This window comes from Gossypium raimondii, chromosome 3 (assembly GCF_025698545.1).
Source record: "Gossypium raimondii isolate GPD5lz chromosome 3, ASM2569854v1, whole genome shotgun sequence".
Taxonomy (NCBI): Eukaryota; Viridiplantae; Streptophyta; class Magnoliopsida; order Malvales; family Malvaceae; genus Gossypium; species Gossypium raimondii.
Genome location: NC_068567.1, coordinates 31,543,045 through 31,615,133, shown reverse-complemented (window position 1 = coordinate 31,615,133; position 72,089 = coordinate 31,543,045). Strand labels below are relative to the sequence as shown.

Here is a 72,089-nt window from a genome sequence, read left to right as displayed (position 1 = left end):
ATATGTATATTGCATTGCGCTGGGGAGGGGTGGGGGTTTATATTGTTCAGAAGAAGTGCACTGAAAGGCCTCGAGCCTAATTTACTAGCAGTTTTGCTGTAAACCACTGTCTAGTGCCACATTTGGTACTTTTTGGAGTGTAGGGATGGGTGGGTTGATTCTATCCCACATGGAGTGTAGGGTTGGACAGAGTTGGAGTGTAGAGGCTGGCTGGGTAGGATTTGATATTGCATATCTGTTACTGTACTGAATATGGATACTGTAATGGGCCAAGGCCCAAACGTTTGACTGATACTGTATTGTAATGGGCTAAGGCCCTAACTAAAACTAAAACTGTTACTGAAATGGGCTTAGGCCCAAACTATGATTGTTTTTTGTCTGCTTGTTTATAGGGGGATTACACACTGAGTTTTCGTAAAGTCACCGTTCTATTTTATCTGTACATGTGACCCCCAGACTTAGGCGGATCGAAGCTGCGGAGGACTTCGCAGTGGCCATACGACCCCTTTTTGCACTATCTCATACTTAATTAAGTTTTTAAAGTTTTATTTGGGGTATTTTACTATAATAAAGGCTTTTATGAATTTTTGCTTAAAATTTGGACTTATATTGTTTTATGTTTTATATCTGCTAGAGGTAGGACAAATACGAGTTTTAAAAGAAATGCATGTGTTTTAGCAAAATACCCACAAGGACACAAATTGTTTTAAAAAGCTTCTGCAATGTATAATGTTTTAAAAACTAACAACTGAATAAGAATCACGATTTTAGAATTAATAAAAGATATTGAGGAATTCTAAACGGAAAATGTTTTAAACAAAGCTACGGTTTTCTAACTCTACCTTGTGACATCGCTAGATTCGACCATAACGTTCAGGCCGGGTTTAGGGTGTTACAGGCGTTGTCGAAACCATTTTTTTGAAAACAAAAATAAGTTATAGATTTTAAAAACAAAAATTGGAATCGCCACCGATCCTTTATTAATGTGTGATTAGCTCACCATAAAAACGATTTTGGTCTGCGAAATTTGAGAAAACAAGTTCGGGAGTCAGTTACGTACGAGGAAGCGTTAGCACCCTCGTAACGCCCAAAATCGGTACCAAATTGATTGTTTTATGTCTTGGTGTCGAAAATTTGGAAAGATTTTAAGAGAAAACGTTTTAACATGTGAATGAATTAAAATAATACAAGCCTTCTTATTTCAGAGAAATAAAATATCACAACCAATGAGTTAGGGCACAATATTTTTAGATCTTCAAAATTAAGTTTGTCTTATGATTTTAAAACTCACACGGTTAAATCTAAGAAGGAGATTCGGTTATTTAGATCAAATGAAGAAAATCGAAACCCAGTAAGTTAGGGCACAATTTCTCAAAATTCTAAATACTGAATAGTGCCTTTTGTTTTAAAAAATCTTATTTCAAGAAGTCAAAATATCAGGACCAGTAAGTTAGGACCCGACATTTTTAGATTCCCGAGAACAAGCTTTTATTTGAAAATTGTGTGAACTTATCGCAAAATAAATACTCGGCTTTCTAAATTCGTCGAAAAATAATCGCGATCCAGTAAGTTAGGACACGATCTTTCTCGAGAATCATGAATGCCAAATATTTTGAAAATTTATAAAATATGATGATTTTTAATGCTTTGACAAAGCCAAAATATATTTTTCTTTAAAAGTATGATAAAATGCGTATATATATATGCAAGAAAAAGCGGAAAATATATTTAGTAATTTTGAATAGTGTATGTATATACATATATTAAAATATATATATTTTTTAATTAAAAATATGAAAAGTGATATGAAAATCATAAAATATAAGTATATGTGCGTATGCATATAAAACTAAGAAAAATAAAGTAATAATAAGATATATAAGACATGTATATATATTTTAAAACCATTTAAAATATGTACATATATATTAACATACATATGCGTATATATATATAGGTATAATAATATTAATACTTAATAATAATAATAATAACAAACAATAAGACAGTAATAATAACAATCTAACAATATTAATAAAAAAAAAACTTTAAATGACAAATGAAGGATTAATTTGGAAATAAGCAAATTTAAAGGTTGAATTCAAAAATAGAAAACGAGAAAAGGATTAAATTAAAAGCAGCATAGCAGGAGAAGGACCGAAAAAGAAATTTACCCAAACCTCCTAAAACGCCGCATTTAAAAGGGGTTAAAATAATAAAATTGGAAACCAATGGGGCAAATTCAGAAAATTTTAGAAACAAATTAAAGCAATACAACAAATCAAGAGGATCAAAAGCACAAATATCCCATTGGGATAAAACATGCGGGCTGTAAGAAGATGGAAAGAAAAGTCGCTCCATTTTCCCCTTTGCTCCTCACACGGCATTCTCCCTCCTTTTTCCAACTCCGATTCAAACCAAGCTCACGAGAGCATCAACGACATGCCGCCATCGGGTAAGTGCCTCTTCCTTCCTCTTTGCCTCTGTTTAGCATACCCGAAAAAGCGAAAAAAAACAAAGAAGTAACATAGAAAATAATAAAAAGAGAAGAAGATCACCTTAAAAACAATGTTCTCTTAATTCTTTCTTTTGTAGTGTTTGGATCTCTGATTTTTTTGTATTTTTTAATAATCTTTTCTGATACAAATATTTGTAACCCCCTACCAAAAATCAATTGGACTTCTTATCCCCCAAAACTTTACAACTTTTTTTTGTTTCCCCCCATTACTATCGTTGCCATACACTATTTGTTTACTGTTTCAATCCGTTTTTTGCAGGTGTCGAGGTCGTGGAAGAGGCGTGTGACATGTGCAAAAGCTGCTGAACATGGGGGCAATTGTTGCGGCCCTGAGGAAAGGAAAAAAATTGCTGCTAGGGTTTCTGTTACCTTTAGCCAATTGGGCCTTGTAATTGGGTTAGAATTGACCCAAGTTTATTGGGTTTGGTTATATATAATTTGGGCCCGGGCAACAATTGAGTATTATAGCTGCCCCTCTTTGCTCGTTATCATGTAATGGGAACATAGCAAAGACTCCAAAAATATCCAATTTTGCCCGGTCATGCTGAACCTTGGTGCTCTTTTCCTTCAAGTAGCTTCATTACATCCTACTGCATCCTCAAAAGTATTGGAATTGGTGCTTCGATCCACTCCACTGCAACGTCAGAGATATAGGATCTAATACTTTGTAACTTCTCAAAAGAACAGAGTTTGCTATCTTTATTCTGCTCCACTACAACTTCAGGGAGATAAAACTTGTAGCTTCAACTTATTCTGCTGTAACTTTAAAGATAAATCTGGATGTTTTAATCCACTCCACTGCAACCTTAGGGAGATAAGATTTAGGTCTTCAGTCTGCTCCACTGCAACCTTAGGGAGATAAGATTCTCCATCTTCAATCTGTCTCACTGCAACTTCAGGAGATAAGACTTGCTATCTTCGATCTACCTTACTGCCAATATAGGAAGATAAGATCTGCTATTTTCAACCTACTCCACTACTGCCTAGGGAGACAAGGTTGGTGTATTCGATCTACTCCGATGCCAACACAGGTTGACAAGATCTGCTATTTTCAACCTACTCCACTACTGCCCAGGGAGACAAGGCTGAGGTCTTCGATCTACTTCGCTGCCAACACAGGAAGACAAGATTTACTATTTTCAACCTACTCCACTACTGCCCAGGGAGACAAGGTTGAGGTCTTCGATCTACTTCGCTACCAACACAGGAAGACAAGATCTGCTATTTTCAACCTACTCCACTACTGCCCAGGGAGACAAGGCTGAGGTCTTCGATCTACTTCGCTGCCAACACAGAAAGACAAGATCTGCTATTTTCAACCTACTCCACTACTGCCCAGGGAGACAAGGCTGAGGTCTTCGATCTACTTAGCTGCCAACACAAGAAGACAAGATTTGCTATTTTAAACTTGCTCCATTACTGCCCAGGGAGACAAGGCTGAGGTCTTCGATCTACTTCGCTGCCCACACAAGAAGACAAGATCTGCTATTTTCAACCTACTCCACTACTGCCCAGGGAGACAAGGCTGAGGTCTTCGATCTACTTCGCTGCCAACACAGGAAGACAAGATCTGCTATTTTCAACCTACTTCACTACTGCCCAGGGAGACAAGGCTGAGGTCTTCGGCTTGTTCTCTAGGGAACATGACTTGTATAATTCAATTTATGAACCTAATTATGCCTAGTGATTAGGATGACATGATCAGAATGAATCGAATGCTCCTAACTAGACATGTATGAATGACATTTGAATGAATGCAGAATGTCATTATTCGAGAATGATCCTTCTTTACCACTTAATCAAATTGCCCCCTACTGAGAACTTCAAAGTTCAATCCACTGGGATGCAATATTTGTACCATCTTTCTCCTGTTGTAACCCAAGGGTAGAAAAATCTGGCCTTTTCTCAATCCTCTTCTATCGCAATTCAAAGATGCAGAACGTGAAGCTCTTTGGTCTTTTATACCAATCTCAAGGTGTTATACCAAATACCTATGCACGAATGAAGAAGTTTCTTCTCTAAGGAAACCTCTTCCTATTGCTTGGTGAATATCGCTTGCCTGTTCATTGAAGCCTTACCACCGACATCTTGTCATTTTGTTCAATCAATGCTTTGACAACAAAATCTGAGGGGATAGTCTCATTTTAGACTTTTCCTTCCTAAATATTTCAACCTTTAAACTTGGTTCATTCTAAACAATAGTCTTGTTTTAGATTACTGTACTATTTAGAAACCGCTAGAGTAATATAAAAAACTTCTTTTGTGAAAGTTTTATTGGTCCATTAATCATTATTTCAATGCAACATGCTTGCAAAAGATCATAACCATGATAAAAATAGAATTGATTTAGGTGCATGGCTCGGAAAAATATAATATCAATGATAGTAAAAATAAAAGAAGAATGGATTGGGAACACGTATCTTGAAAAAGAATGAAGTATTCTAAGAACAAGAAATTTAATATAAATAATATGAAAACCAGATGCCCTAAATATCGTAGCTTGAACTTCTCTGTACAAACTTGCTGAAAATTATTCTGAGTTTGACATGTGTTTCAGAGATCTACAGTACTCTGTCAATGCCTCAAGATATCGCATACCCTTTCCTGCTGATTCAGGTATATCAAGACCACCATATGCCCCATTCTGATAAAAATCTGAGCTACTCTGATCACTTCCTGCCCTATTCTGATCAAAATTTGAGCTGTCCTTTTTGGGTTTTCAACTCAAATCCCCTTTGGTCTAAGGCGCCCTTTACGGGTTTTCACCATAGCCTCTCCATTTTCATTTTCATTTTTATTTTTCATCATTTTTTCATTTTTACGACTCAAAGGGCACTTTGCGGGTTTTTACCTTGATCCTCTCCATCTTTAAGCGAAATATTTCTTGACTCAATCTAAATTTACAAGATTAGACAAGTTTTTTACCATCTATCTCACTCAAGATCAGTACTCATCCGGAAAAGATCTTCTTTACAACATAAGGACATTTCCAATTTGGCACTCATTTTTCCTTAAAATTCTTTTGTAGAGGAAGGATCTTTTGTCAATGTCAGGTCTCCCTCCTGGAACTCTCTGGGACAAACCTTTTCGTTGTAAGCTCGCATCATCTGTTTTTGGTACATCTGAACGTGACGAATAGCTTTTAGTCTTTTTCCTTCAATTAAGTTCAACTGATCGTATCGAGATTGGATCTTCATCCTACTTCTGCTCAACTAATACTCGGAGAGAAAGAATTTCAACTTCAATGGAAAAATCGTGATAAAATAAAGAGAAAGGCATTGCCTTGGTAGAAGTTTTTGTTTCTTTTTTTATTTCGTTTTTATTTTTTCCATTCTTTTCTTTTTTTCCTTTTATCCTTTTTTCCCTTTTCTTTTTTTTTCTCTTTTTTTTTGTTTTTTTGAATCTGCACTCATATGATTAGGCAAGTTCTAGTCACCCCTTTCGATCAGAATCAATGTTATTCTAGATAAAGTATTCCATATAAGATCTTCCACTTTCATTTTGTATGCGAAAGATCTTCTTTGGTATCAGGTTTCTCTCATAGAGCCTTTTGGGGCAAATTTTAACTATGAAGAAAAAACTTTGGATCCTCCTCTTTAATTAGGATGAAATCCAACAAAATATGGAGAAATGGCAACTTGACTTCAACGGGCAAAACTATGATGAGCCAAAGAAGAAGGCATTGCCCCGGCAAAGAATTATAACTGCATCGTTCATGATGTTAATCTTGAACATACTGAAAATTTTTGACATCGTGCTGTTGCTCAAATTACAATATCAGTGCTTAACTCGAGCATGTCTTGGTATAACCATGCGAAGACGTCTTTAAATTCTTGAAGCAACTCAACAATGTCTTGCTTTGCTTTTCCAATTATGCACGTTCCCTTAATGTCACAATCTCCATTGTCTCTTCAGGAGGTAAAATTCATTTTTTTCTTTCTGTTCTACCATCCTCAACAAGTCCAGAGATAGGTCACGATCTATGCCATCTTCTTCAAAGTCACGAGATCCCTCTAACACATGTCTCGCTTAAAAGGAGATTCAGATACCATAGCAGTGTCACTCATGACATTGATAGCTAAGGCCCTATTATAGGTACAAAAGAATATACAAAGAATGTATGAATTTATGAATAGTTATTTGTACAGTATGATTATGAATGAAATGAATGAATGATTTGGAAGAAAATCCAAAAGAATGAAATAATCAAAAAAGAATTATTCAAAAAAAAATGAAAAATATTGGCAAAAAATGATCGCAATGATATATTTCATTAAAATAATGACATTCAGACATGAGTCTATTTCACAAAGATATTCTTATCACTTCTAGGCCAAAAGCAATAAGAGTGTTCTGAACATTACTCTGAGTAAGCCCTAAAAACTACAGGAATTTCCTCCGCAGTACAATTATTTAGAATATCTCCAAGTTGATAAGGGCGAATATCTACAATGACCCCTTTTAAATTGTCTTCAGATATGGCATTGATGTGAACATTTCCCAACATTTTTTCGCTCCATTATCAATCATGATTGGGTAGCGGACTTTCTACACTGGAGACCACATCGAATTTGACAAAGTTTATATTAATGAGTCTTTCAACTATCTTTTTAAATACGGTGCAATTTTCTATCTAATGCCCCGCAATTCCTGCATGATATTCACATTGAGCATTTGCATCATACCATTTAGGATACGGAGGCTGCAAAGGCTGCAAAGGCTTTGAGTAGAAAGGGGCAACAACGTGTGCATTAAATAGGTTCTGATATAGCTCGCTATATGACATCGGTATAGGCGTGAACTGAGGCCTTTCTATATCTGTCTTCATGCAAGATTCTCGCTTTAAAGGGCTCGGATGGCTGGTAGTTTCTATCTTTGGCCGGTCCACAGTGATTAGTTTTGAGTGACCCTTATTATATCTACTTGCATTATCCCCCTTATTCCCCTTCTTCTTTGGGGCCCTTGTAGTATCTGGGTACTCTTCCCTCGCCTGTTTTACTTCTGCTGGGATATCAATAATAACAGGATTAGCTAAATTGTTCCTCATATTGGATCCTGGACCTGCAGAACAACTCACTGGTATCGATGTACCTGTCTGATATTGTTGGTATCTGATAGTAAGGTGCGCCCCTTGTGGACACCCATCTGGCTGGACCTTGACATTTATCGGAGTACAACCTGGGGAATAGGCAAGATTCTCATTATTAACCCCAAAGTGGACCACTGGGCTCTTTCCTCTTTCTAACCCTCTAGCCAATAACTGAGTTAACTGGCACATCATATTTCTTTGGAATTCTAACAACTGGTCCCTCATATCTTGCTGAAATTTGGTCCATTGCTCCTGCATCTGTTTTTGCATTCGCTCTAATTTCTCCAACCTTTGGTCCATTTCTCTAGTCTTTACTCGAGTGCCGTAATGGTGTTTGGCTAGTTGGTTCCCAGATAAACTGAAGCATGATTTTAATTAATCAGAACCCTTTAATAATTTTTAATGCATATGATGCGATGTATGAGAATGAATGTAAAAAGGCGTTAATTCTAATTTCAATTACTTTTAGAAAACTTTATTAGAAAATAAATCTCTTTACATAGAATGGGTTACAAATAAGGCTTTGCCCTAAGACTCAAGACCTTAATCTTTTTGAGTAACGATGCTAACTCTTGTCCTCGATCTGACTCCAGCTCATACTTCACGCTCAACGTGTCGGCTTGTACTGCCAAAGTTTGCAAGTGATCTGCCACTTCTCGAATCTGCACCACAGCTTCTCCCATAACGCGATCCCTGTTTCTGACTTGATTCTGGAAATAATGAAGTTGCTCATTTTGACGACCTTCCTTTGCCTCTAGATGCTCAATCCGAACCTCACAACTTCGCAATGCTGCTTCTAACTCTTCTATCTTTCCCTTCATCTCCTCGATCTTGCTCAGACTTGCCTTCAGCTTTATTACAGAGTTTTGACTTCTATGCTAACGAAGAGACCCTTCTAACTCAACCACTCTGTCCCTTAATTCGCTTTTTTCCTTTTGGCTCTCTGAAAAGCTCTTCTCTAAGGTTTCATTTCGTGCTTGTACCTCTTGAAATTTTCTTTCCCACCAGTCTGACCTGTTCTTTTCTTCTCGAATTTCTTCACGCCACTGCTCTGAAGTTTTTCCAAGCCCGGCAGTTCTCATGGACAAACGTAGCTTCTTATAATCCGTTTTCAAGCTATCTAATTCTTCTTCAGCCTTCTTCTTTCCCTTCCTTAGTTTATCAGCCTCGAGCTTCTGAACATCCACATCCAGTCTCAAATTCACCTTTTCTTCCTCCATTTGCTCTATTTTCTTCTCTAATTCTGCATTTCTTCTTTCAAAGTCCCGCTTTATGATTTCCAGCTCAGAAGGGACAACACACAAATGCTCCTCTATTGACTGAATATTTTCTAAACTCGACCCAGGAATGTTGTCATTAATCCTTCTAACCCACCATTCACTATACTCGGGAGTTGTCATCGGACCCACTGCCAATCTCTTCATTCGGCGAGTCTAATTCCATGCATTGGCCATCTCACGAGCCCTATTTTTGTAACCATCCTCTTTATACGAGAATTTACACTCGGCCAACCCCTGAGTTGCAGGCACAAACTGCCTTGACCTGTATTGCCTTAGCACTAGCATGGGGCATAACCAACAGCTCCCCAAATTCTAATCAAAGGAACCCAATCAAAATCCCCACATCGATATAGGATCTCATCTGGAAGTAACCACAGAGCTCTCCACTCGATATTCTCCTCTTGCAAATTTTGAAAAATTGTCATCCATTTCTCTTCGGAGATATCATCCCTCCTTGGTGTAGCCACTATCTCCTTTAATGGTGAATAATTATCCGTGAAGACCCGATACGAAATTTTATCAACCTTTCAAAAGTGACTGTGGAACCACGCAAGTAGAAGCTGTGCGCATCCAATAAATCTACCCTCTCCTGCTCTCCGGCATGCATTCAGCGACCTGAAAGTTTCTGCTAAAATTACCGGGACTGGTGAAACTCTCTTATCAAGCCGATCAAATAAGTCAGTAACTGCCTCGTCCACATGTCCCAAAGTCTTAGGGAACACAACCAAACCATATATACTTAAAGCAAGGACATCTACCATCTTCCTCACATCTGGGTGCGCTAAAATGAGGTCCTTCAAAGTTTTCCAAGGAATGCACCTGCTATCCCCCTTTTGCTTGATCCGAGCTGTAACCCACTGCTCACTCATCCCCGTTATATTCATCAGCTTCCTCAAGAATGTTGGTACATTTACTGCTTTCAAACCTTCCCAAACATGAAGTAACTATAGGCCGGATTCCAAAACTGGGCAAGAGCTCGAAACAGACGCTTGTCTACCTTCACATCAAGTAAATAAGGCAAATCCCCATAATTTGTGTAGAATAACTGTCTAACCTCATTATTCCACTAATCCCAAATCTCTTTCAATTCCTGCAAGTTGTTCTGGGCTACGCTAACATGGGTGAAGTCCCATAATTTTGATACATATCCCTCGGCCAAACTATTACCTTTTTGGCGCTGTGTCATCTCAGCCCAAGTTCGGACAGTCGCATTATCCTCCACTCTATCAAGAAACCCATCTCCCATAATAAAACTTTCTATCTAGCAACCGAAAATGAACCAACGCCTTTTATAATGAAATTCCATGTAATTGTAATGCCATGCAATCAGAATAAAACATAAAAAGTCAGTATCAGATATAAAAACAAATCGAAAGCAATAAAATACCTACTCAGGTGACTACTAGAGTTTGGTATAGTTCTACCTAGGGCAAGTTCTTAAAGTTCACTATATGAGGTTTTGGCTTCTAAGCAAAGGTACCCGAACCAGCAAATTCCTCGATCCTCACCTATTATAGGCTCATATGGACCGAGTTCGGTTCAGGGGAATACATTTCCCTATGGCTACACGGAGATGAAAATCTCACGAAGACATAGGTACGGATGTATCCCGAAAGCTATCCACTACCCTGCACGGAGGTGAAAACCTCACGAAGGACTAGCTTCTTACTCCCACTTAGAGGGGTAAAATTGACCATGAAATGAAAAAATGCAAATAAACCAATGGACTTAAACCAACCAAACAAGCATCTGACAATTAAAACTAATGAATGCAAAGAGAAAATCAGGTTTTAAAATAACTTTAATTTTCGACAAAAAAGACAAAAGATAACCAATTCATAGCTCGACTCTCTAATAGTCCCCAGCGGAGTCACCAAGCTGTCGAAACCATTTTTTTGAAAACAAAAATAAGTTATAGATTTTAAAAATAAAAATTGGAGTCGCCACCAATCCTTTATTAAGGTGTGACCGGCTCACCATAAAAACGATTTTGGTCTGCGAAATTTGAGAAAACAGGTTCGAGAGTCAGTTACGCATGAGGAAGGGTTAGCACCCTCGTAACGCCCAAAATCAGTACCAAATTGATTGTTTTATGTCTTGGTGTTGAAAATTTAGAAAGATTTTAAGAGAAAACTTTTTAACATGTGAATGAATTAAAATAATACAAGCCTTCTTATTTCAGAGAAATAAAATATCACACCTAGTGAGTTAGGGCACAATATTTTTAGATCTTTAAAATTAGTTTGTCTTTTGATTTTAAAACTCACACGGTTAAATCTAAGAAGGAGATTCGGTTATTTAGATCAAATGAAGAAAATCGAAACCCAGTAAGTTAGAGCACAATTTCTCAAAATTCTAAATATCGAATAGTGCCTTTTGTTTTAAAAAATCTTATTTTGAGAAGTCAAAATATCAGGACCAGTAAGTTAGGACCCGGCATTTTTAGATTCCTGAGAACAAGCTTTTATTTGAAATTTGTGTGAACTTATCGCAAAATAAATACTCGGCTTTCTAAATTCTTCGAAAAATAATCGCGATCCAGTAAGTTAGAACACGATCTTTCTCGAGAATCATGAATGCCAAATATTTTGACAATTTATAAAATATGATGATTTTTAATGCTTTGACAAAGCCAAAATATATTTTTCTTTAAAAGTATGACAAAATGTTAATGCATAACATGAAATCATTACTTTAATTTAAATTATACATGTATATGAAGGTTATGAAAATAAAGTGTAAAATATGTATAGGTATAAAAAAATAAGTAAAATATATTAATAAATTATGAAAAATGCGTATATATATATATATGCAAGAAAAAGGCGGAAAATATATTTAGTAATTTTGAATAGTGTATGTATATACATATATTAAAAAATATATATATATTTTAATTAAAAAATATGAAAAGTGATATAAAATCATAAAATATAAGTATATGTGTGTATGCATATAAAACTAAGAAAAATAAAGTAATAATAAGATATATAATACATGTATATATATTTTAAAACCATTTAAAATATGTACATATATATTAACATACATATGCGTATATATATATATAGGTATAATAATATTAATACTTAATAATAATAATAACAAACAATAAGACAGTAATAATAACAATCTAACAGTATTAATAAAAAAAAACTTTAAATGACAAATGAAGGATTAATTTGGAAATAAACAGAATTTAAAGGTTGAATTCAAAAATAGAAAACGAGAAAAGGATTAAATTAAAACGCGCGCAACAGGAGGAGGACCGAAAAAGAAATTTACCCAAACCTCCTAAAACGCCGCATTTAAAAGGGGTTAAAATAATAAAATTGGAAACCAATGGGGCAAATTCAAAAAATTTTAGAAACAAATTAAAGCAATACAACAAATCAAGAGGGTCAAAAGCACAAATATCCCATTGGGATAAAACATGCGGGCTGTAAGAAGAAGGAAAGAAAAGCTGCTCCATTTTCCCCCTTTGCTCCTCACATTGGCATTCTTCCCTGCTTTTTCCAACTCCGATTCAAACCAAGCTCAGCGAGAGCATCAACGACATGCCGCCATCGGGTAAGTGCCTCTTCCCTTCCTCTTTGCCTCTGTTTCGCATACCCAGAAAAACGAAAAAAAAAACAAAGAAGTAACAAAGAAAATAATAAAAAGAGAAGAAGATCACCTTAAAAAAAATGTTCTCTTAATTCTTTCTTTCAATAGTGTTTGGATCTCTGATTTTTTTGTATTTTTTAATAATCTTTTCTGATACAAATATTTGTAAACCCCTTACCAAAAATCAATTGGATTTCTTATCCCCCAAAACTTTACAACTTTTTTGTCTCCCTCTATTACTATCGTTGCCATACACTATTTGTTTGCTATTTCAATCCGTTTTTTGCAGGTGTCGAGGTCGTGGAAGAGGCGTATGACGTGTGCGAAAGCTGCTGAACTTGGGGGCAATTGCTGCGGCACTGAGGAAAGGAAAAAAAACTGCTGCTAGGGTTTCTGTTACCTTTGGCCAATTGTGCCTTGTAATTGGGTTAGAATTGACCCAAGTTTATTGGGTTTGGTTATATATAATTTGGGCTCGGGCAACAATTGGGTATTACAGGCGTGTTCAATTAAAAAAAGCTAGTTGGATTCCGTCAAAGGAGATAGTGATCGGATTTAAATGACCCACACGATTGAGGCCGTTAATTTGAGTTAGGCTTTTCAGATCACAAGGCTGTCGAAGTATTAAATTATAGGTACGTGCCACGTGGTTGGAAATTCCACAAGGGTCGATTTATAGGTGATATCGGGATCGGCTACGAAAGGTAGAGTTGGCGATTTAGGGGATCCTCGATTACTATAACTAGCTTATCGCTTGGAAGGGAAAATCTGTTTCAATGATCGATTGAAAATTGGAGTACACCGAGGCTAAGACTAAGCTTTAAAAATATTTTATTTACCAATTTATTTTATTTCTCTTAATTTATTTTGCAATCACATTTTTGCTTTATTTTATATACATATATTTTTATCTTCTTTTAATATTATTATCTCTATTAACTAAACCCCCTTTTTATTTTCCAACATTGCAACATGTATAGGTCATGGGCACGACTGTTACCACGACATGAATTCTGGTCACAAGAAAGGCAAAATTAGATAACCAGTCCCTGTAGATTCGACCCTATTGCTCTATATTCAATTTACTATATTTTTGTCGTAGGAATTTATATTTGGTGGTTTCGACGCCCATAAGAAAGTATATGGTCTGTTAAGTCAAGAGTTCTTTGTGAAAGTAGAGAAAAAATGTATTTTCCCAATATTAGAGTTCGTCTGGGGATACTATCCTTCAAGGATAGGTATCCGCCACAAATCTATGTTGAAAAGTACACCCATATGTACCTACGTATAGAGTGTCAACTTAGTAAATTGTGTGTATGTTTATATTTATGTTGTATTATCCCTACTTTTGTAATTTGTCTGGAAGGGGTTAAACTCTTTTAATTCTGGAGCTCACTAAGTTCTTTCGAACTTACTCCGTTTCTTTCCCTTTTTCTAGGTGGTACTTCGTCGTAAAGCTTGTAGAAGGGATTCAGTCAGAAGGAGCGACCTCTACTGTGAGCTTCGTCGATGTTTGTTTTGTAACTTGCATATATTTTAGGGGTGGCGTGTATTGCTGTTTTGTAAGCAAGATCTGTAATAAAATACTTCTTTATAAGCCTCTGTTTTAAAAGTATGTTACCCTTGAGGGATTGGCTAAGCTTTGATGAAGTTCGTATATGAGGTATTTTCTAAATGTTTGTGCCAAACTGATTTAAACGAGGCCTATCGCTAGTGTTGCCTTTGGGATTTTGTGAAAGAAACTAACTCTCCTGGTATTTATGAAAGTCTGTTAGTTTTAATTTAAGGCTTCCGCCGAAAGTTCATTATTAAAAATGTTTATATTATATATTTTATACCTGTTTTGGTTGTTTTAATATTTGAAAATTTTGGGTTAACGCCCCAGCTTGGTTAAAATACGTCAAAAGAAAAATAAGAGTTCAACTGAGTACAAGTCGTCTTCTTTCTGTGCAACGCCTCAGCTTGTTGTTGTGAGATGAGGTGTTGCACGGACTTTGATCGGTGTTGACTGGTCAATTTTTGTTTTTTCTTTAATCTTTAAAATATTTTTTGATCTTTTATATTTTTAATTTTTTGTAATTTTCTAAAATTTTGTCATTTTTTGTATTTTTTTGAAAATTTAATCATTTTTATTTTTTATAAGTTTTATATATTTCTTATATTTTTTTCTAAAATTTGTTTTTTAATTTTTTATTTTTACAAATTTTAGAATAATTAAAGAGGAAAGCATGTCTTGTTTCATTGGCCTCGTGTCATCCTAATTTGGCAATGCCGTTCAATTATTCAAAATTTAACTGTGCTAACCATGGAGACCAATTTATATAACATATGCCAATTATAGAGATTAATGTGATAAAAAAAGAGTCTAAGGGCCAACTTCAGAAAAGTTGCCAAGCAGAGACCAATCTACATACTAAGCCTTTTGAGTTATTACATTTTGATTACTCATCCGTTAACTGCATAAAGGGATAGTGTGACACATTAATTTAAAAGGTTAATAACTAATTTAGCCTAAACTATATCTAAACTATATTTTTTATACTTTTAACATTTTCTTTAAAAAAAAAAATTATTGTTTGCAACCCCAGGGAGGAAATAGTATATTTACGCTTCTTTATATAGAGGAGTTACTTTAACAATTAACTGAAATAAAATCTTTATAAATCTTTAATAAATTTTATTATTTTGAAAATATTTATAACAATTTTATATTTTTAAAATTTTTAAAATTATTGTTAAGAAAAATGATAAAAGTATAAAAATAACATTTTAACTATAGTTCAGGATCAAATTAATTATTAACCATTCGAATTAATGTGCCACATCATCTTCTTAATAGAAGTTATCAAAGAAGTGAAACGTAATTTTAAATAAAATTCAGGGACTATTGATGTAGTTAACCTTTTAATTTTCCAAAATAAAAATTTGCCCCGATTCATAAAAAGCCTACGACTAAAAGTCTAAAACCAGAAATCAATATTGACCCAAAAAGCCCAAAATCAACAACAACGAGAACAAAAAACCCAATTATAAATGTAACTGACAAAACCCTAATTCTCCCCTTCATTTCCCTAGAAAGAAAAAAAACACAGCAACAGCAGCTGCGGAAAAAGATGGTTTCGGGGTCAGGGATCTGCGCCAAAAGGGTGGTGGTAGATGCAAGGCATCACATGTTGGGAAGGTTAGCGTCGATATTGGCTAAGGAATTGTTGAATGGGCAAAAAGTTGTGGTTGTAAGATGCGAAGAAATTAGCATGTCGGGTGGATTGGTGAGGCAGAAAATGAAGTACATGAGGTTCTTGAGGAAGCGTATGAACACTAAACCTTCTCATGGTCCTATCCATTTTCGTGCTCCTGCTAAGATCCTATGGCGTACCATTCGTGGGTATGTTTTTTTTTCTCTTTTTTTTTGTAAAAGCTTTTTTTATGGGATTTTAAAAGTTTTCTTTTGTTGTGAAAGGAAAGGAAGTCAAATTTGGGGGGGTTTTGATGCATTGTAATTAGGGGAAAGTTTTATTATGAATATTTAGTTTATACCTCACAATTTGTGTATTTTACTGCATTTTGGCCGTGTTTAAATTATTTTATATTGATAATATTAATTATATGTCAACTAAGCCTGTAGTTTAACAAGCTTACCCTCTTCTTATAAAAGAAAAAAATCAAAATATATAGAAGATTTTGACTTGATTATTGTTGTGTCTGTATTATTTGTGTAATGTAATTGGGAAGTTTTATTGTAAGTAATTGGATCGATTAAAATGTTTTATATAAATTTTGATATATCTGTTCTTGTAATTATGTGTTTGTTATTTTATTCGTTTTGTATTTGTGTAATAATTATGTAATCGTGTATTATCCAATTTTTTGGTCTAATTCGGATGATTTTAGCCTCTTTTGAGGCGTTTTTATTGGGAAATAGTTTGTAGTGGAGTTTTAGTTTGTTTATTTTAAGTTGTATAAATTTTATTTCAAATTTCAATTAGTTTGGTTTATTAAATTATACCAATATGTAACTGAATTAATAGAATAAATCGATTTTCATAATTGATTAATTTCAAAACTGAATCAACTGAACTGCAATGGATCAAATTTGTTATGATTGTTTATTGCTGAATTATGCTTTGTGTTGCAGAATGATTCCTCATAAGACTAAGCGCGGAGCAGCAGCACTTGCTCGTTTGAAGGCTTACGAAGGGATTCCAGCTCCGTATGATAAGATAAAGAGGATGGTTATTCCCGATGCTCTCAAGTGAGTTTTACAGGGCTGTTTTCTTTCCCGGAATGTAGAATTCGATTCCCTTGCTTCAATGATTAGTTACATTGGATGTTTTTAATTGTTTCATTGGGTTTCAAATTAGGGTTTTGAGGCTTCAGAAAGGACACAAGTATTGTTTGTTAGGCAAGCTCTCGTCAGAGGTCGGATGGAACCACTATGACACTATCAAGGTGAAAACCGATTATCCTACTCGGATATTTTAAATATGGAATTGTTTGTTACATATCCAATATTTATAGTTTATAACATTATTGAACTTTATGCTTTTATTCTTGTTCCCTCCAGGAGCTTGAAAGGAAGAGGAAGGAAAGAGCTCAAGTGGCATACGAGAGAAGGAAGCAACTCACTAAGCTCAGGGTTAAAGCCGAGAAGGTGGCCGAGGAGAAGCTTGGCACGCAGTTGGAAGTTATTTCTCCAATCAAGTATTGATTCATCTGGGTTTAAGTTTAATGCATCTTTCTGAGTAGCTCATAATTTTATTGTTCTTTTGAAGTAGATGTTAATGCTTACATGCGTTTGGAGGAGACCTTTTTTTTTTTTCCTTTGAAAAACATGTCCTTTTACTGCAAAAACACCACTCAGATTTTGGTATCTGATTAGAACAGTATTTTCAGACATAAGTTTTGGTTGCTTGAGTTGTCAGTGTTACACTTGTTCTGGATTATATGGTTATCTAAATATATGACTAAAAATTAAGTCTGTTTAGAAAACATATATTCGACGTACGTTTTCGATTTCGGATATAAGTTGCAGTTTATTTCTTCCCTGCAAATGCTAATCAAATAGAAAAGCATTTTCTTTTCTACTACTAACCTTAATTAATTGGGTAAACTATTAAAATAGTCTTAGATTACATTTAATAACATGTTTGAAATGTTATGATGAGCTGTTAATTGTCATTAGTGGTGAAACAGTAAGATGATGTGGCATGTTAAATCGCTGAAAATTTTAAGTTAAATTATACAATTGATATCTATATTTTTCATTTTGAGTAATTAATTTTATGTTTTTTAACCTTTTTTATTTTCATTCTCTTCTGCATCTGGTATTCTCTCTTCTTCATTTCTCTTAACATAGTTTTTTTTATGTTTTTTTGTTAAAACTAGTCCATATAGTTTTTTTGAACAATTTAATTTTTTATTTATATAATATCTATATAAACACTTGATGATAGCGAGTTTTAACATCATTTTCTTCTTCATTGTTGTTCTTCCATCGATATTAATGTCCACCCTCACTGTAAGACTGTTACGAAAGCACCCATTACAATCATTTGCGAACTTCAAAATCAAAACAAATTGACAAAGAGAAATCGTTCTGCATAAATTAAAAAAAGAAAATATAAAAAGCAAACTATACGACAATAACGGAACTGACAGAAACAATAGCGGAAAACGAAAAAAGGATGGATCGAAGAAATGTGAATGACACATTTGTTAAAATGTGAATGATGTTAAAACTCATTGTCATTAAGCGTTTATATAGATATCATTTAAATAAAAGAAAAATTAAAATTTTAAAAATAAAAGTAATAAGGACTAATTTTAACAAATGGAAAATATAAAAAATTATGTTAAGAGAAATGGAGAAGAGAGGAAAATAAAAGGAGAAAGAGAAGCTAAAAACAATGAAAATAAAGAAGAAAAAAGAACATTAAAAGAACATAAAAGAAAAATAAATTAAATTGCTCAACACAAAAAAAATATAGGGATTAATTGTATAATTTAGCTTAAAATTTTCGTTTGAAATGATGATTTTACGTGTCATGTTAGTTTACTATTAGACCGTTAACATTAATTAAATGTTTAGTGACTAAAATGTTACAACACAATAACGTGACAAACATAAAATTTCAAACATAAATTATTAAAATGTAACTTAAAAATGACTATTTTAGTAGATTATCTAATTAATTTGATATTTTAGATTTTTAGGTTTGGATGATTCGATTTTAATAATTGCGTTTCAGTTTAAGACTTAATTAAATTTAAACAAATTATTCGGAATGAATCAGATATAATTAGAGATGGGTACTGATGGATTCGTCGCTCAAGAAGACAAATTTGTAGCATATTGTTAAGATGTTTAATTTGGTTTAGAATATGATGCTTTTGATTGACTTCGCTTTATAGCTGATTGAATTTATTAAAATAATCAAAATAAAAATTATTATAAGAGAGATGATTATGAGTGAATAAAATTTGATTCGATTTAAAAATTTTGATAAAAATTTAAATTTTGAATTAAATAGTTCGAGTTATTCAAATAAACTCGAATAAAAAAATCAAAATTTCGCTTAACTCAATTTAAATTACACAATTCGAGTTATCCGAAAATTTGAATAAGAAAAGGCAAAACTACGTCGTTTTGATAAATGTTTACGTTTTCTAAAATTAAAATAAAAATTATTAAGCTAAAAGGTAAAATTACGTTGATTTGATAAATATTTACGCATTAAGTTAAAAGGTAAATCCATTATATTGTTTATATAGTTAAATAATATTATACCTCGTCTACTAGTTAAATAATCGGTCCCTATAAACGCAAAATTCAGTATAAATAATAATATCCGTTAACTCGACTCGACTCAAAAGTTTTTGACTCGATTCAATTTGATTCGAAAAAATTTCAAATTGAGTTCGGTTGCTAAAATAGGATTTATCAACTCGACTAACTCGAAATTTTTTTATTTGATTTGACTCCACTCAATCGAATACTCACCCCTAAAGGCTATGTATATCATTAAAATTATGTACCTCACCTATTTTAGTATATATTTTCTTTTTTGAAAGGAATTCATTAACCATTGAAATTTATAGACAGTTCCTTTACTCGTTAGGATTAGAATATGGCCGGAAAGGGGATGAGAGTCACTAACGACATGTAAGAAAAAAAAATCTTAAATGGTACATGTTGAAACCGTCTTTTTTGAAGATAAAATTTTAGTTGTCGACTTTAAAAAAAAATAGAGTCGCCACCGATCCTTGATTGAGGTGTAATCGGCTCACCTTAAAAATAATTTTGGTCTGCGAAATTTGAGAAAATAGGTTCGGGAGTCAGTTACGCACGAGGAAAGGTTAGCACCCTCGCAACACCCAAAATTGGTACCAAATTGATTATTCAATGTCTTGTTATCGAAAGTTTGAAAAGATTTTAAAAGAGAACTTTTAACTCGCAAACGAATCAAAATAATAAAATATTCTTATTTTAAAGAAATAAAACATCACACCTAGTAAGTTAGGGCACAATATTTTTAAATCTTCAAAATATCGAATACTGCCTTTTGTTTTTGAAATTATTATTTCGAGATAATAAAATGTCATGACCAGTAAGTTAGAACCCAACATTTTTGAATTCCCGAGAATAAGCTTTATTTGAAATTTGTGAATTTATCGCAAAAGAAATTCTTGGCTTTCTAAATTCATCGAAAAATAATCGCAATCCAGTAAGTTAGAACACGATCTTTCTCGAGAATAATGAATGCCAAATATTTTGGAAATTTATAAAATATGATGATTTTAATGCTTTGACGCAATCCAAAACATATATTTTCTACAAGACATGCTAAAAAGTTAATGTATAACACGAAAGAAATACTTTAATTTAAGTCATGTATATATACATATTTACAAAATATATATATAAGCACATACAATTAAATTTAAAATATGTGTATGCATATATTTAACACATATATATAAGTATACATATGTGAAAAAACATGCAAAGCAAAAGCTTATAAATATCTCTAAAATATGTATGCATATTTTATAAAAATACATCTACATGTACCCATGAAAATTTGAAAGTAAAATGAAAATATAAAAATATGTATATGTATATATATTTACAGCATAAAAGAAATGTATATGTATAGATCTATAAAATAAAAATATATAAAAGTTAAAAAGATAAGAAAAATAAAAAATATAAAAAATAAAAGCGTATGTAAAATATATGCATGCGTTTATAAAGTTTATGAATATATATGGATTATATAAAGAAATATGTATACGTATACTATATAAAAAAGATGCGTGTATATATAGAAGTGATAACAATAATTAAAACAATAATAATAATATTAATAATAACAATAAAAAAATAAAAAATATTGGAAGAACACAATTACGACAATAGCATAAAAAAATAGTTAAAAAAATGGACTAAATTGAACTTAAAAACAAAAAATGGTGTAAATTCGAAATAAGTAAAAAGGAGGACCAGCATGAATGCGCAAGCAATAATAAGGACCAAAAGGGAAATTATTCCCGCCTCCCAAAAACGTTGCGCAGCAATGGGCCAAATTGCAACAAAAATAAAATACGCGGCCCAATTTTAAAAAACAGAAGTAAAACAGGTCTGATTGGAGCGCGTAGCAAAAGGGAGGGACCAATTGCGCAAATTTCCCTTTAGCCAGAAAGCGCGGATCCTCCCCTCCGGGTCGGGTCACCGCGCGGATCTGGCCCCCTTAAACGGTGCCGTTTTACCTATTTTAAGGTTTAAGAAAAAAAGGAAAAAAATTGGGAAATGTTTTGTTTTTCCCTTGAAGCAGAAACTGCTTTTTTTAAGGTTTCTCTAACCCTTGGAGTTGCCGTTCAAGGATTTCTCACGGCCCAATCGTCGTCCCAGCCTCCGATCGCGACGGAGGATAGAACGCGACCACCGGGTAAGTCTCTCTTTTCCCCTTTTATACTACTATTTCACAAAACAAACGAAAAGAAAAAAGAATAAATAAAAATGAAAATAGAATAAATGCGATTAACCTTCAATTTTCTTTGTATTTCAATCTTTTCTCTTTATTTTCCTCCCTTTTACACTGAATCCCCCCGTTACAAAGTGTTTCAAATCGGTTTTTATAACCGGATCTTAGAGAAGAAAATAAAAAAATAACAAAAATCTAATTTTTGTTATATTTCTTGTTATCTCTACTGTTCATGGCTCGTGGTTTTCATGACAGGTATGCGTGTGCGATGACTGCAGCAACGTGGGAAGCGACGTGTTGCGATGGAGGCGCGCGAGCAGCGCGATCTGCGGAGTGCAAGGAGAACTGCTGCTGGGCGTGCGGCTGAAGTCTAGGGAAGCTATTAAGTTTTCTGTTTTTTTATTTTTTTGGGCTAGGTTTAATTTGTTGGGTTTGGGCCTTAAAATATTTTGCGAGCCTGGGCAGAGAAATTGGGTATTACAGCTGCCCCTCTTTGCTTGTTGTCGTGTAACGGGAACAAAGCAAAGACTAAAATGCCCAATTATGCCCGGTCTTACTGAGCCTCGACTTCTTCAATGCTTTTCTTTTTCAAGTAGCCTCATTCCTTCCTACTGCATCTTCAGAGGTATAGGAACTAGTGTTTCAATCTACTCCACTGCAATGTCAGGGAGATAAGATTCGTATGCTGTAGCTTCTCAATTTGCTATCTTTAATCTATTCCACTGGAACTTCAGGGAGATAAGACTTATAGCTTGAATTTGTTCTGCTACAATTTAAAGATAAATCTGATGCGATCTGCTCTACTGCAACTTTCAGAGAGATGAGATCCGTAGTTTTAATCCACTCCATTGCAACTTCAAGGAGATAAGACTTGGTTACTTCTATCTGCTCCACTGCAACTTCAGGGAGATAAGACATGATCTGCTCTCTGCAACTTCAGAGAGATAAGATCTGCTGTATTTGATCTACTTCACGCCAATACATGAAGACACGATCTGTTATCTTTGATCTACCTCATGCCAATACATGAAGACAAGATCTGCTTTCTTCGATCTACTTCGCCACCAGTATGGGAAGACAAGATCTGTTATCTTTGATCTACTTCACGCCAGTACATGAAGACAAGATCTATTTTTTTCGATCTACTACGCCACCAGTATGGGAAGACAAGATCTGGTATCTTTGATCTACTTCACGCCAGTACATGAAGACAAGATCTGTTTTCTTCGATCTACTTCGCCACCAATATGGGAAGACAAGATCTGTTATCTTCGATCTACTTCACGCCAGTACATGAAGACAAGATCTGCTTTTTCCGATCTACTTCATCACCAGTATGGGAAGACAAGATCTGATATCTTTGATCTACTTCACGCCAGTACATGAAGACAAGATCTACTTTCTTCGATCTACTTCGCCACCAGTATGGGAAGACAAGATCTGTTATCTTTGATCTACTTCACGCCAGTACATGAAGACAAGATTTACTTTCTTCGATCTACTTCGCCACCAGTATAGGAAGACAAGATCTGTTATCTTTGATCTACTTCACGCCAGTACATGAAGACAAGATCTGCTTTTTCCGATCTACTTCGCCATCAGTATGGGAAGACAAGATCAGGTATCTTTGATCTACTTCACGCCAGTACATGAAGACAAGATCTGCTTTCTTCGATCTTACTTCGCCACCAGTATGGGAAGACAAGATATGTTATCTTTGATCTACTTCACGCTAGTACATAAAGACAAGATCTGCTTTCTTCGATCTACTTCGCCACCAGTATGGGAAGACAAGATCTGTTATCTTTGATCTACTTCACGTCAGTACATGAAGACAAGATCTACTTTTTCCGATCTACTTCGCCACCAGTATGGGAAGACAAGATCTTCTGCTACTCCATTGTTGCTCAGGGAGATAAGGCTTTATAATTTCACCGATCTGTTCTCTGTGGAACATGACCTGTATAATTCACTTTATGAACCTAATTATGCCTAATGATTAGGATGTCATGAACAGAATGAATCAAATGCTCCTAACCAGACATGTATGAATGACATTTGAATGAATGCAGAATGTCATTTTCGAGAATGATTCCTCCTTGTCACTTAGGTTATCATTACTCAAAGTTTATTTAAAGTTTCATCGCTAATGTGCTATAACGCCTTCTTGCTCGGCTGACGTCTCCAAAGAAACACTTGACCAGATTGCCCCCCACTGTAAACTTCCAAGTTTGATCCACTGGGATGCAAAATTTGTACCATCTTTCTCCCATTGTAACCCAAAAGTAAAAAGATTTGACATTTTCTCAATCCTCTACTATCACAATTCAAGGATATAGAATGTGAAACTCTTTGGTCTCTTACACCATTCCCAGGGTGTTACACCAAATGCTCATGCACAAATGAAGAATTCTTTTCCAAGAACAACTTTTTCTTATTATTCGGTGATCATTGCTTGCTTGTTCATTGAAGCTTTGTCACCAACACGACATCTTTCCATTTTGTTCAATCAATACTTTAGACAAGAAAATTCAAAGGGATAGTCTTAGTTTAGACTCTTCCTTATTAGATTTCCAACCTTTGAACCTGGTGCGTTCTAAATAATAGTCCTACTAGAGGTTCCTATATTATTTAGAAACTTCTAGAGTGATATGCACAACTTCCCTTGTGAAAGTTTTATTAGTCCATTAATCATTATTCTAATGCAACATACTTGCAAAAAGATCATAATAATGGATAAAATAGAGTTGGTTTTGAGCATAACTCGAAATGAATATATAATAAAGATGGATAACAAAGAAACTGATTTAGGAATGCGTATCTTGGAAATGAATGAAGTGTTCCAAGAATAAAAAAATGGTATAAGGATTAGGTGCCCCAGATATCGTAGCTTGAACTTCTCTGTACAAACTTTCTGAAGACCATTCTGAATTTAACATGTGTTTAGGAGATCTATAGTACTTTGTCGATGCCCCAAAATGTCGCCTACCCTTTCCTGTTGATTCAAGTATAGCAAGACCACTGCATGCCCCATTCTGATCAGTATTTGAGCTGCTCTGATAATTGCAAGCGCCATTTTGATCAACATTTGAGCTGCCCTTTTTGGGTTTTCAACTCAAATCCCCTTTGGTCTAAGGTGCCCTTTGCGAGTTTTCACCTTAGCCTCTCCATTTTTACTTTTTCATTTTTCATTTTCATCTTTTCATTTTTTCACATCACTTCTTTTTTCTTTTTTTTTTTGGGACTCAAACTGCCCTTTGCGGGTTTTTACCTTGGTCATCTCCTTCTTTAAGCGGAGTATTTCCTGACTGAACCTGAGTTTACAAGACTTTGCAAGTTTACCATCCATCTCACTCACAATCAAAGCTCATTTGGAAAAGACCTTCTCTATAACATAAAGTTCTTCCCAATTTGGCATCCGTTATATTTTTTGTAGAGTGAGGATCTTCTTCAGCATTAGGTCGCCATCGTGGAATTCTCTGGGACAAACCTTTTGCTATAGGCTCACATCATTCATTTCTTGGTACATTTGACCCTGATGACTAGTTTCTAGCCTTTTTCTTCAACTAGGTTCAGCTAGTCATATTGGGATTGGATCTTCATCCTACTTCAGCTCAGCCAAAACTCGAAGAGAAAGAATTTCAACTTCAATGAAAAACGTGATAAACTGGAAAGAGTGGCATTGCCCCGGTAGAGTTTTCATTGCTCCATTCATGATATTCACCTTGAACATACTGTAAATTTTTGATATCGTGCTGTTGTTCAGATTGCAATGACAGCACTTAAACCGGGCACATCCTGGTATGACCATGCGAAGGCATCTTTGAATGCTTGAAGTAACTCAACAACGTCTTGTTTTACTTTTTTGGTCATGCATGTTCCCTTAAGGTCACAGTCTCTATTGTCTCTCATTTGTTTCTCTTATTGCATTACCATCCTTAACAAGTCAGGAGATAAGCTACAATTTATGGCATCTCCAAAGTCATGAGATCTCTCTAAACACATATCTCACTCAAAAGGAGATTCTGAGTCTGTAGCAACGTCACTCATGTCATTGATATCCAAGGACCTATTGTAGGTGCTAAAGGATATACAAAGAATAATATGAATGAATGGTTTGGCAGAAAAAATCCAAAAGAATGAAAAAATATCATAAAGAATGAAAGAACATTTGCTCAAAGATGATTACAATAATGTATTTCATTAAAATAATAATGTTTAGACGTGAGACTATCTCACAAAGAAATTCTTATTGCTTCTAGGCTGAAAGCAACAAGCGTGTTCTGAACATTATTCTAACAAACTCTAAATACTTCAGGGGTTTCCTCTACAGTCCCATTATTTAGAACACCTCTAAGGCGAATATCTAATAAGGACCCTTTTAATTGTGTCTGCATGTATAACATCGATGTGCAAATTTCTCACCACTTCTTCATACATTGCAGTCCCCCCATCCTCAATCATGACTGGGTAGCAAATTTTCTGCACTAGACGAGTCACCAAACTTGACAATACCCATGTTGATAAGTCTTTCAACTTGCTTCTTGAAGGCAGTGCAATTCTCAATCGAGTGTCCCGTAACCCCAGCATGGTATTCACATTGTGTGTTTGCATCATACCATTCGGGATACGAAGGTTGTAGAGGCTTCACATGAAAAGGGGAAACAACATGTGCATCAAACAAATTTTGATACAGTTCCTTATATGGTACTGGGATTGGCATAAACTGGAACTTCTCAGTCTTCATGCCGGAATCTTGCCTCGATGAATTCTGTTGATTACCAACCACCTTTCTTGGCTGACTCATAGTAACTGATTTAGAGTAACCTGTGTTGTTCACCTTATTTTCTCTTCTCCTTGAGACTGACCTCTTGTTACTCTCCTTTGCATCAATTTTTCCGCTTCTTATGGCATTTTCAATCATATCGCCATTCAAGATTATGTCGGGAAAGCTCTTTGTGGCACTCCCTAACATATGGGTAATGAATGGTGCCTTTAGTGTGTTAATGAACAGCATCGTGGTTTCCTTCTCTAGAAGTGGTGGTTGAACTTGGATGGCAACCTCCCTCCATCTTTGTGCGTACTGCCTAAAACTTTCGTTCTGTCTCTTCTCCATATTTTGAAGGGTGATTCTATCAGGAGCCATGTCTGTTACATGACTATACTGTTTCATGAACGCCTGTGCCAAATCACTCCATGAACCAATCGTGGTATGGCTCAATTGGTTGTACCATTTAGATGTTGCCCCTAAAAGGCTATCCTGGAAACAATGTATCAATAGCTGGTCATTGTTAACGTATCCAGCCATTCACCTGCAGAACATGGTGATATGAGCTTCTGGGCAAGTTGTCCCATTGTACTTCTCAATTCTGGCATTTTAAACTTGTGAGGGAGTACCAAATCTGGAACTAAGCTTAGCTCTTTAGCGTCAATCCCGCGATAGCTTTCTGTGACTTCCATCGCCTTGAATTTCTCCTCTAGCCATTTGTACCTTTCCTCTAATTGCCTTGGTAACTCCTCCTTTAATCTTTCCTTTTCAGCCCCTTCATCGAAGTCAGGAATGACAAAGTTAACAGGGTGGTTTCCGAGATTAGAACCTAATCTAGCTTGAAAATTCGAAGTACCGGCCTGAGACTGCTGAGGTTGATTGTAACAGTAGGTTTGTGCGGATATTCAACTTGAATTCGCACATGTGGAGGAGTAAAGCCTGGAGGATAGAGTGGCTCATCCTTATTACCCTCTTCGACATCAGCCATGAGACCCTTTTCCTTATCACCTCCTCTAGTCAACAGTTTGGTTAGCTTTGCCATCATAGCATTTTGGGATTCCTGTATCTTCTCTGACATATCCTGTTGCATCTTATCCAACCGCTCCTGCATCTGTAGCTGAAGTCGGTCTTGCATCTCCTTCTGATACTGTTCGAGCTTTTCCAATCTCTGATCCATATTTTTAACCCTTGCTCAAGTGCCGTAACGGTGTTTGGTTGGTTGGTTGGTTTCCAGGTTAACTGAACAATGATTTTAATTAATTAGGATCATTTAGAGGTGTTTGATGCATATGATGTAATGTAATGCAAATGCATGAAATGAATGCGAAAAGAGACGATTCATGTTCAATTCTTTACTAGAAAACTTCACTAGAAAACGAATCTCTTTACATAAAGCGAATATATATATACGGCTTCACCCTCGTACTCCAAGTGAAGACATCGACCATTCGGATATTAAGATGCATCTCGCGAATTTGAGCTCCTTTTTGTTTGATCTAGGTTGTAACTCCTTGCTCACTCACGTTCATTAGCCTCTTTAAAAGATTGGGACCTTTGATGACTTTTGAATAATCTTTAACAATTTAAATCCTCAGGTCACGCAGCAAAGTCGTGTACTCCTCTCGTTAGGCTATTACCTTTCGTGTCACATTTTCTTAGATTTTACTCGGCCAACCGTATTATCTTCCACCTTATTAAGAAATCCGTTTTCCATGGCAAGTTCTCTATTAACAACCAAACATGAATCAACATCTCTTTTCTATAATGAAATGCCATGCAGTCAAAATGCCATGCAGTCAAAGTGAAACACAAAAAGTCAGTATCATGTACAAACAATAAAAAAACCTAGTTAAGTGTCTACCAGAGTTCAGTGTAATTCTACCTAAGGTGAGTTCCTAGGGTTCACTATATGAAGTTTGGCTTCTAGAGCAAAGGTACCCGAACCAACAGATTCCTCGATCCTCACCCATTATAGGCTCATGTGGATCGAGTTCAGTTCAGGGGAATACATTTCCCTATGGCTGCACGGAGATGAAAATCTCACGAAGACATAGGTACGGATGTATCCCAGAAGCAGTCCATTACCCTGCACGGAGGTGAAAACCTCACAAAGGACTAGTTTTTCACTCCCACTTAAAGGGGTAAAACTGACCAAGCAATGCAAAATACAAATACAGATCAACCAACTTGATTCAATCATGCAAATGAGTCACGATGAAAATCAATAAAGGCGAAAGGAAATCATGATTTTTTTTAAAAACTTTTGACTTTCGATAAAAAAGACAGCATAATCAATTCATGGCTCGACTCTCAAATGTCCCCAGTAGAGTCGCCAAGCTGTCGAAACCGTCTTTTTTGAAGACAAAATTTTAGTTGTCGACTTTAAAAAATAAAAAATAGAGTCGCCACCGATCCTTGATTGAGGTGTGATCGGCTCACCTTAAAATTAATTTTAGTCTGCGAAATTTGAGCAAATAGGTTCGGGAGTCAGTTACGCACGAGGAAAGGTTAGCACCCTCGCAACGCCCAAAATTGGTACCAAATTGATTATTCAATGTCTTGTTATCGAAAGTTTGAAAAGATTTTAAAAGAGAACTTTTAACTCGCAAACGAATCAAAATAATAAAATATTCTTATTTTAAAGAAATAAAACATCACACCCAGTAAGTTAGGGCACAATATTTTTAAATCTTCAAAATACCGAATACTGCCTTTTGTTTTTGAAATTCTTATTTCGAGATAATAAAATGTCATGACCAGTAAGTTAGGACCCAACATTTTTGAATTCCCGAGATAAGCTTTATTTGAAATTTGTGAATTTATCGCAAAAGAAATTCTTGGCTTTCTAAATTCATCGAAAAATAATCGCAATCCAGTAAGTTAGGACACGATCTTTCTCGAGAATAATGAATGCCAAATATTTTGGAAATTTATAAAATATGATGATTTTATGCTTTGACGCAATCCAAAACATATATTTTCTACTAGACATGCTAAAAAGTTAATGTATAACACGAAACAAATACTTTAATTTAAGTCATGTATATATACGTATTTACAATATATATAAGCACATACAAGTAAATTTAAAATATGTGTATGCATATATTTAACACACATATATATATAAGTACACATATGTGGAAAAAACATGCAAAGCAAAAGCTTTTAAATATCTCTAAAAATATGTATGCATATTTTATAAAAATACATGTACATGTACCCATGAAAATTTCGAAAGTAAAATGAAAATATAAAAATATGTATATGTATATATATTTACAGCATAAAAGAAATGTATATGTATATATCTATAAAATAAAAATATATAAAAGTTAAAAGATAAGAAAAATATAAAATATAAAAAATAAAAGCGTATGTAAAATATATGCATGCGTTTATAAAGTTTATGAATATATATGGATTATATAAAGAAATATGTATCGTATACTATATAAAAAAAGATGCGTGTATATATATAGAAGTGATAACAATAATTACAACAACAATAATAATATTAATAATAACAATAAAAAAATAAAAAATATTGGAAGAACACAATTACGACAATAGCGTAAAAAAATAGTTAAAAAAATGGACTAAATTGAACTTAAAAACAAAAAATGGGGTAAATTTAAGTAAAAAGGAGGACCAGCATGAATGCGCAAGCAATAATGAGGACCAAAAGGGAAATTATTCCCGCCTCCCAAAAACGTTGCGCGGCGATGGGCCAAATTGCAACAAAAATAAAATACGAGGCCCAATTTAAAAAAAAAGAAGTAAAACAGGTCTGATTGGAGCGCGCAGCAAAAAGGAGGGACCAATTGCGCAAATTTCCCTTTAGCCAGAAAGCGCGGATCCTCCCCTCCGGGTCGGGTCACCGCGCGGATCTGGCCCCCTTAAATGGCGCCGTTTTACCTGTTTTAAGGTTTAAGAAAAAAAGGAAAAAATTTGGGAAATGTTTTGTTTTTCCCTTGAAGCAAAAACTGCTTCTTTTAGGGTTTCTCTAACCCTTGGAGCCGCCGTTCAAGGATTTCTCACGGCCCAATCGCCGTCCCAGCCTCCGATCGCGACGGAGGATAGAACGCGACCACCGGGTAAGTCTCTCTTTTCCCCTTTTATACTACTATTTCACAAAACAAATGAAAAGAAAAAATAATAAATAAAAATGAAAATAGAATAAACGCGGTTATCCTTCAAATTTTTTTGTATTTCATTCTTTTCTCTCTATTTTCCTCCCTTTTACACTGAATCCCCCCCGTTACAAAGTGTTTCAAATCGGTTTTTATAACCGAATCTTAGAGAAGAAAATAAAAAAAATAAAAAATAACAAAAATCTAATTTTTGTTATATTTCTTGTTATCTCTACTGTTCATGGCTCATGGTTTTCATAGCGGTATGCGTGTCTGACATTGCTGACAACGTGGGAAGTGACGTCTTTGCGATGGAGGCGCATAAGCGGCGCGATCTATGAGCGCAAGGAGAAGCTAACTTCTTTGGGCGTCTGTTGAAGTCTAGGGAGGCTCTTAGGTTTTCTGTTTTTTTATTTTTTTGGGCTAGGTTTAATTTGTTGGGTTTGGGCCTTAAAATATTTTGCGGGCCTGGGCAGAGAAATTGGGTATTACAGTACATACATCTTTTAATAAATTATTTGTCAATTATGTCATTGGTTCAGCAGTAACTTTGTGTTGATTTCAAGTTGAATGGGTTGATGTTTAGGATTCGATCTTTGTGTTTATAAACTTCTCTCCTTCCCCTCATATAATTTAATTATTTAATAAATTATTTTAATTCTCTTTAATAAATTATATTTTTATAAAAAAATATTCAAGCGATTAAAATGTAAAAAAAGAAGACACCATTGTACGTAGATAACTTTTATGTTTCATAAACTGAAGGTCCAATTACACCACATAAATACTGTTTTCAACTATCTAACAATACATTTCTTTATATTTCATTTTAGTAACAACACTAGTATTTAAAGAATGCTTTTAAAATAAAAATACTGCTAAAGAACATCATGTCAACTTCTTCTTCTTCTTTTTTCTAACCAACATTAAAGACTTTTATTAATAAACTTAAAACCAGTTACATGCCAAATACAAAATAAAATTGACTATCAATCACTATGTTGAAAAATGGTTACACAATCAGCTCAGCCCATCTTTGCACAATTAGCCTCATGCCACAAAACATGGTTTCAATCAATCTTTTGTAACAAAATACGATGCCCAAAACATCATGCACAAGAAACATCAAGAGAACACCAAGAAACCATGATCAAGCATATAAGATTCCAGTTCACCAAGCTGTCATTAGAAGGCTTCAATAGATGCAACACAAAGTACACCCTGTTAGACCTTAAACCAGAGATGAAAACTGTCAAATCTTAAAAAAGACAACAGATGAAACTCATCAAAAACAAAAATAGCATCAACATAATCCAAGCATCATCTCAACATCTAAATTTCATAGCAAACCATAGTCAAGACTTTCAAGAGTCCACTTATAGTACAAAACTCATTACAATGATGAAGACGCCTTATACCATAAATCATGAAATTGAATTATTCATTTATAAATCATGAAATTGAATTATTCATTTTTAAAGATACTGTCAAATCATCATCAATAATTCTCCATTGTTGATCACAGATCAAACCCTTGCTATCTCGAACTCTATTACACCACTTTGCTCTTATATGCTAACTTTCCTCAAATGCGGAAAATTTCAGCAGATCCTAGTCCAAAGAAAAAGTCTTTTCATCTCACCAGACGGACCAATAAAAAACCCAAGCTAAAACCAAGCTTTCCTCTCAGCACTTCTACAAATAAATTAATTAATAAAGACTTTTTATCTCACATCCTCAATATACAATTCTTGACTTTTTCTGTATATATAGATTAAAAGATAAATATAAAATACGAACTCAAACCACACAAATTCGACTACAAATTTCATTTTGCCAGAGCACGCAATCGATAAACAATGCAATTCTAAAAAGCCACACAACCCACCCAACATGCCGCCCAAGTTTTATACCCCTACAACAACCTGCCCCGACTAATATTACCTCTCTAATCTTCTATTCAGTTCAGTGTTTGCAAGTTCCTCAACAGTCAAGTGAACTTAATTTATATGAAACTAAATGAAGGGAGAAAATAAAATTTTATATAATCAAACTAATTATACAAGTTGCTGTATGTATATCTATATCTATTATATACAACACCAATCTTCTATGCTAAAACATATTTTGAATCAAAGATATAAGTTAGCAATGTCCAAGTTTTCTTTAGCAGCCTTCTTTGGACTAAGTAACATGAGAGAGTACATCTTGGTCTATTGCTAGTACTGCTATATGTATCCTGGTCTTAATCCAACAATTTCCAAAACAGTGGCCACCTTTGGCTTCATCTAAAATAATGCCAAATTGATTCTTGAAAAGTAAAACATTTAAATCATGTATACATCTCCACGTTCATCAGAATAAATATTAATGTGCCATAACATGAAGTAGTAAGGAAAATACAAAAAATGGACTAAAATCTCACCCTACATGCAATCATAAATTGCCAATATTGAGTATGTTAGGCCTGAAAATACGAGTGGGGTGAATCGATATTTTAAAATTTTAACAAATTTTTTTAAAATAAAAGGAGTTAAGGAAAGATAAGCTTGTATAATAGATTTATAGTGATTCGACTCTAATTACCTATCTCCACTATCTTGGTATACCTCAACCAAGGACTTCTCAATTCACTATACTTGAATTGCTACATTTCAAAGAAAAGGCATACTCTTTACAATTCCTATCTTTTGTACAAGGTTAAGATAGAACCTCCTCCTAGATTTTATGGTGCAACTAAAACCCTCTAACTCTTGTGGCTCTGGTAGAACCCTTTACAAACCCCTTAAGGTATTATACCTCAAAAACCTCGAGTGAACTCCTTAATATAAAGAGAAGTGTGTAAACAATTAAGACCTCTAAAAGATGTGTGTTTACAAATGATATCTCTCTCAAAGAATGAAAATGAGAATAATAAAAGATATTACAATAAGTACTTAAAAGGGACAATGTATAAGAGAATATGAGACAAAAAGAGATCTAAAGTGAATTGTCTTGCTTTCGATGCTTGGATATGTCTCACTACTTTCTTCAATTGTTCTTGACTTTTATTTATACCCTTTAATTGATTTGGATACCTTTGAGACATTAGAGAGAGTTTGGAGTAATTGGAAGCATTAGTTCTGAGCATTAAAAGTAGCCTGCAACCTCATGTTTTGATACATAACTCATAGTACCAATACATTACTTTTAGAATATAGTCATTGGAGAGTAAGATGTATCAAAACCTTAGAGAATGTTTTGATACCCTAAGGACATGTACTGGTACCTCTTGGAAGGTTCCGATACAAAGGTACATTTCTAGATTCCAGGTGTTAGTGACTTGAGATGTTTACTCAACATGTACGAAAACATGTGGACATGTTCCAATACAATGCTCCCCTGTTTTACAATTTTACTTACTGACTTACAATATACTGATACAACAAGTACATGTATCGATACAAAGCTACAGAAAACATTTTTAATGATTTGGAAGTACTAAAAACATGTATGAATTGCATAAGACTTTTAGGATTTTTTTTATTTTGAATTTGTAGCACTTGAAAATAATTTTAGAGTGATTGCAACAATAATTGCTAATTTAATTAAGGGATTTTTGAAATTTATTTTATTATATAAAAACATTTGAAAATGAAAGTTAACAGAGTAGGTGCTTCTCTCTAGGATAGTTGAAAGTTCAAATAAACCGGGTATAGGTTAATGTTGTAAACTTAGAGCAAATTTTGAGAATCTATATTTAAAGCCCTATGAACAACATAACAAATAGAAAAAGAGAGAATGAGAAGTTAACCGAGGAATGTGTTAGGCTAAAAAATACCAAGAGAGGGATGAATTGGTATTTTTTAAATTTGTACAAACTTTTCTAAATAATAAGGAAATGAATTAAAATCTTGGACAATTCAATTTATAATAGTTCGATCCCAATTGCCTACCTCCATTACCTTGATATACCTCAATCAAGGTTTTCCCATACCATTATATTTGAATTTTTATTTTTCAAGAAAAATATATAACCTTTACCATTCTTATCTTTTTCAAAAGGTTAAGATAGAATCTTCCCCCTATATTTTATGGATAAACTAGAACCCTCTAGCTTTTAGAAGGCTCAACTAGCAACCCTCCTAATCTCCTAAAGTTTTTATACCTCAAAAACCTTAAATAGACTTTTTACAACAAAGAGTAGATGGGCAAATTAATATTGAACCTCTAGTAGGTGTGTGTTTGCAAATTAAAGCTCTAAAAATAAAGATATGAGAGTAAGAAAAGATATTACAAAAAGCTCTCAATGAATATGCACAAGAGAAACGAAGAAAATAAAGAAATGAAAGATTTTTTCTTGAACATTTTGTTTGGATATTGCTCTCTTGAGTCTTGAAGTGTCTTTGATTTGTATTTATACCCATGAATAAGTTTGTGAACATTTATGGTTGTTGGGGATGATTTGGAGCCATTGTAAGCATTAATTTTGGGTTGAAAAAATGTCCCAACAACCAAGGTCTTGAGACATGGTTGAAAAATAGCTATTGGCAGGCTATGTCTTGAGACATGCAAACTAATGTATCAAGACATACATGCCAATGTCTCTAGACCTACTATTCCTAAAGCAAAGTTTTGTATTCGAACTTTCATGTCTCAAAACATATAGTCTTATGTATTGAGACTTGACTACCAAAGTTTCTTAAAAACACTTTAAATACCTTAGAACACTTTGGTATTGACTCAAAAACACTTGATAAGGATGAAACATATTTAAAACATGTTTTTAAGTATTTTGTAAGTCTTTGAAAGTGCATTGAAAATGTTTACTAAAATTTTCAACTATATTTTCACTAAATGGCTTAAGAAATATAATATATAAAATTTATTTTCAATGTTGTTATATCAAAATCTTGAGACATCAAAGCTAACAATCTCCCCTTTTTTATATAAAAAATTTAAAAGAAATTTACATTTGAGAACCCTTAAATCATTTAGACATTTTCCAAATGTAACTCCTCATTAATAAAATGTTCCTTAAAAATTTTTAAGCATAAAATCTTAAACAAGAGCATTGAATTTCAACAAGACATGTGACAAATAAGCATGCATGAAAACAAGAGATATGTCCAAGACATTATAAATGTCATGTATTTAAATAATGTGTCAAGAGGCTATATACATGAACAGTAATTCACTTGCATAAGCATATAGAAGATAAACATATATAAAACCTATGCATACAAAATTTCATTTTTTCTTCCTTTTTATATCAAAAAGCAATTGAAGCATTTGAAGAATGACATTGATTTTAAAGACATTTTGAAAATTTAAGCTCGGGAGAATAAAGATTGATGCAATAATGCAATGAGTCATAATAGATTCATGTTAAGACTATTCAATTGCATTCTCATAAGTAAATAATGGACTTCAAGAAAGAATAATATGGCGAAGAAGCATACTTGAAATCCATTTGAAAAGAACACTTTATGTGAAAATCTAAGGATAATACAAATAAGTTTTAACTACATAAAAGTTCAATCAAGTTTATGCTCAATGAAAGATAACAATTGATACTTAAACAAAGATACCAATCGTTAACAAGAAATGCGAACAAGGAATGGATTAAGAAACAAAGAATTGCATGCTAAGGATAATTCAATAAAGTCACAAGCTATTCCTATTTCTAGTACACCTCCTTACAAGATGCATATATTAATGGTTTTCTCCCCTTTTTATAGATCTTGAATTTTATTAAACAAAATAAGACATAAAAAGCATAATGGTACAAAAAAAATATGGATATCAAAAGCTCATCAAATCTACAATGATACCAATTATGAATAGCATAAGAAGAAGAAATTCATACAAGTAATATATTATTAAATGAAGGAGAAATTCATACAAGGAAGGCATTACTGAATGAGCAAAGTGTATAGAAAAACATAAGCATTTCATTGTTAGATTGTGGTTTTATTCGAGCGTGTCATCTTGGGGTGTGCCAGTGTTATTTGTGGAAAGGAAAGATGGTTCGATGAGATTGTGTATAGATTATTGACAGTTGACCAGAGTTACGATAAAAAATAAATATTCGTTGCCTTGTATTGATGATTTGTTTGATCAGTTGAAAGGAGCTACGATATTTTCTAAAATTGATCTCTGGTCTGGTTATTATTAGTAGCAAGTTAAAGAACTTGATGTGACAAAAACTGCATTTAGAACTTGTTACGATCATTATGAGTTTCTTGTGATGTCGTCTGGTCAAACCAATGCCCCTACAAACAATTATACGCGAAGTTTAGTAAATGCGAGTTCTGGCTCGAAGAGGTCAGATTTTGGGGCATGTGATTTTCGCAGATGGTATCCGAGTAGATTTTGGTAAAATATCTGTGACCGTGAATTGGAAAGCTCCGAGAAATGTTTTTAAGGTACGTAGATTTCTGGGTTTAGCTGGGTATTATCAATGTTTTGTTAAGAATTTCTCAATAATAGCATTGCCGATGACGAAGCTATTGTAGAAAGATTTCAGTTTCATTTGGTCTGAAAAATGTCAGTAGAGTTTTGAACAATTTAAAGTCGTGTTGACTGAGGCTCCAGTTCCGATTTAGCCTGAATCTGAGAAAGAATTTACTATTTATAGTGATGCCTCGCTTAGCGGTCCGGGCTATGTTTAATGTAGAAAGGAAAAGTTATAGCTTATGCCTAGCGACAGCTGAAACCTTACGAGAAAAACTATCCAATGCATTATTTAGAGTTAGCAGTAGCTATTTTTGCTCTAAAAATATGGAAATACTATCTGTTTGGTGAAAAATGTCATGTTTTTACTAATAACAAAAGCCTAAAGTACTTGATGACTCAGAAAGACCTGAATTCCTGACAACGTAGGTGGCCCAAGCTATTAAAAGATTATGATATGGTAATTTATTACCATTCTAGAAAAGATAACGTGGTAGATGACGCTTTAAGTCAGAAGTTTCTATTTACTTTAAGGTCTATGAATGCAAATTTAAATTTAGAACGTGATAGTTTTATTCTGGCCGAGTTGAGATTTAAACTAGTATTATTTGTAATGCCCCAAAATTGGGGTTAGAATTAATCAAGTTAGTTGGTTGGGTCAGTGGTTCGGTGGGATTGTTAAGTTGGTTTTCATGTTTTAGGAGCATACTAAGCCTACTAGTTTAGTGGCTAGATCTTTGAGGTAACTTACCTTTTGTCTTGGGTTTGAGTCCTCGTGTGTGCAATGTGGGAAATGTTTTTGTTTTTTGTTTCAATTCTGAAAATTCTGATAGGTTAATTTTTTATGAAAAATATTTTTAATTTATTTATTTTACTTTGAAATTTTTAGAAAAATTAGAAAATTCCCAAAATCCTTCACACGTTCCTTTATTTCCTTTCACGTTAGCTTTCAGTTTTTTTTCCAATTGGATATTTTTCCTTTTGACTTCAAAATTCCTCTGTTCCAATGTTTTCCTTTTTCATTATCTTTTGTTCTTTAAGTTTTTCTTTCTTTTTGATTTCAACAATGTTGTCAAATTCTATTTTAAGGAGGTTTATTTCTTTTCACATCTGCATTCAATTCAGATTCGTATAAAAAGAATGATTTGTGTGATCTTGTAATCGAGTTTCAGTTTGGTTCAATGGTGGAAATTGATTATTCGTTGGTTCTTGTAAACACGTAATAAGGTGTGATTTCCTAAACATTTGTATTTTGGAATGATATTTCTGTGAATTTTCGTGGTTGTGCATTAGGTTTGGAAGTGGTTTTGGGCCACACGGGCAAGCACATGGGCTGTTCACACGGCCGTGTGCCGTTTGGAAATTAGGTAAGTTTTACGACACATGGTCTGGGGTGGGTCACACGGGTAGTCACACGACCATGTCACCCCTGTTGGGGAAAATTAGTCGATCACACACGGACGTGTCGTTTAGTCACACGGGCACATATGCTAACAACACGGCCATGTCTTTCCTGCTCCTGTGATGTTTTAATTTGGTCACACCGGTCAGTGAGTTACACGGTAGCGTACCTCAGTCACACAGGCATGTGTCTCAGCCACACAATCTTGTATCTCAATTACAAGCGTGTTCCTCTGTCACACGGCTCTGTACCCCTGTCACACAATTTGGATCAGTCCACACGGCTTGGCCACACGGCCGTGTAGCCCTGTTTTGCATTTTTTATTCTTAGTTCATAAACTGACTTGTTTTAGTTCTTATGTAATCCGACGCTCTTTTAAGCCTCTGTAAATGTGTTTGGGAGTCCAATACAACTTGGATTTATGTATTTATGTGTACTTTCAGGATTAAATTTAGTTGTCTGTAGCAGTGTTGATGTGATGTGATGAATGAATTTGAGTTTATTGTTGTTATCGTTACTTAGTAATTGAATACAAGTATAAATGATTTTGAATCTGTTCAACTGAATATGCGTACTCCTACTTCTATATGTCGGCTAGCATATTGTGTGCATTTTTGCATTTGCATAAATTTCTGGGGTTTTGGTTGTGAACAGAAGGAAGTCTATTTTGAGCAGTCATGTAACAACCCGTTTTTAGTTAAATCAGAATAGTGATTTTGGGACCACAAATTTGATGAGTAAATTATTATTTTATTATTATTTTAATGTCTATAGAATCTTAGTAAGGTCATATAAAAATTTTGGTAAGAAATTTTGATGTTTGCATGTTTAATTATGTAAAAAAGACTAAATCGTAAAAAGTGAAAAAGTAGAGTTCTATTAGTTAAAGGGGTCTAATAGCTATGAAATTCTAAAGTGAGAGGACTTAGATGGTAAGTATGCTATTTAAGTGGTTAGTGGATATTCGTGGATTGGTTTTGTTGAAATTATTAAAGTTTTTAAAGGTTATTTTGGTAATTAGGTAAATAAAGGTTAAATTTAATAAAACCAAAAATTCATTCATCTTTCTCAAGCCATCTTCCACTGAAATTAAAAGAGAAAAACATGGAAGCTTGCTAGGGAATTCGGTCAACTAATTTTGCTTGCATGGTTTGTGTTTCAATTTCTTTTTTAATGATTTTTATGTTTTCGGGATCATTGTAGCTTAATCTAGCTAGCCCGGGGATCAATTTGTAAAAATGATAAAGATTTATGGTTGTTCCAGAAATGCTCTTGTGTGATTCTTGATATTTAATGGTAGATTTTAAGTCCTTGTTGATAAATAAACAAGTTTTGTAAAGTGATTTTTGGTGAAAATGACATTTAGGGGTTTATTTTTAAAATTACTAAAAGTTCTAGTTAAATTCATGAAATGATGGTTTGTATGGATTGATATAGGTCCCTAGTGAATTCGGCTAGCATGATATGGGGATTAAAATGCTTAAATTTTAATTTTTGAACTTAAGGATTAAATTGTGAAAAGTTAAAAATGTTAGGGGCAAAATTGTAATTTTGGAAGAATATGAAATATCGACTGAATTGAGTAATAGAAGTATTAAATGGATTGAATTTGTATATTTAGATTAAGATAGACCATGTATGGACTTAGATCGGGGGAAAGCTAAAGCTTTGGATTAATCGACTTCATTGTTACGCTCAAATCGTCGACGTAAGTTCGTAGTGTTTTAATACAAAATGAATTTTTGTTTGTTTAGTTGTACTATGATGCTTTAATTATTATGTTTTTAGAAGAATAATGATGAATTGCACATACGTGCCCTTGTTTGTACTTCAGTACCCCTGAATTGCGCATACCTACCCCTGTTTTGACTTAAGTAATTCTGAATCAAATAACATGTGAATCATATTCAATTTATTGTTAGATTAAATGATATGCCACGTTCTTACTAGGCTTTATAAGCTTATTCGTTCTTGTGGATTGTTTTGCAGATAGTTGTTGCTGACACTTTGGACGGATCAAACCTTTAGCTCACACTATCCATCGACTTTGGTAGTTTTTCTATCTCCTAGGGTAGTGGCATGTATAAACTTACAAAGTTGAATTTGAGGTTGGAATGTATTTAGGATGTTATAAAATGGTTTTTAATGAATATGTACTTAATAACCAAATGTGTTTGTGTTTTGATATCATGTATGCATAATAAGTTATTTTGGCATGTATAAGTTGTTTTGGTACCATTTGATGTTGGTTAGTTTGTTTCATTTTGGTACTTATGATGCATGAAAGGTATGGCTCAAATGGTAAGTTATGTCGAAGTGTTAATGATCATATTCGAGGTATGATTTTGTAAAAGTTGAGTTATGTTTGATAATAGAAATGTGATCAACATATACATGTTCTGGTAAGTTTGCATGTTTGAAATTGAGGTGCCTTGTATGGCATATTGGTTGAATGATTTTGGACTTTTGAATTGGTCATTTCATGTTGGTTTTGGTCATGTTTTGATGCTTTGAATAGGTGTTTTAAAGGCCTTTAGATGTTTGCTTGAATTGGTGATGGAAATGGCTTGTTTTGAGGCAAATTCATGTCCACATGGTCTGAGACACAGGCGTGTGACTCAACCGTGTGTGACACACGACCAAGCTACATGACTTTGTGTCCCCTGTAGGTTTTAATGCATGCAAGTCAGGCTGTTACATGCCCTAACACACAGCCTGGCACACGGGCGTGTGGCTTGGCCGTGTGACCTAAGTCAGTGAGTTACACGAGCACAGACACGGGCTGGGACGCAGCCATGTGTCCTTACTTCGCACGTACATGCGGCCTGGCCACACGGTTGTGTGACCCTTGTAGTTTGAAAATTTTCATCTTTTTCCGAAAAATTCTATATGTTTCCAATTCAGTCCTAACTTATTTCTAATGTATTTTTAGAGCCTCGAGGGCTCGTATAAGGGACAGTGTGTATGTTATTGATTGGTTTTGCTATTATTAAAGATATGAATTAAAATGGTTAACACTTTTTATTGTTTTGAAATGAAACCTCCAGTAATGCCCTGTAACCCTATTCTGGCGACGGATACGGGTTAGGGATGTTACACCTGAAGCTTGTTTGAGGTGTGTAGTATCCTTACTAAAAGATGAGGTGTATTTATGGTGGGATACTTTGAGCACGATGACATCGAATGATTGTGTTAATTGAGACTTGTTTCAAAATGAATTCAAGAAGAAGTATGTTAGCCGACTGTTCATTGACAGGAAAAAGAAAGAATTTCGTGAGTTAAAACAAGGAAATCAGATGATAGCTAAGTATAAACGTATATTTGTGCAGTTAAGCAAGTATTCTCGTAACATCTTATCAAATAAGGAGGAAATGTGTATTAGATTTGAAGATGGGTTGAATGATGATATCCGTATGGCTATAGTAGCATGAAAGTTACGAGAATTTGTAGAACTTTTGAAGCGGGCTCAAAAAGTTGAAGAAATTTGTAAAAGCAAATGACAGTCAGATTCAAAATTTCAAGACTATAACAAAAACGGGGTCATTCAAGCCTGCTCAAATGTCTCCATCAAAGAAATTTAACAAATGACACAAGTCGATCAGTTGTCTCTTCAGAATTCACTAGTAGAGAGAAACAGAGGTAAATCAATTTCCAGTCAGTTAATTCTCCAACAACTAGTGTTGGAAGTGTAAGAAATGTTGAGCGAACCGTTCTATTTGTGATGAATGCAATAAAAGGCATTTTGGTGAGTGTCGATCAAAATCAGGAGCTTGTTTCCATTATGGGTCTACTGATCATTTTCTTCGTAATTGTCTGAAAAAGAAAAATGATTTTGGTAATCAATCAAACAAACCTAAAGCAAGTTCTTAGAGAGGTAGACGATCTAAAAATGCTAGAAATGCTACTCCCAGTCGAGGAAAGAATAGCGAGATGAATGAATGGTCTGAAGCAAGAACACCAACTAGGGCATATAAATCTGAGCTCGAGAGGAAGCTACTACTCCAGATGTTATTACTGGTACTTTTTCTCTCTTTGATATTAATGTATATGCATTGATTGATCTTGGATCAACTCATTCGTGTATATGCCCTATATTAGTAGACAAAAAGAAATTACCTATTGAGTTCACTGAATATACTGTCAAAGTTGCAAATCCCCTAGGTCAGTGTGTTCTAGTTAATCTATTATGTAGATCATGTCTATTGAAATTTAGGGGTTATGATTTTCCCACTAGTTTGATGTTGTTACCATTTGATGAGTTTGATGTGATTCCGGGTATGGACTAGTTGACTTTGCATAATGCTATTGTGAATTGTAGAAGAAAACATATTGTGTTAAAATGTCAGGATTGTAAACAGATCTGAATTGAAACAGACAGATTGGATGGTACATCTAATATAATCTCAACTATGTCAGTATAGAAATATGTTAAAAAGGGTTGTGAAGCATATCTCGCTTATATAGTTGATTCTAGGGTTACAGTATTGAAATTAGAATCGGTTCCGATTGTGTGTGAGTTCCCGGATGTGTTTCCAAAGGAATTACCAGGGTTACCTCTGACCCGAGAGGTTGAGATTGCTATTGAGTTGGTACTGGGAACATCCCCGATATCGATAGCTCCATACAAAAAGTCATCTATAAAATTGAAAGAATTGAAAGCACAGTTGCAAGAGTTGACAGATAGGGGCTTTGTTTAGCCCAGTTTTTCTCCTTAGGGTGCTCTCGTGTTATTTTTTAAGAAAAAGGACGGATCTATGAGATTATGTATCAATTATCAACAACTCAACAAATTTACAATTAAGAATAAGTATCCATTTCCACGTATTGATGATCTGTTTGACCAGTTGAAAGGTGTGACGGTATTCTCAAAGATTGATATTCGTTCCAGTTATTATCAATTATAGGTTAAAGACTCAGATGTGCCAAAAACCGTGTTCAGAACTAGGTATGAACATTATGAGTTACTTGTGATGCCATTTGGTTTGACTAATACACCTGCTGTTTATATGGATCTGATGAACAAAATATTCAGGCCATACTTAGACATATTTGTTGTTGTGTTTATTGATGATATTCTGATTTATTAACGAGATGAGACTGAGCATGCCTAGAATTTGATAATTGTTTTGCAAACTTTATGCAAAAAACAACTATTCACTAAGTTCAGCAAATGTGAGTTCTGACTTCGAGAAGTCGAGTTTTTAGGATATGTGGTATTGGCAAATGGCATTAGAGTTGATCCAAGCAAAATTTTAGCAGTGGTAGATTGGAAGCCTTTGAGAAATGTATCTGAAGTCAAAATTTTTTTGGGTTTAGCAGGATATTATAGAAGATTTGTCAAGGGGGTCTCGATGATTGCTACGTCATTGACGATATTGTTAAAAAAAGATGTTAAATTCGAATGGTCCGAGAAATGTCAGCAAAGTTTTAATCAGTTGAAAGCTTTGTTAACCGAGGCACCTGTGTTGGTTTAGCCAGAGTCCGGTAAAGAATTTTTTATTTACAGTGATACTTCATTAAATGGTATGGGTAGTGTTTTGATTCAAGAAGGCAAAGTGATAGTGTATGTGTCTAGACAGTTGAAACCACACGAAAAGAATTAATAGACTCCCGATTTAGAGATTGTAGTTATTGTGTTTCCTTTGAAGATTTGGCGAAACCATTTGTACGGAGAAAAATGTCATATCTTTACGAATCATAAAAGCCTAAAGTATTTGGTGTCGCAAAAAGATTTCAATTTGAGACAGCGCAAATGGCTTGAGCTATTGAAAGATTATGATTTGATCATTGACTATCATCCGGGAAAGGCTAATGTTGCTGCTAATGCATTGAGTAGGAAATCTCTATTTGCTTTGCGAGTGTTTAACACATGATTAATGTTGATTGATGATGGTTTGATTTTAGCTGAATTAAAAGCTAGACCGACGTTTCTACAATAGATTTACGAAGCTCAGAAATGTGATGATGTTTTGATAGCTAAACGAAAACGGATTGTGACAACAATTTATTCAGATTTTCATGTTGGTGCCAATATAGTTTGTACTTTAAAGACAGAATTTGTGTTCCAGGAAAGTCTGATCTTGTTCAAAAAATTTTACAATAAGTTCACAATAGTAACTTGTCAATTCATCCTGGTAGCAATAAAAGGTACGGTGATTTGAAATAGATGTACTGGTGGCAGGTATGAGACGATAGATTTCTAAGTTTGTATCGAAATGTTTGGTTTTTTAGCAAGTTAAAGCCGAGCATCAGGTACCTTCAGGTTTACTACAACCAGTGATGATTCCAGAGTGGAAATGGGAGCGTGTCATGATGGATTTCGTATCAGGATTGCCTCTATCACCGAGAAAGAAAAATGCTATGTGGGTCATCAATGATCGTTTGACGAAGTTCGCACATTTCATTCTAGTGCATACGGATTTTTCACTCAAGAGATTGGCAGAGTTGTATGTTGTTGAGATTGTTAGATTGCACGGTGTGTCAGTTTCTATTATTTTTGACAGAGATCCGCGGTTTATGTCTCGATTCTGGAGCAAGTTACATGAATCTCTAGGTACTCGACTGCATTTTAGTACAGCATTCATTCTCAGACCGATGGTCAGTTTAAGCGAGTAATTCAAATACTCAAAGATATGCTACAAGGTTGTATTTTGGAGTTCGAAGGTAACTAGGAGAGATTTTTGCCGTTGCATACAACAACAGTTATTAAGCGAGTATTAAAATGGCACATACGAAGCTTTGTATGGTTGAAAGTGTTGAACTTCGTTATACTAGACTGAGCTTAGTGAGAAAAATTTATTCGGTGTTGATTTGATACGAGAAATCGAAGAATAAGTTAAAGTGATATGTGACAGTTGGAAAGTGGCTTTGGATTGTCAGAAGTCTTATGCGGATATGAAAAGAAAAGACATTGATTTTCAAGTCAACGAAAAAGTTTTTTTGAAAGTGTCACCTTGGAAGAAAGTCCTCTGATTTGGTCGGAAAGGAAATCTTAGTCCGCAATTTATCGGACTGTATAAGATCATTGAGAGAATTGGGCCAATAGTTTATAGATTGGCTTTACCGTCTGAGTTAGAAAAGATTCACAATGTATTCCATGAATTGAGGTTATGACGGTATCGATCAGATCCTTCAAACATGATTTCACCTGTTGATGTTGAAATTCAGCTAGACATGACGTATAGTGAAGAACCGATCAGAATTCTAATTAGGAGGTTAAAGAATTGAGAAATAAAATCATAACTTTAGTAAAAGTTCTCTGGCAGCGTCATAGTATAGAAGAGGCTACCTGGGAACCGGAAGAAACTATGAAAGTACAATACCCGAACCTCTATTCTGGTTAGATTTTTGGGGACAAAAATTCCTTTAGGGGAAGAGTTTAACAACCCGTTTTTAGTGAAATCAAAACAGTGATTTCAGGACCACAAATCTAATGAGTAAATTATTATTTTAATATTATTTTAATGTCTATGGAATGTTAGTAAGGTCGTATAAAAATTTTGTTAAGAAATTTTAACGTTTTCATGTTTAATTATGTAAAAAGGACTAAATCGTAAAAAGTGAAAAAGTACAGTTCTATTAGTTAAAGGGGTCTAATAGCTATGAAATTCTAAAGTGAGAGGACATAGATGGTAATTAGACCATTTTAGTGGTTAGTGGATATTCATGGTTTGGTTTGTTGAAATTATTAAAGTTTTTAAAGGTTATTTTGGTAATTAGGTAAATAAATGTTAAATTTAATAAAACCAAAAATTCATTCATCTTTCTCAAGCCATCTTCCACTAAAATTAAAAGAGAAAAACATGGAAGCTTGCTAGGGAATTCGGTCAACTAATTTTGCTTGCATGGTTTGTGTTTCAATTCCGTTTTTAATGATTTTTATGTTTTCGAGATCGTTGTAGCTTAATCTAGCTAGCCCGGAGTCTTTGTTGATAAATAAACAAGTTTTGTAAAGTGATTTTTGGTGAAAATGACATTTAGGGACTTATTTGTAAAATTCCTAAAAGTTCTAGTTAAATTCATGAAATGATGGTTTTTATGGATTGATATAGGTCCCTAGTGAATTCAGCTAGCATGAGATGGGGATTAAAATGCTTCGATTTCAATTTTTGAACTTATGGACTAAATTGTGAAAAGTTAAAAATGTTAGGGGCAAAATTGTAAGTTTGGAAGAATATGAAATATGGACTGACTTGAATAATATAAGTATTAAATGGATTGAATTTGTATATTTATATCAAGATAGACCACGTACGGACTGAGATTTGGGGAAAGCTAAAGTCTCGGATTAATCGACTTTGTTGTTACGCTCAAATCGTCAAGGTAAGTTCGTAGTGTTTGAATACGAAATGAAATTCTATTTGTGTACTTGTACTATGATGGTTTAATTATTATGTTTTTAGAAAAATAATGATGAATTGCATATACGTGCCCCTGTTTGTACTTCGGTACCCCTAAATTACACACGCATGCCCCTGTTTAGACTTCAATAATTCTAAATAAAATAACATGTGAATCGTATTCAATTTATTGTTAGATTAAATGATATGCTACATTCTTACTAGGCTTTATAAGCTTATTCGTTCTTGTGGATTGTTTTGTAGATCGTTGTTGCTAACATTTTGGACGGATCAAACCTTCAGCTCACACTATCCATCAACTTTGGTAGTTTTTGTATCTCCTAGGGTAGTGGCATGTATAAACTTACGTAGTTGAATTTGAGGTTGGAATGTGTTTAGGATGTTATAAAATGGTGTTTAATGAATGTGTACATAATAACAAAATGTGTTTGTGTTTTGATGTCATGTATGCATAATAAGTTATTTTGGCATTTATAAGTTGTTTTATTACCATTTGATGTTGGTTAGTTTGTGTAATTTTGGTACTTATGGTGCATGAAAGGTATGGCTCAAATGGTAAGTTATGCTGAAGTGTTAATGATCATATTTGAGGTATGTTTTCATAAAAGTTGAGTTATGTTTGATAATAGAAATATGATCAACATATACATGTTTTGGTAAGTTTGAATGTTTGAAATTGAGGTGCCTTGTATGGCATATTGGTTGAATAGTTTTGAACTTTTGAATTGGTAATTTCATGTTGGTGTGCAGGGTGGTTGTAGTGGTGTTTGGTTGGTTGGGTGGGATTTTGATTCGTTGCATTCATTACACATTTGAGTTTATGTTGGAATAATATAATTGTGTTCTATTTGTTAATGGAAAAAATCGTATATTGGATTACCAATTTGTGATTTTCGTATGTTGTCTGTATATATATTTCCGAAATATTTGTTGTGTTATTCCGTCTTTTGCCATTTGCTTATGTTTCAAACTCACACTGAGCTCGTGTAGCTCATCCCTTTAGTTTTTCCCCGTTCAAGTAATTCTTGTGTTTTGAATCTGGGCTCGACCATCGAAAGTCTCGGAGTTTAAATAATTTTGTTTGGTTTAATAATTGTTTTTCTAAAATTTTAGTCTATTAATTTTATTTGGTTGTAAGGAAGATTATTAAATTGTAGTATGAGTTTTGTTTTTGGACATTTGTTTGGGTTTTCGCATTTTGTTTTCTCTTTTTCTAAATTAGATTTGAATTTCGTGCGTGGGTTGAAAATAACTATTTTTGCTTTTGAGTCTAAGTTACTCGAAGAGTTTTGAGCTGGAGCTAAATTATAGTTTTTCCGTTGCTACAAATGTTTGCAAATCGATTTAGAAGATAACAATTTGGTTAATCCTAATTTTTACAATAACAAGAACACTGTTTGCAAAGCACAAATCAGGTTTTATCAGACTTTCATTTGTCAGAAAAAGAAAATGATTTTCGAAAAGGGATTTTTGGTATTTGACCAAAATTTCGTTTTGGGCTATTTTGCTGGCCAATGTGGCCTCCGAAATCTGGCCAAACTTTTGGGTCTGGTTTTGGGGTGTTTCATTATCAGCGAGAATAAATGAATTATAGCAAAATGATTTAGACTTGTTAGTGAGACTGAAACTGGTTGATAGTTGACAGACGATCGATTTCAGTTTCAGTGTTGATACTTGCTTGTATTTTTGTAATGTTTGTGTATACTTGATGATTCAAAGTTGAAACAAGACATTTTGAACGAAGCCCACAACAATGTTTACTTAATTCATCTAGGAAGCAATAAAATGTATAATGATTTGAAATAACTTTACTAGTGGTCGAGAATGAAACGTGAGATATCAAAATTTGTATCTGAATGTTTGATATGTCAACAAGTGAAGGCCAAAATAAAGTTCTATTAGGTCTGCTACAACCTGTGATGATTCCCGAGGGCAAATGAGAGTTTGTTAAGATGGATTTCATTTTGGGATTACCTTTAACTCCGAAAAAGAAAGATTTGATCTGGGTAATTGTAGACAAATTAACGAAATATGTACACTTTATACCTTTCAAGACTGATTATTCGCTCGAGAAGCTAACTAAACTGTATGTCTCTGAAATTGTTAGATAGCATGGTGTGTCATTATCTATTATTTCCGATCATGATCTGAAGTTTACCTCCAGGTTTTAGGGTAAATTACACGAGAATTTGGGTACCAAACTAAACTTAAGTACTACTTACCATCCGCAGACAGATGATCAGTTAGAACGAGTGATTCAGATTCTGGAAGATATGTTATGGTGTTGTGTAATTGAATTTGTAAGTAACTAGGAGAAATATTTGTCGTTGGCCAGATTTGCCTATAATAATAGCTATCGGTTGAGTATAAAAATAACACCGTACGAGACTTTATACGGACACAAATGCAGAAGACTGTTATATTGGTCAAAGTTGAATGAAAAAAAGTCAGCTAGGATTGATTTGGTTCAAGAAATAGAGGACAAAGTTAGGCTTATTCGGAATAATTTAAAAGCTGCCTCTAATTGTCAGAAATCATATGCTTAAATTCAATATTCTTAAATGTCAAGATAATCTTAAAAAATTAACTTTTCCATAAATATTTAATAATACAACATCAATATAAAAAGAAAAAACATTACTCAATTGATCCGGAATTAAAATTTTTTTACTCAAAATCCTATTCATAAAAACAAAACTCTTTTTTTAACTGGTTTTACGTGTGAACCTCAAACTACCCAAAATCTTTATAAAAGGGAGGGAGTTAGAAGCCATTGTCTCAAAAAAAAAAAAAAACTCATCTTAAGAACTAACAAAAAAAAAAAAACTCATCTTAAGAACTAACCTAAAGAGGGACAGAAGAGAGAGATGGAGTGGAGATCATGCTATTTGGACAAGGTTTTAGTGCCGCTAAGCTTAGCAATGACCTTAGCTTATCATTGGTGGCTATGGCATAAGGTTCAGTCTCAGCTGCTCACAACCATCATCGGAACCAATACCAATGGTCGACGCTTCTGGGTCTTTGCCATCATGAAGGTTCTCTCTCTTTATTTCTTTTTACATATATGTTTACTTAACATCTTTTTGTTACATCACACACTCATACTGTTTCATTAATAAATCACATGATCCAAATATTGACCAAACGAATTAAAAATAAATTTTTGTCGTGGTGTTTAGTTTTATTTCAACTTGATTTTTATTGAAATCACTACAGTTAAATATATTTAAAATTTTGATTAAGAAATTAAAAACTAGTTTTTATTTAAATTTAATTTTTATAATATAGAATAAATAATTTATTTTTAAATTATAGCTAAAATGTTTCAAATATATATATATATATATATATATATATATATATAATTTTAGTTTTGAACATATCAAAATTATGAGAATTCGGTTGATGCTTTTATAAAAATAAAATACTACACAATAATCGTAATTTTCCCAAATTCGATATGAACCACATCATTATCATCCCATCATCCAATATAGTTGGTATCTCTAATCTGTGTGCTGAAAGGATCATTAATTATATTAGCAGGAGAAGATATATATTTTAAAAATAAATTTTGTCTAACTAAAAAAGGCAAATAATAAAACTTGTGTTTTGTCAATACTTTCTTTGATGAGGAAAATTGGAATGTTGTTTATTATTTTTAAAACACAAATAGGTAATTTCTTATAAAACTATTGTTGACACCATTTTTTGGATGGAAAACGGGGTCGACTTGGGTTTTGAAAAATGAAACGGGAGTCGCCACCAATCCTTTTTTATGAGGTGTGATTGGATCACCTCAAAAAGTAGTTGTTTTTAATAAACGGTTTGATTTTATTAAAACAACAAGTTTGGTCCACAAAATTCAAAAAAACGGGTTCGGGAGTCGGTTACGCACGAGGAAGGATTAGCACCCTCGATACGCCCAAAATTGGTACCTAGTTGATTAATTAATATGTCTTAGTGTCGAAAAACTGAAAACTTTAAAGAAATTTAAAATACGATCCTTAAAAAAAACTCGAATGGCATGAATTAAAATTCAAGAGGATATTTAGCAATTTGGTTAAAAGAGAAATCGAAACCCAGCACCTTAGAGAACGTTCCTCGAATTTCCAAACGCAAAACATTGCCTTATTTTGAAATTTTTGGAAGGATATTTAGCTATTTGGTTTAACGAGAAAAATCGACACCCAGCACCTTAGGGCATGTTTTCTCGAATTTTCAAACGCAAAACATTGCCTTTATTATTTTTTAGAAAAAATTTTCATATCGGGAAAACAGCGTGTCATATCCAATGCGTTAGGACACAACATATTGAATTCCCGATAATGAGCCTTTTATCATCATTTTTTTAAAAAGGTAATCTCGATTATTTAGATTCAACGAAGAGAATCGGAACACAATACGTTAGGGCTCGATTCTCGAAGATCCCAAATACCAAGTATTACTTATATATATATATTTTAAAATTTCCTTTTCAAGAATCTGAGTGAAAATGAATATAATGGATAAATAAATAAGTAAATAAATAAATAAATAAATGTATCAAACAAATAAAATTATATATATAAAAATGCAAGAAATGTATGGATGCACACATGTATTCAGATTAAAAAAGAAGTATACATATAGACATATATATATGAATATGCATACCTAAGTTACAAACTATATAAATTTGCGCGCAGATATATATGTGTATATAAAAATATGACATGCAAATATATAAGTATATGAGTTATAAAACAAAAAGATGTCCACAAGAGAATATATATTTTAAAAGCATAAAAATATATATATAAATGCATATACTCATGGAAATGGGACATGGATATAGATATATAGATGTATAAAATATAAAATAAGAAGAACATATGCAAGCATATACACGTATACAAATGCATTATGGAAATATGTGCATGTATGTATATTCGTATGTGATATAGCAAATTTTAGAGCTTGAAAATGCAAATAAAACTTAATAATTTCAACAAGTAAGTAAACAAAATAATGAACAGGACTAAATCGAAAAATAAAACAAATTTCAAGGTTAAAATCCGTAAATAAACAAAAGGTGGCTCGGGACCAAAATGGTACACGCTGAAAAGGGGGAGGGGTTGATCAGGAAATATTCCCCTCCCCAGCACGCAGTGTTTCAATGTGGATTAAAATGAAACACCCGAAAAATCAGGAGGCCAAATTAAAAAAAAACAAATGGGATCAAATTGCACTCAGGCGCAAAAGGGGAAGGACCACACGTGAAAATATCCCCCTAAAGCAAAACACGCGGATCCTCCGGGTCGGGTCGGGTCAACGCGCGGGTCAGAGGAACCTCAAAACGGCGTCGTTTCAATCTGGGTATTTAAACCCAATTTTCTTAAAAAAAATCAATTCAGCCACTGTTTTTTTTAAAAAAAATTCAGAAACCCCTCCTTTTCCTCTCCAATGTCCGACCCTTGGTGTTCTAAGACCCTTGACGCGCCGCCGTTGCGCTCGCCGTACCGCCACTGCCCAAGACGGCCGACGAAGCGCTAGAGAGGCGCTCGAAGCCCTCTCTCCAGTGAGTTTTCCTCTTTTTCCTTATTTTACTGTCTTTATCTATATATATGTAAACGAAAAGAAAAGAGAATAAAATAGAAAAATCTTCCAGAACGGAAAGAAAAGGAAAAAAACAACACCTTGAATTTATTTATTGTTTTTATTTCTCTTGCTAATGTGTTTTTTCTTACAAAAATCGGAAGAGAAAAAAAAAGAACCCCCTAAAATTACATTTTCTTCGGCTTTTATAGCCGATTGCCACTGTTTGTCTGTCTTTGCTTTTTTTTCTTCTTTGCAGGTGACCGGCGACGCAAGTGGGACGATGGGATAGTGGCGGTGGAGTTGGAGTTGGTGCGGATGGGACGTCCGGCGGCGGCGACAGAAGCCCTAAAGTCAGTAGATGTGGCGCCTAGGGTTTCAGTCTCTGAAACCCCAGGCAGATTTTTTTTGGGGAAATTGGGCCTAGGTTAAATTGGGCTTCAGGTTTGTATTGGGCCATTCGGGTTTCGGCTGATGGGTAAGGTCTAGGTGGTTTGGGTATTGGGTATTGGGTTAGTGTTGGGTTTGGTTATTGGGTAATGGGCCTCGGGCAAAATTTGGGCTGTACAACTATATTATACAAAATATTAGAAGTCATAATAATAATAGTTTAGAGAATTTGCAATTTGTACCGATTAATTTTAATAACACTAGACTAGTAAATATTCAGAAAAACATTTTAAATTTCATAAATTCCATGCTTTTCCCAAAGAATATACCATATAATTTATAGTAGAGTTGGTTGCCAAGGGAATTTTTTTTCTGACATCTACTAACAGAATTTACAAAATGAAAAGAAAAATAATTATTAAACTCATTCCAGTGAATATATTAAGAAACACAAATTTTGTTTTATATAAATTAGATTCCATTCCTTCATATTTGTTTGGAAAATAGAAGAAAACTTGTGCGCACGTAGAAAGAATATTAATATCCTCTTTTCGTTCTTATCTGGAAAAAAATAATCTATTCAATTTTTATCATGTAATAAATAATTATTTTTATTATTTAAATGAAAGTGAAATTCTTATTTATTTATTTATTTTTTTTCTTTTATATTTTTAGTATATATATATTCTAATAGTTTTGTATTTATGTTTTGTTCATATCTTTTTATTTTGTCAAAATCGTATCTAAGATATTTATATTTAGAGTGTAGTATATTAATAATGTCTTATATAAATTTTAAAGATATTATACTTTCGAATTACTTTTAAAATTTTATGATTTTATTTGGATAATGAAATACAAATGCGATTACGCATTTGATTTTATAATTATATAATTAATTATAATTATAATTATAATTATTCGATTACGCATTTGATTCTAGTTTTCCATTGTTCTTCGAATTGTATTATTTATAATTATAATTAATTATAATTACATTTATTATTTTATAAAAATACATAACGTAAAAAAAATACCAATATTAGATTATTTACGAAGGGTGAATTTGGATGGGCAGTGTGTTTATCTGCAGTTAGTGTAAAAATAGTGATGGCGGTGAGGTTAGATACTGTAGCGATATTGTAGCGTGAGACAAAAAATAAGCTAAACATACCGCACGCACCCAATTACCTATCCAAACTCACCCTAAATAGCAATTTACCCATTGTGGTCTCTTATTTATTATCATTTCATATTCCCATATGTGCTTTGTCAGATTATCACTCAATTACTAATCAAAATTCTCTCACCTTTTTGCTTTACCTAACTTTCTACAAATTAAATTTTATTCCAAATTATTATCAATACACACACATCATAAGTAAATAATTCTTACAACTTTGAATTGTAAGATGATTACTCTGATCAATACGCTAACAATAAAATACCTTTTATTCATTCCCTCTTGTCCTGCTTAAATATTTTATAAATTTTATTTTGATAATTAATTTCATTATTTAATAAATAATAAAATATTCTTTTATTTTACCGGTTCATCTATTACCAGAAGATCAAACACGTCACTAATTCTTGATTAAATGGTTTCTTTTATTTTACCCTCCATCCCATCCCATTTCGAATATACATATTCTTATTATCTTTAGCATATAATTGAATTGTAAATATAGCATATACTAACGGCTAAATTAGAAAATGCATGTTGACAGATGAATAATGTGTCGTCCTGCATATATATATATATATATTTTTTTTATGGAATCGTCCCGCATATAGTTAGGTAGGCTTACGTCCATAAAGTACGCATTAATGCTTCTTTTATTTTTTTTTATTTTTTTGTTCAAACGCATTAATGCTTTAATAATTAAGAAAAAAAACCACATGTATTGCTGAACAGAACAAAAGTATAGTTATGCTTAAAGTTGGAAAGTGGAAATTGTAGTAAGTGGCTTTTATTTCTTTGAGATTGAATTTTGCCTTATAACAAGTCTATGTGCATATCCATCCCCATCAGAACTCTCAAAAAAATCTTTATAAAAGCGAGGGAGTTAAGCCCCATTGTCTCGAAAAAAAAATCATCCTAAGAACTAACCTAAACCTAAAGAGGGACAGAAGAGAGATATGGAGTGGAGATCATGCTATTTGGACATGGTTTTAGTGCCGCTAAGCTTAGCAATGAGCTTAGCTTATCATTGGTGGCTATGGCGTAAGGTTCGGTCTCAACCGCTCACAACCATCATCGGAACCAATGCCCGTGGTCGACGCTTCTGGGCCTTTGCTATCATGAAGGTTCTCTCTTTATTTCTTTTTACATATATGTTTACTTAACATATTTTTATTACATCACGCACTCATTGTTTCATTAATAAATCACATGATTCAAATATTGACCAAATGAATCAAAAATAGATTTTTGTCTTGGTATTTAGTTTTATTTCAACTTGATTATTATTGAATTGACTTCGGTTAACTATATTTAAAATTTTGATTCAGAAATTAAAACTATTTTTATTTAAATTTAAATTTAAATTTTTACAATAGAAAATAAATAATTTAATTTTAAGTTATCGCTAAAAATGTTAGAAATATCATATATATTATTTTAGTTTTGAACATATCAAAATTAGGAGAATTCGGTTTGTGCTTCTTGAAAAATAAAAATACTGGACAATAATCGTAATCTACCCAAATTCGATGTGAACCAAATCATTATCACCCCATCATCCAATATAGTTGGTATCTCTAACCAGTGTGCCGAAAGGACTTAATTATATTAGCTGCAGGGTGAAATATATATTTTAAAATAAATAAATTTTGTCTAACTAAAAAAGGCAAATAATAAAGCTTGTGTTTTGCCAATACTTTCTTTGATGAGGAAAATTGAAATGTTGTTTATTATTTTAAAACACAATTAGGTAATTTCTTATAAAACTATATTATACAAAATATTAGAAGTCATAATTATAATAGTTTAGAGAATTTGCAATTTGTACAGTTTAATTTGAATAACAATAGACTAGTAAATATTCAAATAACATTGTAAATTTTATAAATTCCATGCTTTTCCCTAAGAATATACTATATATTTTATAGTAGAGTTGGTTGTTAATTTTTTTTCATCTACTAAATGAAATTACAAAGCGAAAAAAAATTATTGAACTCATTCTAGTGAATATATTAAAAAAAGAATATTATATAAATTATATTTCATTCCTTCATCTTTGTTTGGAAAATAGAAAAGAACTTGTGCACACATGGAAAGAATATTGATATCCTCTTTCTGTTCTTATTTGAAAAAAACTCTTCAATTTTTATTATGTAATAAATAATTAGTTTTATTATTTAAATGAAAGTGAAATGTGCTTTCGTAACATACATTGTTTTATTGATCTTGAAAGTGAACGTGGTATAATTATTTTATACAATTTTTCCTTGAAAACCACCCTATAATTAAAATATATTATCTGGCATTAATATTTATTATAAACATTTTTGGTTATTACTATTTCGGATTCTATTCGTATTGTCATTTTATTTTAAAAGGTTAACATGGTTATAATTGTGAAAATAATCATATTTTTTTAACGTATTAAAAACAATGAATAAAATTTAGCCCAACCTTAAATTCTTCTTTTTAATTATTTTGTTTTCTTTTATATTTTAGTATATATTATTCTAATAGTTTTGTATTTATATTTTGCTCATATCTTTTTTATTTTGTCAAAATCGTATCTAAGATATTTATATTTAGAGTGTAGTATATTAATAGTGTGTTTTATAAAATTTAAATATATTATATTTTCAAATTACTTTTCATATTTTATGTTTTTATTTGGACAATGGAATACACATGCGATGATTGCTAGAGAGATACGCAATTGCTAGAAACAACCAGGTGAGGTAAGAGCTGAGAGGTTGCGGTCCAACTGCTAATCCAACCATATATAAAAAGCCAACTTTTGCTTTGTACGTCATTCAAATAAAAAGGCTTTCATAGTTTTTTCTCCTTCCAGTTTATTACTTCATTGATCAATCAATTTCGATTTATTTTCTTTTTCCTTAGAAATATATATAATTTCATTCTTTTTTTTTTCTTATTATTAGTGAGAATATACATAATTTCATGCAATTGAGTTGAATAAGTATGATGCATGTGGCTTGCAGGACAACGAGAAAAAGAATATCCTAGCAGTCCAAACGCTACGAAACACCATAATGGGATCAACCCTAATGGCCACAACCTCCATCCTTCTTTGCGCCGGTCTAGCTGCCGTCATCAGCAGCACATACAGTATCAAACGACCGCTCAACGATTCCATCTTCGGAGCTCATGGCGAGTTCATGGTGTCTCTCAAATACGTCACCATCTTATCCTTCTTTCTCTTCTCTTTCTTTTGTTACTCTTTTTCGATCCGATTTATTAACCAAGTTAATGTCCTTATCAACTCTCCCCAAGACCCGGCTTCTGTCATCACTCCCATGTACGTATCGGAGTTGCTCGAGAAAGCGTTCATCTTGAACACTGTCGGCAACCGGCTTTTCTACACCGCACTTCCGCTACTACTTTGGATCTTCGGGCCCTTGCTTGTTTTCCTTTGCTCTTTTACTTTGATCCCTGTGCTTTACAATCTTGATCTTGTATTAGGGTTTAAAAAGCAAGGGAAAACTGAATCTCAAATCAATGGATGTGGGGATTGTGAATCAGTGTAATACTGTATAATTTGTTGTAATCTTTCTTACATAATGTTAAATTAGTAACGTAGAATTAACAGACCAACTTCGATTTTATATATGAATCCGATTGTGGCTATTTATTGTGTCAAGTTTCTACCCGACAACATCTGAGCTGCTAGGGGTGAGCAAAACTCGATTCGACTCGAAAAAATTGAAAAAAAATTTGAATTTCGAGTTAAACGAATCGAGTTATTCGAGTTAATCGAGTTATTCGAATCAATTCGAATTTTTTTTTCGAATTTCGAGTTCGAATCGAGTTAAGTTTTCGAATTCAAATAACTCGAATAATTCGAATAATTCGAATATCAAACTATCATATTTTACATTTTTACCCCAAACTCTCAAACCTTTTTACTTTTCCCTCAAAACTTTTACTCCTTCCCACTTTCCCCCCAAAACTTTTACTCCCCTCCCCTCCCAACCCCCCAATCTACCCAAAATCCATTTCCCACCAAAATTTTACTCTCCCATTTATTTTTTCTCAAAATTTTACTCCCAAAAATCATCAAAATCTTTTATTTTCCCCCAAAGTTTTTACTCCCTCCCACTTTTCCCCTAAAAGTTTCATTCCCTTCCCATCCCACCTCCCATTTATCCCAAACCCTCCCCCTCCAATTTTTTTTAAATATTTTTCCTCCAAAATTTTACTCCCCTATTTACTTTCCCTCAAACTTTTATTCCCCAAAACTTTTTATTTTTCTCCTAAACTTTTACTTCTCACCCTTTACTCTCAAATAAAAAATCAAAATTATCCATAAAAAATCACTAAACATAAATAGTAATAATTTTATTTATATCTACTATTTATATTATTAAATTAACTTTCACATTTTATATTATTTATATTATTGAATTGTTTAGTCATATTGAATATTTATATTAAAATTGAATTATTAATTATGCCATAAAATATTCGTGTTAAAATTTTATATTGGTATTAATTTCACATTTTATTTTTAAAATAACTTTTATTAAAAATCATATTTTTACATTTAATATATTTTTAATTTTAAAATGCATAGTGACAAGAATCTGAAGATAATTGAAACAACTAAGCAAGCAATGAAGCTAACCAATATATAAAAAATTAATAAATAAATTATGAAGTGATGAAAGTTAATAAAAAATTTGATTAATGTGGAAAAATTTTATTACGATGGGTGACAATGGTTACAAGGACCCAAAATTATTTTTTTAAATTTAACTCGAACAAATATATTCGATTCGATTCGATTCGAATTCCATCTCACTCGACTCGATTCGAGAAAACTTCAAATAAAGTTAGGATGATAAAATGAGATTCGAAAACTCGATTAACTCAAAAATTTTCGATTCGATTCGATTCGATTCGATCGAATGCTCACCCCTATGAGCTGCTATTTAGGAAGGTGATCATCAACACCTCAGTAGCTCATGCATATAGAAGATTGAGAATTACGAATACAGACATCTAATATAAGGACAAGATAACATGAGGAATTTCAAAATTTTAGAACTTGAGTACACAATAGGCACCAATAAACATATTATTTATTTAGGCTTTGTTTACTAATGAGATTAAAAAGTACCTTTCAACCCAAATCTTGGTTTCAAACCAAAAGATTTTGTAAACAATCTGTTTTTCAAACTAAACCTTTATTTTAAATTGAAATTTTAACCCAAACCAAAATTTTTAGCTTTAAAAAAACTTTTCAGTGAAGTTACTTTTTGTCCCCCCATTAAACCTTTCACTTTACAACACCATGCCCAAAGTTGACATTTTATCTTCTCAAAACTACTTTTTGACATCAATGATAAACAATATCAAAATTTTCGATAGCAATTTTTAAAAGTTCCTTTTCTAAGCATTTTTCAGAAGCACTTTCCAACCTCAATGGTAAACAAGACTTTAATAATGAACAACAAAAAAGTAAAATTAAGACTTATAAATTTAAACATTAATAGGCAAAAAGCTTTAGAAATTTTAAAGTTTGCTTTTGAGTCTAAAAGCATTAACTTTACTAACAAGTGTTGGATGTAATGGTAAGATAACTTAGGTTTCAATCTTGAAGACGACATTGTTGGGAGGGGTGACCACGAATCTAAAAGCAATAACAACACTTGTAACATCCCAAAAAATCGGGTTAGTAGAATCGGGTGAGAAAATCGAGAGTTAGTGAACCCAAAATCGTAATTAGGTTAAATAATTAAATTAAATAGGAAAAATCAAGTAAAATAAAATATTAAAATAAATAGAATTAAAAATTAAGATTTATAAATTAAAATTAGGAATTTGGGAAATAATTCGATTAAAGTGGATTTTTAAATTGAGTTCGGATTTGAAAATAATTTAGAAAATAAATTTTAATTGAACATAACGACTTAAATGAAAAAAGGAAGAAACTAGATGAGGTTAAATGGACAATGACCCAATTTTTGAAAACTGGTTGCCTATTTAACAACCCCTACCATTCCTTCCCTCTCATTTCTCCCTTCATTCAAAATTTTTCCAAACACCAAATTAGAGCTTTTCTCCTAAAATTGATTCATCCTTTTTGATTTTCAAGCTTTCCAAACATGAATTCCTCTTTCAATTTCAAAGAACAATTAAGTTTTCATCCTCAAATTCTCTATTGTTCTTCACACATCCTAACTTGAATTTGATATTAATCTTATCATTTCCATCAAATTGAGGTGAGATTTTGACAAACGGTTATGATATTCTTTTGACTTCTTTGACGGTGAAGATTTCCCCACTGATCTCTTACCCGAATCACGAGCCTCAAAATCATCTTTTCTTTTAGGTTTGCTCAATTCTTCAGCTTTATGTGCTCGATCAACTAGAACAACAAATTTATTCAATTCGAGTATCCCGACTAACAGCTTTGTGTCATCATTCAATCCATCTTCAAACTGTTTGCACATTGCAATCTCAGTCGGTATACATTCTCGAGCATACTTACTCAACTGAACAAATTCTCTCTTGTTCTCTGATACTGTCATTCGACACTGTTTAAGCTTAAGAAACTCTTTGCATTTATTATCAAGAAACCTCTGACTTATATATTTCGTACGAAACTTAGCTTGAAAGAATTCCCAGTCTACTCACTCTCTCGACACAACTAAAGCCAAGGTATTCCACCACTGATAGGGTCTTTCAGTAAGGAAATGACACATTTCACGTATTCAGCCACTGTACAAGACAATTCATCGAAAACCCTGATTGTGTTTTCTAACCAAAACTTAGCTCTATCTGGATTATCTTCAGACATAGCTCTAAACTCTTGAGCCCCATATTTACAGATTTTATCAACTGACGGCTTGCTAACTCGTATTGGTTCCAAACCTTGACGAACTAGGAGAACCGGTTGGGGAACAGGTGGGGGTGGAGGTTGTTGAGCCATCAGGTTCGTTCGTACGAACTCAGTAAACCATTGATTTATCATTTGGAAGAAGGCTTCTTTACCCTCTCCTTCTCGACCCTCATATACGGGCTTGGTGTCACTCGACGCTGCCCTGTGAACGAAGGCTTGTGCGTTACTTTCAGCCTCATCGGAATTGACTCAGTTGGATGACATTTTTTATATGAAAGCATGTTCAAAATGAGTCAGGAGTTATCACACTAGCACAGGTTATATAATGGCATGTATTTCTAGACTTGTACACGCTACGTTTAGTCCAAGAATCGACTAAATTGTAGCTTTGATACCAATAAATAAAATACCCCTAACCCATATTCGTCGCTGGAATAGAGTTACGGAGCATTACCATAAAAATATAACTTAAAATATTCATTTCTAAACATTTCATAAATCATGTCATATTCCATTTAAACATATGCATATCGTCCATTGTCCAAGCCCTCGAGGCCTTAGAAACACTTTAGGAACAATTCGCGACTAAATCGAGAACATGTGAAAGCTTAAGGAAAAAGTTAGAAAAATTCACACTATAAGGGTCACACAGCCGTGTGGCCAGACCGTGTGCCTCACATGGTTGAGACACACACCCGTGTCTCAGGATGTGTAACATTCAAAATAGGGACAAACGGTCGTGTCCCAGCCTGTGTTTGTGCCCGTGTAACTCTCTGACTTGGGTCACATGGCCAAACCACACGCCCATGTGGCAGGCCATGTAACTTTTGAAAAAAAAAACATTAAAACCTACAAGGGACACACGGCCATGTCGCTTGGCCGTGTGTCATACACGGCTAAGACACACGCCCGTGTCTTAGGACGTGTGGACAAGAAAATGGCCAAAATCAAGCCATTTCTTTCACCCATTCAAACATGAACCTACAAGCAACTTGCACATATAATCAGGACCTTAAAACATACCTAAATCATGCATAAAATGACCAAATCTCTATACCAAATATCCATACAACCAATATGCCAAAAGGTACCTCAATCACAATTCACCAAAACTATCTAAACATGTGCAAAATTATCCATTCATCAACCATTCACAACTAACCTATTTCCATACCAAACTTACCATATATGACCACACTTATACCAATAAAAATAACTTATAACTACCTTAAAGCATAACCTAACTTGGCCACATTATAAACATACCAACACATACCAAATTTGGTCATTCAAAACATACATCAACCTAGCCATATTGACATCAACCATCAAGGCATCAAAATACCATAAGTACCACAATTCAAAGCAACATTACATGCCATAAACATCAACTAAACATTAGACACAAGTCCACCTATACATGCCATTATAACCATGACTAAAACATCAAAATCTACCGATATAATCTCTAGATAGTATGATAGGTCTCCGACGTGCTTCCAAACCTATCGAGCTTCCGATAATATATAAAACATAAAAAAGAAAATAACGTAAGCATATAATGCTCAGTAAGATCGTAAATCATGAACATAGCTTACCATTTCAATGCAAAATCTTACAAAATAGACACGAATCAATCTAACATAGCTTGGCACAAGACTAAGCATCACCAACAACACAAGTTAGTGCTTAAACACATAACTTAACCAAAATAATCACATGGTAATATAGATTTCATGAATATATCACATTTGGATTCATACTTTCTATAAACATGGTTATACATACTTTGATCAACATTAATTCTTACCTTCCTACAAGTTCATAATATGGTCAGTTAGAACACTTACCATTCCTTCCCTTTACATGCTCGTTGAACCACTTAGAATAATATTAGATACGCGAGAGGCTCACACAAAATGGGCTAACAAATGGTCAAAACCATTCTTTTTCCTTTTCCTTTACATCAATGCTCACTCAAGCCATAAATGAGTTTGCTCACACAAGTTGACGATTGGAATGTAGCTACACGATGTCACTCACACAAGCTGATGAGTATTCGCAACAAATGCTGGAACTCAGCCATCGATAGGACATTCAGGACCAACACCCGAAACATGGTAACCCTAATGATATGCCATTTGTATCCTATATATTCATAAGGTTTAAACGATGCTCGATAGTTGTCATAACGTCATTGGATTTTCGTCGTAACATGATATGATAAATAATATAATAACACATAAATCAAATAACATCAAAACGTTATTTAAACATACAAACTTACCTCGATTTTAAAGATGTCGATATATGATCGCTAATCCGAGACTTTATTTTTTCCTCGATTTAGATCTGTATGAGGCTTAACTTGATCTAAATAAGCAAATTTAATCCATTTAATATTCATTCTATTCAATTCATTCGAAAATTCATATTTTGCAAAAAATACATTTTTACCCTTACTATTTTAACTTCTTTACAATTTAGTCCTTAAGCTCGTAAATTAACATTTATGCAATTTCATCCACATTACAAGCTAGCCGGATTACCTAGAGACTTATACAACTTCACACAACTCAACATTTCACAATTTTACCATGGTATTTTACTACTTTTACATATAAGTTCCTAAATGATAATTTCATCAAAAATAACTTTACAAAAGTTGTTTATTTAACAACAAGGACTCATAATCTTTCATAAAATTTCAAGAATCATGCAAACATGTTCATGGAAAAACCCTAAACCTTTAAAAATTTTGCAAATTAGTCCATGGGCTAGCTAGATTATGCTACAACAATCCCAGAAACAGAAAAATCATTAAAAACGGAAGTGAAATACATACCATGCAATCAAAAGAAGGTGACCGAACCCTAGCTATGGAGTTTTGGTAATTTCGGTTGAAGAAAACCAAGTTTAGAAGATGATATCTTTGTTTTCTTTCTTTTGTTTTTATGATTTTAGCCTTTATTTACTTAATTACATTATTAACCTTTAAAAATATCTTTAATTTCAATAAAACCAAACCCATAAATGTCCACTACCATATAAATGGTCTAATTACCACTTAAGGACTCTTACATTAAAGTTCTATAGCCATTCAATACCTTTAGCTACTAGAACTCTACTTTTGCACCTTTTACGATTTAGTCCTTTTTACGAAATTAAACATGCAAACATAAAAATTTCTTAACGAAATTTTTATATGACACTACTAACATACTGTAGACATTAAAATAATAATAAAATAATTATTTTCATGTCGATTTGTGGTCTTGAAACCATTGTTCGATATCACAAAAATAAGTGTTACATTTTTTAAAAATAAATAAATTTTCTCTAACTAAAGAAGGTAAATAAGAAAGCTTGTGTTTTGCTAATACTTTCTTTGATCCGGAAAACTGGAATGTTTATTATTTTTAAAACACAAATAGGTATTTTGTTATACAATTATATTATACAAAATATTAGAAGTCATAATTATAATAGTTTAGAGAATTTGTAATTTGTACCGTTTAATTTGAATAACACTAGACTAGTAAATATTTAAATAACATTGTAAATTTCATAAATTCCATGCTTTTCCTTAAGAATATACCATATAATTTATACTAAAGTTGGTTGTTTTGTTTTTTTCTGCATCTACTAAATGAATTTACAAAACGAAAAAAACTAATATTGAACTCATTTCGGTGAATATATTAAGAAACAAAAATAAATTATATAAAGTAGATTCCATTCCTTCGTCTTTGTTTGGAAAATAGAAGAAAACTTGTGCCCACATGGAAATAATATTAGCATCCTCTCTTCGTTCTCATCTGAAAAAATAATCTATTCAATTTTGATCATGTAATAAATAATTATTTTTAATATTTAAATGAAAGTGAGATGTGCTTACATAACATACATTGTTTTATATGATCTTTAAAGTGAACGTGATATAGTTATTTTATACAATTCTCTCTCATTGGGAATCACCCTATAATTAAAATATATTATCCCACATTAATATTTATTATTAATATTATTAGTTATTATTATTTCGCATCCTATTTGTATTGTCATTTTATTGTAAAAGTTAGTACGATTACAATTGTAAAAACAATTATATTTTTTTGAACGTATTGAAAATAATTAATAACATTTAAGAGATGTGCCCAACCTTAAATTCTTTTTTTAATTATTTTGTTTTCTTTTATATTTTACTATATATGTTCTAATAATTTTTGTATTTATGCTTTGCTCATATCTTTTTTATTTTGTCAAAATCGTATCTGAGATATTTATATTTAGAGTGTAGTATATTAATAGTATGTTATATAATTTTTAAATATATTATATTTTCTAATTACTTTTCATATTTTATGTTTTTATTTGGACAATGGAATACACATGCAATGATTGCTAGAAGGATACGCAGTTGCTAGAAACAACCAGGTGAGGTAAGAGCTGAGAGGTTGCGGTCCAACTGCTAATCCAACCATATATAAAAAGCCAACTTTTGCTTTGCACGTCATTCAAATAAAAAGGCTTTCATAGTTTTTTCTCCTTCTAGTTCATTACTTCATTGATCAATCAATTTCAATTTCTTTTTTCTTTTTTTCTTAGAAATATATATAATTTCATTCTTTTTTCTAATTATTAGTGACAATATACATAATTTCATGCAATTGATTTGATTGAATAAGTATGATGCATGTGGTTTGCAGGACAACGTGAAAAGGAATATCCTAGCAGTCCAAACGCTACGAAACACCATAAAGGGATCAACCCTAATGGCCACAACCTTCGTCCTTAGCTGTGCCGGTCTAGTTGTCGTCATCAACAGCACATACAATGTCAGACGGCCACTCAACGGTTCCATCTTCAAAGCTCACAATGAGTTCACGGTGTCTCTCAAATACATCACCATCTTATCCTTCTTTCTCTTCTCTTTCTTTTGTTACTCTTTGTCGATCGGATTTATTAACCAAGTTAACATCCTTATTAACTCTCCCCCAAGACCTGGCATCTGTCATCACTCTCAAGTACGTATCAAAGTTGCTCGAGAAAGTGTTCATCTTGAACACCATTGACAGCTGGCTTTTCTACACCGCACTTCCTCTACTACTTTGGATCTTCGGTCCCTTTCTTATTTTCCTTTGCTCTTTTACTTTGATCCATGTGCTTTACAATCTTGATCTTGTATTAAGGTTTAAAAAGCAAGGGAAAAATAAATCTCAAATCAATGGCTGTGGGGATTGTGAATTAGTGAAATATTGTACAATTTGTTGTAATCTTTCTTACATACTGTTAAATTAGTAATGTAGAATTAATAGACAACTTTGATTTTATATATGAATCCGATCACGGCTATTTGTTTAGTGTCTAGTTTCTACTCGACAACATCTGAGCTGCTATTTAGGAAGGTGATCATTGACAACTTAGTAGCTCATGCATATAGAAGACTGAGAAGTAATGATACATACATATTGTAAAAATAGAACGTCGGTAATAATAATATATCGCAAAGCAAAGAGAAATAAAAAAAAGAACACAAATTTTTACGTGGAAATCCTTTCGAGAAAAAACCACGGGCAGAGGAGAAGAAAATTCACTATGTCAAATTCAAATGATTACAAGAGGAGTTTCAATTACATCTAGTTATAGGTTGAAAAAACCTAATTCTAATCAAATTCAAATATATTATGCTAATATATGCTAAATATATTATACTCATAAATACTAAATCTTCTAGAAATGAGATATATTTTGTTTAACTTGACTTGCAAGCAATCTCTTAGAATTTGGGTTACACAACTCTAACAATCTTCACCTTGACACGAATTCTCAACGAACAAGTTTTTTACCTCTTCCATAAAACCCCTTAAGGGTTTAACTTCAAGAATGAACACCAACCAAGTCTAAGAAATGCTCAAATTTGGTTATAGGAAGTGACGTAGTCATTATATCTACATGATTTTCATGAGTACTAATTTTGCTCACAACAATATTACCACGAGCAATAATATCACGAACAAATGATACTGAACATCAATGTGTTTTGTTCTCTCATGAAACATTTGATCTTTTGTAAGGAAGATGACACTCTGACTGTCACAAAATATTGTACTAATTTGAAGGTCTTCATTGAGTTCACTAAAGAGTACCTTCAACCAAATAGCTTCTTTACAAGCCTCAATAATCGCCATATACTTAGCTTCAGTGGTAGACAAAGCAACTGCAGTTTGCAAAGTGGCTTTCCAACTTATTGCACAACCTCCGATTGTAAAGACATAACCTGTGAGAGATCTTCTTCTATCAAGGTCTCCAGCAAAATCAGCATCAACATACCCAATGACTCCATCTCTAGTTCTTCTAAAATGTAAGCAAACATCAGTAGTACCTCGTAAGTATCTTAAAATCCACTGAACTGCTTTCTAATGTTCTTTACCGGGATTCAACATGTATATGCTAACTACACTTACTATATATGATAAATCTGGACATGAACAAACCATAACATACATGAGAGATCCCATTGCACTAGAGTATGGAACATGTGACATGTACTCAATCTCATCATCTAATTGTGGAGACAAAGCAGATGAAAGTCTGAAATGGGCTGCTAAAGGAGTTCTAATAGGCTTAGCACTCTACATATTGAACCTACAAAGAACTTTCTCAATGTACCCATTTTAACTTAGGTACAATTTACTTGCTTTTCTATCTCTGAGAATCTCCATACCAAGTATCTTCTTTGTTGGTCCCAAATCTTTCATCAAAAACAACATCTCTGTTAATCATAACTTTTCTATTTTCAAGACACCATAACTTATACGCTTTTACACCAGCTTTATAACCAAGAAAAACACATTTAATGGATCTTAGTTCTAATTTTCCATTATCAACATGAGCATACGCAGGATACCCAAAGATCTTTAAATCAAAATAGTCAGTAGGATTACTAGACCATACTTCTTGTGTAGTCTTTTTCTCAATGGCAACGGATGGAGATCGATTGATCAAAAAACATGCAGTAGAGGCTATTTCGGCCCAAAAAAACTTTGGTAAGTTGACATTTGACAACATACATCAAACCTTCTCCATGATCATTTTGTTCATTCCTTCTGCAATGCCATTTTGCCATTGAGTATGACGAACTGTCAAGTGTCTCACGATCCCTTTTGACTTGCATAGTTTATTAAACTCATCAAAACAAAACTCTAAGCCATTGTCTGTACGGAGGTATTTTATTTGTTTTCCCGTCTATTTTTCAATCATAGTTTTCCAAGACTTAAATGTAGAAAATACATCACTTTTCTGCTTCAGGAAGAATGCCCAAAATTTTTTGGAAAAATCATCAACAAAACTTAGCATATAATTAGCCCCACCTCTCGAAGGCACTCTGGATGGCCCCCACAGATCAGAATCAATATACTCCAACGTTCCCTTCGTGTTATGGATTCCTCTAGTGAATCAAACTCTCTTTTGCTTCTTAAAAACGTAGTGCTCACAGAACTTTAGTTTGCAAATTCCTTGCCCATCAAGAAGTCCTCTTTTGTTCAATTCTGCCATGCCATTCTCACTCATATGCCCTAGGCACATATGCCAAATTTTAGTAATATCATCATCTGACAAGGAAGAGGAAGCGAAAGCTGCATCACTAGTAAGAGTAGAACCCTGCAAAACATATAACTTGGCAGTCTTTCTCTGCCCTTTCATCATAACGAGAGAACCTTTGGAAATCTTCAAAACCCCACTTTCAGTTGTGTATATGTACCCTTTTGAATCAAGAGTACTCAACGAAATTAAATTTCTCTTCAATTCTGGAACATGTCGCACGTCACTAAGTGTTCTGACAACTTCGTCAAATATTTTAACTTTAATCGTTCCAACACCTGTAATTTTACACGAAGCATTATTTCCCATCAAAACAACACATTCAGACACTATTTCGTAAGTTATAAACCAATCTCGATTGGGACTGATGTGGAAGGTGCAGCACAAATCAAGGATGACACTCCTTGTTCATTTTAGAATTGTTGACAGAAGCGACTAGAAGTTCCCCATCACTGTAGTCTTCTACAACATCAGTTTCACCGAAATTTTCTTGTTGTTTTCCCTTTTAATTCATAGCCTCCCTTTTGATCTTGTTTTGTAACTTATAGCACTCAGATTTAATGTGCCATTTCTTCTTACAGAAGTTACAAGTTTTACCTCTGTTTGAAGACTTTGATCTATCCTTAGATTTACCGCGAGGATTCCGTTCCTGTGTCATTCTACGATCATCATCAGCATTTTATTCTTGTCTCCCACAAACAATGAGACTCTCTCCCTTAGAGTCGGGTTTAACCACAAGATGCTCCATCTTATCATATGAGGTTAAAGAATCATAAACCTCATCAATTGTGAGATACTCACGACTATATAAAATCGTGTCTGTAAAGGTTGAATAAGACGGGGGCAACGAACAAAGTAGAATCAACCCTAGATCTTCCTTATCGTACTGAACCTCCATCTGTTAATGCCTTTCGATCCTTACGTTTCTTCGCTTCATCTGTTAATGTTGAAGGCATCTTATCTATCCTTAGCAGGGCATCCTTCAGATCCATCTGCACAAGAACTGCTTGCATCTTAATCTGCCACAATGTAAATTCGGTGTTGCGATCCAACAACAGAATTTCATACTTCAAAAATGCCATTACCTTGATCAAGATGAACAACCCAGAAGCTCTGATACCAATTTGTAAAAATAAAATGTTGGTAATGACAATATATCACAAAGAAAAGAGAAATTAAAAAAGAACACAGATTTTTACGTGGAAACCCTTTTGGGAAAATACCACAAACAGAGGAGAAGAAAATTCACTATGTAAAATTCAAATGATTACAAGAGGAGTTTCAACTACATTTATTTATAGGTTGAAAAAACCTAATTTTAATCAAAGTCAAATATATTATGCTAATAAATGCTAATTATACTCATAAATACTAAATCTTCTAGAAAGGAGATATATTTTGTTTAACTTGACTTGCAAGCAATCTCTTAGAATTTGGGTCACACAACTCTAACACATATAATATAGGTACAATATAATAAGGACATGAACATGAGAAATTTCAAAATTTTAGAACATGAGTACACAATAAGCAGCAATACACATATTTTTTATTTAGGCTTTATTTACCAATGAGATTAAAAAGAACTTTTCAACCCAAATCTTGGTTTCAAACCAAAAGAATTGGTAACCATTTAGTTTTTCAAACTACGCCTTCATTTTAAATTGGGATTTCAACCCAAACCAAAATTTTTAGCTTTTCACTTTTAGAAAAGTCTTTTCAATGAAGATACTTTTTGTCCCCCATTAAACCTTTCACTTTACAATACCATGCCCAAAATTGACATTTTATCTTCTCAAAACTACTTTTTGACATCAAAGATAATATCAAAATTTTTGGAAGCAATTTTTAAGAGCCTCTTTTACTAGTAATTTTCAAAAGCACTTCCCAACCTCAATGGTAACTAGACCTTAATAATGTACAAAAAAAGAGTAAAATTAATACTTATCAATTTAAACATTAATAAGCATAAACTTTTAGAAATTTTAAAGTTTGCTTTTGAATCTAAAAGCATTAACTTTACTAACAAGTGTTGGATGTAATGGTAAGATACATAGTACTTTTAAAAGGAGAAGTCAAGTTCGAAACTTGAATATGAAATTGTTGGGAAGGGCAGCCACGAATGTAAAAGCAATGACAACCCTTGTAACATCCCAAAAAATCTAGTTAGTAGAATCGGGTTAGAAAATCAAGAGTTAGTGAACGAGAAACTGTAAGTAGGTTCAATAATTAAATTAAATAGGAAAAATAAAATAAAATATCAAAATAATTATAATTAAAAATTAAGATTTATAAATTAAAATTAGGAGTTCGAGAAGTAATTCGATTAAAGTGGATTTTTAAAACGAGGTCGGGTTTTGAAAATAAATTAGAAAATAAGTTTTAATTGATAGTAATGACTTAAATGAAAAATGGAAGAAACTAGAGGAGGTTAAATAGGCAATGACCCATTTTTTGAAAATTGGTAGCCTATTTAACAACCCTCACCGTTCCTCCCCTCTTATTTCTCCATTCAATTAAAATTTTCCCAAACACCAAATTAGAGTTTTTCTCCCAAAATTGATTCATTCTTTTTTACTTTCAAGCTTTCCAAACACGAATTCCTCTTTCAATTTCAAAGAATAATCATGTTTCACCATAAAATTATGTATTGTTCTTCACACGTTCTAACCCAAATTTGATATTAAACTCATCGTTTCCATCAAATTAAGGTGAGATTCTGACTTTTTATGAACTAACCAAGTGTGTGTGTTGTTATTTCAATTAGAGTTTTAATTGATTTGATCAAGATTTCATTAGATGAATTGATTTTATCTTGATTTTAGCTTTAAAATGGTAGATCTCGTATTACTAAATTAAGCTTCTATTTTAGAGTAATTTTAACTCATTTTAATCTAATTAAAAGGTATTTGGTCTTGACTTAACAAATCCTTATGTAATTTAAACCAACTGAATGTTTTCCTATTTCAAATGATCGCACAAGCTTTATTTTTCTGGAAAAATTAGATATGTGTAAATATAAAAAATTGATGGCTTAGATCGACAATTAAATGATATTTAGGATGTATGTATTTGAAATTTAAGTTTAGAAATGAGATTTCAGTTGTTAAACATCTATTTCGGTAAAACTAGCTAAGTTTTCGGTATTGTGAATGAGAGGCTCTGACCTGTGATTTTGGAATGATTTAGTTGTGTTCGTTTTTGTTTGTAATGTCTTTGTTTTTTGTTTGATGTGTATGTAAATTTTCAACTCGTTTGGAAGCCTTTACAAGCAACGATAAAGGTAAGCAAAAGCTTATTTGAGCATTGGTTATGAAGCAAAGTTTGGTAAAGGCAAGTGGTCTGGTGTGCTATGATTACTGCACAAATCAATCAGTTAAAGGGGGACTTAGGTGGTCTAAACACCTAATCTAATTCCCAATTGTATGTTTTCCTACTTGATCTTGACATTTTGCAAATAAAGCCTACATGAGTTTTGGTATGTTTAAGTGAGTGATATGAATATATGTGTTGAATATGTGTCTGAGCATGCCTTGAACAACTACTTTTATGGAAAAAATCTGATATGAAAATGTATTTGTCTTAATGAGCAAAGTGTTTTCACTTGAAGTAATGTGAAAATGTGATAAGTGTTTGATCATGATAAGTATGATATGTGTAAGTGTGAATAAACCAGAATGTAAATGTGTGAAATGGATATATTGGCCTTGTGAACTTTTGAAAATATTGGATATATTTGGCATACCATAAGATTTGAGTACTCATTTATATGGCTGTTATTGGTACATGTTTGGAGAAATAAGGGAATGTAGAGCATTGCTCCATTCATTGGGATATGTTGGTGTGTTGGAGAGTGTTAACTTAATGCTTCACTTACTTGGGACATGTGGGATCTTTTAA

The 72,089-nt window shown here is 33.2% G+C and overlaps 2 protein-coding genes, 1 long non-coding RNA gene and 1 pseudogene across 4 annotated transcripts; all 4 read left to right on the top strand.

Moving 5' to 3' along the window:
* Positions 1-12,098: 12,098 nt before the first annotated feature.
* Positions 12,099-14,168, top strand: LOC105794066 (uncharacterized). Of its 2 annotated transcripts, XR_001133733.2 has the most exons (3): positions 12,297-12,457; positions 12,783-13,128; positions 13,932-14,168. It is a non-coding gene; the product is annotated as an uncharacterized LOC105794066 (long non-coding RNA). The 2 variants fall into 2 exon arrangements; XR_001133732.2 differs by having other exon boundaries at positions 12,099-12,457; positions 12,783-14,168.
* A 1,367-nt stretch (positions 14,169-15,535) lies between these two features.
* Positions 15,536-17,486, top strand: LOC105794063 (60S ribosomal protein L13a-4). The gene is made up of 4 exons (XM_012623056.2): positions 15,536-15,878; positions 16,629-16,745; positions 16,855-16,942; positions 17,058-17,486. The coding sequence occupies exons 1-4, from the start codon at positions 15,607-15,609 to the stop codon at positions 17,199-17,201; spliced, it is 621 nt and encodes a 206-aa protein (XP_012478510.1). The 5' UTR covers positions 15,536-15,606; the 3' UTR covers positions 17,202-17,486.
* Positions 17,487-54,613: 37,127 nt separating this feature from the next.
* Positions 54,614-57,337, top strand: LOC105794062 (hypothetical protein). The gene is made up of 2 exons (XM_012623055.2): positions 54,614-54,849; positions 56,725-57,337. Exons 1-2 carry the CDS (start codon positions 54,682-54,684, stop codon positions 57,268-57,270), a joined length of 714 nt encoding a protein of 237 aa, XP_012478509.1. The 5' UTR covers positions 54,614-54,681; the 3' UTR covers positions 57,271-57,337.
* A 7,127-nt stretch (positions 57,338-64,464) lies between these two features.
* Positions 64,465-65,888, top strand: LOC105795817 (uncharacterized; annotated as a pseudogene).
* The last annotated feature ends 6,201 nt before the right edge of the window (positions 65,889-72,089 follow it).

Excerpts from the sequence above, each read along its gene's own strand:
- LOC105794063 (XM_012623056.2), top strand. The coding sequence starts at position 15,607 with ATGGTTTCGGGGTCAGGGATCTGCGCCAAAAGGGTGGTGGTAGATGCA. Across the intron at positions 16,746-16,854 it reads GTTATTCCCGATGCTCTCAA|GGTTTTGAGGCTTCAGAAAG; the intron begins GTGAGTTTTACA and ends GTTTCAAATTAG. Across the intron at positions 16,943-17,057 it reads ACCACTATGACACTATCAAG|GAGCTTGAAAGGAAGAGGAA; the intron begins GTGAAAACCGAT and ends TGTTCCCTCCAG.
- LOC105794062 (XM_012623055.2), top strand. The coding sequence starts at position 54,682 with ATGGAGTGGAGATCATGCTATTTGGACATGGTTTTAGTGCCGCTAAGC. Across the intron at positions 54,850-56,724 it reads GGGCCTTTGCTATCATGAAG|GACAACGAGAAAAAGAATAT; the intron begins GTTCTCTCTTTA and ends TGTGGCTTGCAG.